Source organism: Dioscorea cayenensis, chromosome 4 (assembly GCF_009730915.1).
Source record: "Dioscorea cayenensis subsp. rotundata cultivar TDr96_F1 chromosome 4, TDr96_F1_v2_PseudoChromosome.rev07_lg8_w22 25.fasta, whole genome shotgun sequence".
In the NCBI taxonomy this organism is placed as follows: Eukaryota; Viridiplantae; Streptophyta; class Magnoliopsida; order Dioscoreales; family Dioscoreaceae; genus Dioscorea; species Dioscorea cayenensis.
The window spans coordinates 1,727,824-1,798,059 of NC_052474.1; the positions used below are offsets into that span (position 1 = coordinate 1,727,824).

General features: G+C 36.1%; 9 protein-coding genes and 1 pseudogene across 14 annotated transcripts; 3 read left to right on the plus strand and 7 right to left on the minus strand.

The window, feature by feature from the left end:
- Positions 1-12,749: 12,749 nt before the first annotated feature.
- Positions 12,750-15,916, minus strand: LOC120258177 (pentatricopeptide repeat-containing protein At4g21190). Its single transcript, XM_039265530.1, has 8 exons — positions 15,902-15,916; positions 15,658-15,773; positions 15,473-15,543; positions 15,344-15,414; positions 14,953-15,051; positions 14,309-14,452; positions 13,974-14,186; positions 12,750-13,410 (listed from the first exon to the last, which is right to left on the minus strand). Exons 1-8 carry the CDS (start codon positions 15,914-15,916, stop codon positions 12,985-12,987), a joined length of 1,155 nt encoding a protein of 384 aa, XP_039121464.1. The 3' UTR covers positions 12,750-12,984.
- On the plus strand, positions 15,659-18,062 carry LOC120258377 (pentatricopeptide repeat-containing protein At5g46580, chloroplastic). The gene is given in 2 exon segments (XM_039265749.1): positions 15,659-16,306; positions 16,308-18,062. Coding segments are annotated over 2 exon segments (2,064 nt in total). The 5' UTR covers positions 15,659-15,914; the 3' UTR covers positions 17,980-18,062.
- Positions 18,063-18,222: 160 nt separating this feature from the next.
- LOC120258379 lies at positions 18,223-19,871 on the minus strand. 2 transcript variants are annotated; one of them, XM_039265751.1, is made up of 2 exons: positions 19,786-19,871; positions 18,223-18,625 (listed from the first exon to the last, which is right to left on the minus strand). In XM_039265751.1, exon 2 carries the CDS (start codon positions 18,615-18,617, stop codon positions 18,333-18,335), a length of 285 nt encoding a protein of 94 aa, XP_039121685.1. In that variant the 5' UTR covers positions 18,618-18,625; positions 19,786-19,871; the 3' UTR covers positions 18,223-18,332. The 2 variants fall into 2 exon arrangements, with proteins under 2 accessions (XP_039121685.1, XP_039121684.1); XM_039265750.1 differs by lacking the exon at positions 19,786-19,871 and adding an exon at positions 19,681-19,714.
- A 930-nt stretch (positions 19,872-20,801) lies between these two features.
- Positions 20,802-29,673, minus strand: LOC120259040 (annotated as a pseudogene).
- Positions 29,674-34,241: 4,568 nt separating this feature from the next.
- LOC120259236 (protoheme IX farnesyltransferase, mitochondrial) lies at positions 34,242-38,069 on the plus strand. Its single transcript, XM_039266810.1, has 7 exons — positions 34,242-34,665; positions 34,976-35,105; positions 35,551-35,688; positions 35,797-35,930; positions 36,172-36,297; positions 36,390-36,493; positions 37,479-38,069. The coding sequence occupies exons 1-7, from the start codon at positions 34,289-34,291 to the stop codon at positions 37,856-37,858; spliced, it is 1,389 nt and encodes a 462-aa protein (XP_039122744.1). The 5' UTR covers positions 34,242-34,288; the 3' UTR covers positions 37,859-38,069.
- A 219-nt stretch (positions 38,070-38,288) lies between these two features.
- On the plus strand, positions 38,289-39,233 carry LOC120258178. Its single transcript, XM_039265531.1, has one exon. The coding sequence runs from the start codon at positions 38,289-38,291 to the stop codon at positions 39,231-39,233; it is 945 nt and encodes a 314-aa protein (XP_039121465.1).
- Positions 39,234-40,486: 1,253 nt separating this feature from the next.
- LOC120259483 (tobamovirus multiplication protein 2A-like) lies at positions 40,487-43,480 on the minus strand. The gene is made up of 7 exons (XM_039267094.1): positions 43,377-43,480; positions 42,940-43,263; positions 41,933-42,032; positions 41,501-41,581; positions 41,323-41,427; positions 41,018-41,227; positions 40,487-40,922 (listed from the first exon to the last, which is right to left on the minus strand). Exons 2-7 carry the CDS (start codon positions 43,182-43,184, stop codon positions 40,818-40,820), a joined length of 846 nt encoding a protein of 281 aa, XP_039123028.1. The 5' UTR covers positions 43,185-43,263; positions 43,377-43,480; the 3' UTR covers positions 40,487-40,817.
- Positions 43,481-43,906: 426 nt separating this feature from the next.
- LOC120257963 (putative ABC transporter C family member 15) lies at positions 43,907-49,559 on the minus strand. The gene is made up of 9 exons (XM_039265272.1): positions 49,430-49,559; positions 46,711-49,133; positions 46,007-46,627; positions 45,767-45,931; positions 45,387-45,681; positions 44,788-45,308; positions 44,654-44,717; positions 44,322-44,561; positions 43,907-44,242 (listed from the first exon to the last, which is right to left on the minus strand). Exons 1-9 carry the CDS (start codon positions 49,539-49,541, stop codon positions 44,160-44,162), a joined length of 4,524 nt encoding a protein of 1,507 aa, XP_039121206.1. The 5' UTR covers positions 49,542-49,559; the 3' UTR covers positions 43,907-44,159.
- Positions 49,560-50,015: 456 nt separating this feature from the next.
- On the minus strand, positions 50,016-55,821 carry LOC120258370 (putative ABC transporter C family member 15). The gene is given in 12 exon segments (XM_039265741.1): positions 50,016-50,354; positions 50,438-50,677; positions 50,746-50,809; positions 50,890-51,195; positions 51,275-51,301; positions 51,303-51,490; positions 51,570-51,864; positions 51,962-52,126; positions 52,213-52,866; positions 52,964-53,050; positions 53,141-55,536; positions 55,625-55,821. Coding segments are annotated over 12 exon segments (4,596 nt in total). The 5' UTR covers positions 55,674-55,821; the 3' UTR covers positions 50,016-50,229.
- Positions 55,822-66,101: 10,280 nt separating this feature from the next.
- LOC120258969 (two-component response regulator-like APRR2) lies at positions 66,102-70,224 on the minus strand. Of its 5 annotated transcripts, none has more exons than XM_039266467.1 (12): positions 70,002-70,219; positions 69,404-69,603; positions 69,201-69,280; positions 69,033-69,102; positions 68,792-68,838; positions 68,618-68,695; positions 67,932-68,522; positions 67,711-67,851; positions 67,354-67,623; positions 67,127-67,192; positions 66,933-67,010; positions 66,102-66,606 (listed from the first exon to the last, which is right to left on the minus strand). In XM_039266467.1, exons 2-12 carry the CDS (start codon positions 69,531-69,533, stop codon positions 66,457-66,459), a joined length of 1,701 nt encoding a protein of 566 aa, XP_039122401.1. In that variant the 5' UTR covers positions 69,534-69,603; positions 70,002-70,219; the 3' UTR covers positions 66,102-66,456. The 5 variants fall into 5 exon arrangements, with proteins under 5 accessions (XP_039122401.1, XP_039122400.1, XP_039122399.1 ...); XM_039266466.1 differs by having other exon boundaries at positions 69,404-69,600; positions 70,034-70,218; XM_039266465.1 differs by having other exon boundaries at positions 69,404-69,600; positions 70,002-70,218.
- Positions 70,225-70,236: the final 12 nt, after the last annotated feature.

Below are 70,236 nucleotides of genomic sequence, written 5' to 3' on the forward strand. Positions count from 1 at the left end.
TTAGGAACCCTAAACACAAGTAACAACAATAATAAAGACAAACCGGGGGTTTTAAGATACAACCCGAAATATAAATACAAGAACCACATATAAGGTCAAGTCTAGTGGATCCATAAAGGGTCATGCATACTATAACAAACCTAAACAAGAAGTGCAGATAGACCACTCTATCGTCGCGACAAAGACAACTCGCTCCAACGTCAGCAAATCGAAAAAGATAAAAAGGGGAGTGGTGAGTAACTGAGGTTACCCAGTGAGTGGTGTCGAGATAGATGTAACAGAGTGATAAAATATTTCAAATGGTAATTCAAGAAAAAAATAATAGCATATAAAAAATCGGCCCAAGTACTCAACATATTAACAAATAACGCAGGATTCATCAATAGGAAAAGCAAATAACATTTTTAAAAACATAATGAACATAGCTCCAAAAAATACAGTCGGCCTAAAAACAATTCCCACACTAATCGTGGCGTCAGACTAGCATGGAACCACCAAGGAGTTTTTTTAAAACTTTTTAAAAATTTAAAAGAGTTGCCTTTCCTTGGTGTTGGCATCGAGATCCCCGCGTGGTGACCCCGGGTTTCTCACATAACGTAACCCCTCGCCAATGGCTCCGCAGCCTCTCGACTGTGGTAAACCCGTGGGTTAACCACGCCCGCCTCCCATCAGGCCGGACCGTGGAACCCCACACTGCAGTGTCGGACTAAAGTCCGCCGTCACCATTAAAACTGAATGCCACATATAATTCTTTCCAATTTCCAATTCAAAGAATCCATCGCACAATGTTTAAACCAAAAAATATACATTAAACCATGTTCCATTTGCATACAAATGCGAAATATACATCAAGCCATATCTCATTTGCATATAAATACAGAAATGTACTTTAAACCATATCTCATTTGCATATAAATACAGAAATGTACTTTAAACCATATCTCATTTGCATATAAACACGGAAATGCAAGTAAACATGTTTCTTTCAAAAATAAATAGGTATAAGCATTCTAGGTTTAACCATTTCAAGTAAATTAGTACTCAAAAATATATATCGTGGAAACCAATTTATCATCCAATTTATGTGATAAAAACACATGAACAAATACTTTAGTACTCTTATTAAATCTATGCAATTAGAAATTTAACCACTCATTAACCCGCTGCGTCTAGTCCCCGAGACGCCCTACTCGATTAGCGAGCTCCTTCCCTTAGAGGATGCTTCGCCACCCTAGATACAAGCGGAGAATTCAAATTCTAACGAACATAAGAATGATGACCAAAGAAAAATGCATGAAAATACAATTTTACACGCCTAATCACGGAACCTTAGGGTTTTATGGCAAAACATCGTCATTTTGGATCCAAACGACATCATAATGGAGTAAAAACTAGTTCTAATGAGTTCGGGGTAAGAAGAGCTTCAATGTGGACCAAAAGAAATACCATAAAAGGCTCAAAAATTTTCGAGTGCTACAGTAATTTCGAAATTGCTACGAACTCGAACCTTATACTATGGTTTTCTCCCAATTTACAACTCTAAATCGAAAAATTTTCTTCTACAACATCCTCATACATGCATTATAAATCATTGGCTTCAATTTAAGCCTCATGGATCATCATATTCATGGAGAAATCGAAATTTTTATATATTTCTAAAAACAAGGAAATACGGGTGAAATACAAAAACAAAAAAACATTGGATATAAGGCTTACCGGATTCGGGAGTGAGAGAGGAATAAATTTGGTATTGAAGGTCGCGGAAATTCTCACCGGAAAGATTTTTTTGTTTCTAAATTTATGCTCGGCCGAACAAGAAGAACAAGAAGCAAGGAAGCAAGGAAGCAAGAAGGAAAGGCTTAGAAGAAAGAAAGAAAAGAATGGGCTAGAAGCAAGTTTGCCACGTGCTTCAGCCTCTCTAAATTTCTCAGATTTTATTTTTATTTTTATTTATTTATTTATGAAGACTGAAATTACCAAAATACTCTCTAATACAAAAATAAAAGAGGAATGAGTCCAAAAGACTGCTTTTCGCTTTCTGGGCTTTTGGTTTTATCACACAACCATCATGGGTACCATGCAAATATGCCACTAATGCAAAATGACCATTTTATCCCTAATGCAAGCATAAAAAAATTTAAATAGGCCCGAGGTCTAAATCAGGACAGGGTACAACAAACAGAATCTCTAGAAATGAGGTTTTTCATTCCCTAAGGGTCTTGAGGACATTGAATAATGCAGAGTAATAAAACCAAGATATAGTAAAACAAGTAGGGGAAAAAACAAATAATAATAATAATAATAATAATAATAATAATAATAATAATAATAATAAACAGCCCTGATTATAAGCATCACTCATGAGGAAGGCAATATTTATTTAACTAAACTATATGAAACTATTTAAATTAATATCACTATTTTGGAAAATCTTGGGACCATATTTTTCCTAATGATAGAAAAAATAGTTTTTTTTTTAAAAAAAAGAAAAAGAAAAGAAAAAGCAAGTTAATGACTTACGTGGATAAGAGTCATATAAGCATAACTGTTTATTTAAATATATTAGTAATCATGGCCCTGTGGTTAAGTTTGACGATGAAGAGTAGACCAACCGCAGTGCTTATGCATGATAAATTTATTATTATGCTGATTAATTGGACGAATTGATCCATATTAGCACTAATTCACTTTATTAAATTCTTTATAAAAAAGTAGTAAAATGGAGGTATTAGAATTCTAAGCTTTGAACAAGTTTGCCACATGATTAGAAATTTGGTCCTTTGATAATAACATCACTATGTGACATCTTATTTTGATTCATTCCCCTTAATAAAAAAAAGCGATAAAAATATCGGTAAGTATGAAATCAATGGTTGATTTTTTGACTCCTATCGAACCTAATTTATTACATGATTCAATATGAATAAAGCTCACTTAGACCATTACAATAAACTCATACCTTTTAAACTATCATAGTCTTCAATATAGTTTATTAGTCTCCATTAGTTATATATATATATAGTTTTATTTCTAAATTAATATTTCTATCTATGTAACTGCTTTAAAGATTGTTATCTTATATTTAATATTTTTGTATGGTATAACTTTGTATTTAGTTCAGTTCACAATCATGTTGTTAATACTTAATATCAAACTAATAATTTGTTTAAACATTATATTATTAATTTAGATAATTATAATCTAAGTTGGCATCAACTCCAATATATTACCGTACAAATAAACAAGCATATTTCCGTATATGTTAGAGTCAATATCGTCTTTATTTTTAATTAAAAGAAAAATTATCACAGTCAGTGTGAATGGTGACATGGATGTTTGAATAGATCTTAAATAAGAGCATTTTTTTAAAGTATAAATAAATACAGAGTAAGCATTTATCACTTTGCTTTATCATGAGGAGATGATGTTAATTTCATAGAATGAATAAAGGAAAAAAAAGTGCATTATATCATCATTATGTATATGATTAATAATAGACAAGAAGGGGCTTTCAAGCCATGTCATAAAGAATTCCATTTGTTCTTTCATTACTGTCTTTTTGTTGACTTTAAACATCATATTTGAATTATGGCATAGCCTTAACTAGTACCAACTCACATAAAATAATAATAATAATAAATTAAAATTTCACATTGATTTACGTTGCATCATTTATTATTCAATGTTGTATAGATTTTATATATTGATAATTAATCACTTTTTTTATTTATCATTTGTTCTCGCTGATAACATTCCTAACAACTATATATATATATATATATATATAGTTGATTAGTCCCACTTGAACAAAATAGACATTAAGCTGAAAAGAAAAAGTTAACAATAATTATACAAACAAAGACGAAAGACCATCAACATCAAAAGGCATTAAGTAATGGTCTGTCAAGAACTTAAAACAAAAATAATAAATAAATAGAAAATGAAATGAGAGAATTAGGCTTTTTTGGAAGGATTGAAAAACCCTTATCTAATCCTAGCTGTCTTAAACTTTCGGTGAGCTTTTTTTGTGTAGGGTTTGATGGATGGATTCACCAACGATGCCAATTGGTCTTCCAATGGACCATGGAATTCATGAAATTAGTACTCACATGATAAAAATAATACACATCTTTCCTTTGCTTTGGCTTTTCATTTGTTCTATGAGTTTATTTTATTTAATTCCTTTATTTTAAATATTAGAAAAGAACAAAAAAATAACTCCAAAACTATGGGGCCACATTGAATAAAATAGTGGCACTTTTTCTTGTGGCCAAGTTCTTATGCTAAAATTGATGGTTTGAAAAGACCCACAAATTATGCACTTACACACTACTCCATAGTTTTTTTAATTATTTTTTCCTTATAAAATGAGTTAATTGCACAGTACTATGTTTTGATAAAGAGAGCGTGAGTGTGAGGAAGTGTAACACTTTATTATTAAAGAGCTACTATGGATTTATTTTAAAACTCTTCTATCTTAATGTGATCCGGAGGCTTTTTTTTTAAAAAAAAAATTATATATTTTTAAAATAATTACGTAAATAAGTGTTTTTAAAATAATTACTGATTTAGGCAAAACAGTGATCAAACGAAAACGGTAAAGGATTTAACGTTTACATGTTTTGCACGGAAAACAGAAAACGGTAAATTCTTTACCGTTTTTCATTGGGTTTTTTAATTTTTTTTATAAATTTTTTTTTATTTAAACCCTTTAAATGTTTTGAATTACAATTTTGTTTTTTTTTATAGGTTTTTAATATTTTAACCCCTAAATAAAAAGTCACAACAATCAATGCACTATTCAAAAATACACTGTACATTTGGGTTTAATACTGTTGTTCTTATACTATTCTCGAGGCCTGAGTGTTGATCATCTGTGGGAGACAGTGATTTCACCCTTCCAGGGTTGCAGAGTAAAGGAATTTTTCTAAGAGCTCTATAATTCATTGTAACTGATGCATCTCCCTACTAATAGACAACAAATACAGAAAGAGTATTAGACCCATAGTAACTTACATTGTACACTTGGGTCTAATACTCTTCTTATATTGTTCTCAAGACTTGGGTGTGGGTCACCTGTTGGAGACAGCTGATTTCACCATTCTAGAGTTATAAGGTAGAGAAATTTTTCTTGGAGGTCTATAAATCATTGTAACTAGTGCACCCTCTACCTATCTGTCTTTTTGACCATCCTTTAATGGGGTACTTGTCGTTTATTAGTATGGAGATGCATCAGTTACGGTGACTTATAGACCTCCTAAAAAAATTCCTCTACCTTGTAACCCTAGAAGAGTGAAATCACTGTCTCCCACAAATGACCAACACCTAGACCCCCTGAGAATAGTATAAAAACAGTATTAAACTCAAATGTACAATGCATTTCTAAATAGTGCATTGATTGTTGTTCCTTTTTATTCAAAAGGTTAAAAATATAAAAAAATGTTATATTAAAAAACTATAAAAAAAAAAAAATGTGATTCAAAACATTTAAAAGGTTCAAATAAAAATTGTATAAAAAATTTTAAAAAAATAAAAAAATAAAAACCAATGGAAACAGTAAAGGATTTACCGTTTTCCTTTGATTAAGGGAAAAACGGTGATTTAATGACTATTTTGTCTAAATCGGCAATTATTTTAAAAAGTATTCATTTACGTAATTATTTTAAAAATATATAATATTTCAAAAAAAAAACCTGATCTGGATATCACAATGCTTTTAATAAATAAATAAATAAATCACTGAAAATTAAATTTTTTTTTAAAGAAAAGCGATTATAAGTATAAACATGTAGGGTCAGGAAATACATAAAAAGTTTGAGAGTAATGCATTAAAAAAAATTAAAATCACAGGGAACTGCCAGTAATAGTTAAGTGATCCTACAATAATAAAAGAAGAGCTAATAATAGTTAGGGAACTCCAATTTCTAATCGATTTTTTTTGGATTGGCAAAATCTTTTTCGTTATAAAGAAAGAGTTGACCTCTCTTTTCTTGAACCACCACTTTCGTTTAGAAAAAATAAAACATGTAGTATTTAGCCTAAACGCAAATAAAGCTCCAGAACCGGATGGATTCCCAATTTTCTTTTATCAGAAACACTGGAGCATAATTCTGGATACAATAGTAAAACTATGTGAAGATTTCTATAAGGAAACTATTAATTTTGAACGCTTGAATTGGGTTCACATTGCACTTATAGCTAAAAAAGGCGCTCAAATAGAAATATTTGACTTCCGCCCATTGTTTTTAATAGTGGAGAGGACCGCCGGTCGGACCGGAAAAACCGGGAATCGACCCCATAGCCCGGTCCGGTTTTAGTATAATTGTTGACCAATATGTGAACCGGTCAAACCTGGCCAAACTATTATTATTATTATTATTATTATTATTATTATTATTATTATTTTAAGAATGGACTTAGGGAATTGGCTCCTTTTGTCTTGGTTTCATAATGTTCTTTGAGTTTTGATTTGTTAAAATTGTTGTTTGGATTCTTGGAAACTTTGGGGTTTGGAGAGAATAAGAAGGAAGAAGAAACTTGTAGATTGTTTAAGAGGTATAGATCATTTAGGAATTATTTTATTATATATTTTTATTTTAATTGATGGCTTTAACTTATGTGGTTATCATCATCTATTTATGATTAATAGATTAAAAAACAAAAAAAATTAGGGGTTGTATTTGTTGCTTCTCCTAGATTAATTATTTGAATCTTCAATGATTTTGATAAAATCGTAATGATACTAAAATAAATATTTAAGATAATTATGATTAAAAATATGATAAAGTTCGTTATTATATATATATATATATATTTATTTATTTATTTATTTATGATGTCATCAGGTCTGACCAGGATGGGTCATCCGGTTGGACCGACTGACCCGTGACCCAATATGAGACCGGTTCGCTATCTGGTCTGGTTTTAAAAACATTTCTTCCGCCCTATTAGCCTCTTAAACTCCACCTGCAAAATCATCTCTAAGATTCTTGCTTCCAAATTAAGCACAGTGAACGGGGACCTTGTGGATGAATCCCAATCAGGCTTCATCAAGGGAAGATGTATTTCTGATAACATCATTGATGCTCAAGAAATGATTTTCAACCTTCAGAAAAGGAAACTTCCTGGGTATGCTTTCAAAGTGGACTTTGCAAAAGCATTTAACTCGTTCGACTGGAACTTCTTACTGGAAATCCTTGCTGCAAGGGGATTCGGACCCAAATGGTTGTCTTGGATTCACACCATTCTTAATTTTACAAAGATAGATTATCATCAATAAAACAATTCAGGGTTACATACATTGCAAAAGAGAATTAAGACAAGGCGACCCACTTTTCCCTCTTCCATTTTTGCTCTGGCCACAGATGTTTTAAGTACAATGTTTACCCACACTCTTCGCTCCAAAGTTCTAGTGGGAGTCCCACTGGACCAAAATGTAAACATCTATCACCTTTAATATGCGGATGATCTGATCATTTTTTTTCAGGAGGACAAGAAGATCTTCAAATAATCAAATTAATCCTTTATCTCTTTGAAGGATCCTCTGGCCTCTCCATCAATTATTCCAAAAGCTGTTTATTCTCTACAAATTATGGTTTCCAACCACTCAGCTCATTTGCCATGATCCTCAATTGCTCTAGGAACTGCCTCCCGCTTACATACCTGGGAGTTCCCCTTTCTGGAAGGCGGCCAAGGCGGTTAGATTAGAAAAATCTCATTGGAATAGTTCGTTCAAGACTAACACCTTGGAAGGCAATTTACATATCTCTTGGAGGTCGATTGACTCTTCTCAACTCAGTTCTCTCAACTGTACCAGTTTATTGGATGTCAGTATTCAAACTTCCAGTTTGGATAATTAGAGAAATCGATCAGGTTCGAAGGGATTTCCTATGGAAAGGACCAAATTTGGGTTCTTAAGGAATCAGACTGATCACCTGGAAATGAATTTGCAGACCTTGAATTATGGGTGGTTAGGGAATTCTCAATCTCCAGGCATTTCAACATGCCCTTCTCCGAAAATGGTGGTGGAAACTCTCTTCTAACCCAAATAGTTGTTGGGCAAAAAAATCATTAAATTCAATTACTTGACTAGAAGCTCAACTGGAATTTTATTCCAAATGCCACCAAGAAATAAATCTTTCTTTTCGGACAGGGCTACACTCTGCATTGCTTCCTTTTCGCACTTATGTCTCTAAAGATGTTAAAAATGGATCAAATACTTCTCTATGGTTTGATAGATGGCACTCTGGGCGAATCCTAAAAGATCTCTGGCCATCCTTGTTCAACGATTGCATCTCACCATGGATAACTATCCAACGGTTCTACCAGCAACTTAACTCATTAGAGACGCTTTTTCACACATCTACCCTTGTTGACTTAGCCCCTATTTTATGAGCAATTCCTGACTGCTCTAGTGACGAGGAAGATTTCCACACTTGGACATTTGAAAAATAAATGGATCCTTCTCTGTCAATTCTTTGTACAAGTTTCTAATTGATGGTGGAGCCCGTAGTCCACTCTATCCCCAATTCTGGAAAATTAAATGCCCAAGTAAAATTTCTCTATTTTGCTGGCTAGCTTGGGAGGATAAGCTTCTCACCCTTACAAATCTCTTCAAAAAAGGGTGTAACACTCAAAATGCCACAAATACATGTGTCCTCTGCCACAAGGCTTCTAAGACTGTGGAACATCTATTCCTTGACTGTGAATTCTCGAAAAGAGTTTGGTCCTTTTTCACCCAAATTCTCAAACTATATAGATTTCCTACCTCCATTTCTAATATATGGACCACATGGCTTCCATCTCTTCACTCTCAAATTCGTACTCTTTTGGACCTTAGTTCAAGAGCCATAATGTGGAAATATGGTTGGAAAGAAATAATCGAATATTTCAATTTAATGCGTTACCATCTTATTTTATCATAGTTAAATCTGCTAATTTGCTTCTTTCTTGGTTTTCAACAGTTGCAGATAGTCACCAACACTCATTAGACGAGGCATCCCAGAGGATAAAGTGCTCTCTTAACTTCATAAGCACAAGGGTTTCACTTCAAAGTGGCGACGCAGAACAAAATCAAGCCTTGGAGTAGGTCACTCCTCTTGTCACCCTCAATGGGCCTACACCTCAAGACGGTGGCTTCACCAACTAGGTTGTTTTCCTCTTTTTTCTTTTCTTATTTCTGTTGTCTTATTTCTCTTTATTACCTATGTGCCTCACCTCTGGTGAGAGACCTCTAGTTTTTTGCTTTTCTTATTTGCTTTGTGTTTGGTCTGTTTTTATTTTAATAAAACCGTGATTTATCCACTTTTATCAATATATATATATATATATAATGTTTTTAGAAAATACCTGCGCATAGGAATTATTTGTCAGTAAAAGCTCAATTAAATTGGAGTGCCATAGAATATAATAGTACTTTTCAGTTGAGAGAGTGCCCCCACTAGTACTAGGAAAAGTGTACCAAAATCCAAAAGTCGCTTTTGATAATCATAGTATTGAATCATGGGTTGCAGAAAACTAAAAAAAAAACAATGCACGTTTAATTTTAATTGGAATCAAAATAAATGGGAAAAGACATAGTTTGAAATGAAGTTACTCCTTTACAATCAGATATATATTCTAAAAAACAGTTTGAATGAAAAACTTCTAAAATGTCCTATGTTTTGGGGTCACCCAGGTTGCGCACAGCTATTGAGTGAAATCATGTTCTCCTAATGTTAATTTTGGAATCGAATATAATCCACTAGAAATATATTTCTCATAGTTTTTTTTAATCCGCAAACTAAATAGTTTTTAAAAATATAATATGAGAGTGAAATTATGTCTTTCTTTCCTTTTTACTGGGCTAGATAGCCTAATCAGTTTTGTCACAAACTTATAAAATTAACCATAATACTTATTTTTAATGTTAATTCTCAAATCTAATATATAATCCACTAGAAATATATTTTCATAATTTTTTTAATCTACAAACCAAATAGTTCTTAAAAATATAAAATGCAAGTTAAATTATGTCATTTTTTCTTTTCTAAGGGACTAAATAGTCTAAGCAGTTTTCTTACAAACTTATAAATTTAACCATATTACTTATTTATATTTATACTATTTAATTTATTTAAAAGATTAATTTATTAAAAATCATGTTATTGTGAAACACATTTCAATTTCAATTGAATTTCAGTTGCTTTCCACAGTCAACATCAATCAATGTTTCACGTAGTATTATTATTTATGTACATCTAACATTAGTTCTAATTATTTATCAAAAAATAGAAAAATTCTCACATATTCAACATATGACCCAATTTTTTTAAAAAAATTATAAAATATTTATGAAAATTAGAAAAAGCAAGAAATCCTGTCTATTTTTTAATAATTAAAACAATTAAATATTTTTTTAAGAAAATTGAAATGACAGATATGCACTGAAAACAAGGTGGTGGATAGCGAACACGTGTACCAACCCCACCACAAAATCTTCAAATAGGTCTTCCGTTTTCAAGGTCAAAACAGTAATCTCACAACCAATAGATGCCTTCATCCAGACCATCCCCGCAGTTAATGCATTCCCACTCACACAAGAAGTTCATTTCAAAAAGTCAAGCGTGGTAATATCAACACGTGTCAATGTGTCAAAAAACCTACGACCGAACTCAAATCCAACGGCAGAGATCCACACATATCTATAGATATCCGTGCTTATTCATGATAAACTCACCCCAAAGATTCCATCACTACTCCCATTACCACCTCTTAATTATTAATTATTATTATTATTATTATTATTATTATTATTATAAAATAAGGGTCAGAGAAGAAAAAAGGGAAAGAGATAGAGACAGAAAGAAAGAGAGGAAATGGAGTCTGATGCCTCTGGGAGCTGTTAGTGAGATCACGACCGTCCAGAGCTTGATGAGCGGTGAGGATGGAAAGCAGGTGGGTGAGGTTGCACAGCCGCCCAAATTGAGGGTTGGGCCCAAGAGGCCACAGGTAGCAAGCATATGCGCAATTTCATGCATCACTGAACACTTCTGTTACTTGAAGTACTAGTACTATTTTCTATTATTTCTATTATTTATTTATTGATTGATTTGATTGATTGAAGGTTTAATGATGGTACAAGAATCTTAAAAAAACCTTTAAATGGTTGAACCAAATTTGGAAAAAAAATGGGAGGGTCTTGTTCTTGTCAAGGATTTATTTTTTTGGGGGGGGTTTTATTTTTTTTTTTTTCTGTAAAAATAGATTGATCATTTAAATATATCAAGAAAAAAGAGGAAAGGAAGTGGAGATCTATGGGGGATTGATCAGATCTTGGTTCTTTTATGGTTTTTATTATGGATCAATGGTTTTATGGTTGTACAAAAATTTTAATTAAAAGAACTAGGGAAAGATTTTTTTGATTTTTTGTATTTATGATTGTTTTTGTGTTTATTTATGTTTGATATGTTTGTCATTATTAATAATAATTTTATGCTAATTTTTGTCGTTATCAACAGTAATTTTTTTTAATTTTGAGTTTATTTTGTCATTATCGATAGGATCATTAATAAGATTATTTTGTAACCATATGAGTATCAGGTTAGTATGCCACATTTTAGTTTTATTTATAATGAGAAGTCAAGGTATCAATTATTAAAGTTAGTAAATAATTTGCATAAAAGAATTAGTTAAAAATTCACATGAATTCTTTTAGCACTTTAGATTACAAATAATGCATCAAGAATAATTTTAGTAATAATTTTTTTATTACGGATGTATAGCTTTATACTTGAAGAAGGATTTTGACTGAATAAATCGGAGAAATGTTTGAAGGATCAACTCCCTCTCGTAACATTGGTTGCGGTGAAGGGGCACACATGGGCCAGAGTTAATACCTCAATCTAGTTATGACTCTTACTTTATGTAAGCTGAGATTTGAATATGTCTCGTGAGTAAAGACATGAGTCATTAGCTTGTTCACATGATTAAATAAATAAATAAATAGATGCTTTGATGGATTGCTTATCTTTATTAGTGTATTTCGTGTCTGTTTATATTTGGTTAGTTTGTCGCTACCAACGGTATTTTTTGTACTGGGTTTATTTTGTAGTTAGTAACGATATTCCTTATTTTGAATTGATTTTGTCGTTATCAATGGAATTATTTTGCATATTTGTATTTCTATTTTGAACTTGTTTTGTCGTTATCGATGGAAATTATTTTGTAGATAGATAAGTACTACACATGTAATATAATTTACCAAAATATGTTAGAAATAAGTAAGAACCAAATCAAACTTTGGCTATTGATATCATAAATAATGTACTATTATAAATTAGAGCAACAATTTTATGTTAATATTATTAGTTAAACACTAATAGCAACATTGTATATGATTGTGACAAGGCTCCATATGGTTGTGGGCCTCGTCATGCCAAGAAGAAGAAGGGGCGAGGCCCAAGTTCAAGTGAGCGGAAGCCCGTTAAGAGCAATGCGCGCGCCAATGCTGCAATTGAGGCCCAGCCCAATGCTGACAATGCTGACAGTGGTGATGATGCTGACGTGGAGTCCGGTGGCAGTGAGAGAAGAGGACGCAGACGTTTGCCCCCACCTCCCAAGTCTCTCAGGATCAGGGCCATCAATCATCAGGACTTTCGCTAGATCTCATGGCAGAGCTTGCTGCTGCTGTGTATCAAATGTGCCTGAAGTCATGAAAACTCTGTTTCTCAGACAAACAATATCAGTGAAATAAAGCACATTTGAATATCTGACCATATTTAGCTTTTTCTGCTTTATGCTTCACGCAGATCTATGATTTTTAACCAAAAACATTGGAATGTGATCAGAGTACAATTAGATATCAGATAAAATACAGGTTTTCCATGAAACAGTCAGAGAGATGCACAATGATGTTAATCTCTTAAGGATTTGCAATGTTAGGTTGTTTGTGGTTGGCTTCAAGTTGTACTTGGTGTTCATCTTGCTGCTTCTCATCGGAGTCCGTTAGATGTTTTCCGTTTCATCTTGGTCAGAGAATGATTCTGCATCGTGATCGAGAGGATTATGCTCAGGCTCCTCACCGGAACGGATTTGAAGATCTTGCTCCCCTTCAGAGTCAGTCAGATGTTCCACTTTGATCCCTACACCTTGATGTCGTGTCTTTTGTAGATCATCTGGGTCGGAGGATGATTCTGCATCCTGGTTGAGAAGATTATACTCAGGCTCCTCACCATAACTGTCGATTAGATTTTTCATTTTGATCCTCACACGCTTGCCTTTGATGTACCGGTATTCCCATTTGGGTGGTGGATACTTCTCATGTAACTTCTCGTATTTGTCCAGCATGCCCAGTTTTTGGAAGGTATTACCCATCAAATCTACAATCCTTTTATCAGGACTGACACCTAGTTCTTCCATATCAGCAAATACCTGCAAAAAGAAATTAAATTTAACCAGTATTATCACCTGAAATGGAAGACGGATTTTAACTAAGAATGTCAATCAATCCAACAAAGTTATAAGCATATTAAGCAATACAATAAAACTAAAATCATAGCAATTCTAGCAGAGTATTGGTCCAAGCCTGGTGTGAAATGAACTTCGAGTGAATGGATCTGAAATTAAAGAGAAAGCTGAAAAACATTGAACTGTTGTGTTTGTGAAAAACTACGATGTAATTGACTATTCCTTCATTCTTTTCACCATCAAGTATCCGGTCAAAATTTTAACATAGTGCCCTATCAGGAGAGTTCCTTCCAATTTTTTAGAGTGGCTGAAGGTTCAGATTAAGAGGTCCATGTCAAATACAACATGTACATCACCGCAGCAGTTATTTATCATATTGGTGTGCAAACCATGGTGCTTATGGAGACATATTCAAAGATATTGTATCATAAGATTTAATTGCACCAGTTAGACATTTCAAGCAATTGCTAGGAACGAACTTAAACTTGTGATTAGGAAAACAAAAATGGTGATTGTAGGAAAAATACCTCAAATATCTTCTCATACATCTGATGCTTGTAGTATATTGATATCATCTTGCCAAAGAAAACACGAGGCAGACATTCCAAATTTCTTGAAAAAATCTTAGTCCACAATTCTTCAGCTTCATCAAGCCTTCCATCCTCGGCTAGAGCATTTAATAATGTATAATAACTCCCCATCGTCTTCCCTTGCCCTTTGCTCAACATCCACTTTATCACCTGCAAGTCCCAAAGAGAATCTCATATATAAGGACAATAACCAAGAAGGTGGAAGGAAAAAATGAACTGAAGCAGCATCTAATATCATAATTTCCAATCAGAAAGAATATGAAGGTTGGTACTTGAATTATCCTCTTCCACTCTTTTTCATCCTCAAGCGTTTTCAATGCCTTCTTCACTACGATCAAAGGGAATTCCAAGTCCCATGCAACAAAAGAATCAAGGGCACCATAGACCTCCTCCTTGACATTTGAAAGTCCTTTTATCTGCAACATTATAAGCAACATAAAGTTTTACATGGGGAACAATGCTCTGTAATATCCTTCTTTGTGTTTAGTAGGGATACAAATGAAGAAAGTAGAAGTATGAATAGCAGAACCAGAACCTCATAGCGTCCTGCATCAGGAACAAACACAGATATATAGAGGCTATCAACCGTTTCTTTACCAGTTTCTAAACTATTATGTTTTTGATAAGCATCATGAACTTTTGTTTTGAGCGCCACAAAAACAATCACTAACGAGTCTTGAATGCTTACAATTATTTTTCATAATTTTTTTGAAAAATGTGGAACAAGTCTTAAGTATAGAAACTCATGCAGCTGATAGCATATGTTCTTCCCATTAATTTTACTTTACAATGGAAGGGTGTTCAAAAGCAGTCTTCTGAGTATTTGAAAACATATGCAGAAATCAAACATGAACTCAAAAGCAGTCTTAAGAAAACTAAAGCTTGGGAATCTCATGAATATGGAAAAGTATCTTACACAAGTAACAAGCTTTTGTGACTTTGAAATGGTGCCAATTCTTTTCCGGGATTTCCATACACGAGGATATCTCGGTCGAGGACCTCTTGCATCACATACCTGACATAAGCAAACAAAATGCATAAACTAAAAGAGTTACATCTATGAAGCCACTTTGCAGTTCAGGTCAAACAAGCCAGAAATGCAATTAGTTCAAAAACCAACTGCATTGAGATAGTGCATGCATTGTTGTTCTATCCCCTCAACCAACAGAATTTATTTTTGACTATGAAGATATAAAGTACAGAAACTAGCACACTCACAATTGGCTATTGCTTTCAATAGAGCTTCATACACACATCATCATTGCTTTGAAACAAAATCCACAAAAACACCGGCAAAAAAATCTCACCACTAAAGAGTTCAATTTTCCGGAGTCATTGCACAAAATTAATAGTTCTGGCGGGACACAAATGCGGAAACCTCAAACCAAGCATCCTGAAAATATAGACAAACAGATCATCAAATGCAATGCATATACAAACAGTGGCACCTTCCATTAATCTCATCACCATTTCAAAACAAAAGTTCAAACTTTGTTCCCAATTCATACTAAAACAAAACTCAGAACCCACTCATCAATCCATAAACCCTAACAAGGTTTCTAAGGACCAATCAACAGAAGATACATCACTGAAGTCAGAACCAATACAAGTAACTTCATACCTGTTTCTCCGAACGAAAACAACGCCCAAAGATCTCTTCTTCTTCGTCTCCGGCGAAGAGAGACCAACGAAGCGGCGGGGAGGAACTCCAGCGCCCGCGTTCGCGAATAGAGAGACCTTGGATAAAAATATCGGGAGTTATCGGATTCAGGTTGAGGCTTCTCTCAGACCCGAATCCGCTAAGCAACAAGATAAGATATTTTTATAGCTATATCTTCTCGAAAAGAGGTCTCACTCTCGAGCACCTCCATCACCGCCATGGCGATGGCGTCCTCGACCTCGCCGAAGCTCCTCCTCGATCTCCAGTTCCCCTCCAAACCCTCCCCCAGAGCCACCATCGTCTGCAATTCTTCTAGAGCACCGCCGCCTCAACCGTTACCGCCGACTCCCTCCCTCTCCGACCAGCTGAAGCCACTCGCCGTCACTCTCCTCAAGGACTCCCCCAAACCCTCCGCCATTGACGAGCTTCACCCTCCCAAGCCCATCTGGATCAATCCCTCCCGTCCCAAACCCTCCGTCCTCTCCCTCCGCCGCCACGAACGCCGCCCCTACTCCCACAACCCCAACCTACCCTCCATTGCTCGCCTCTCCCGCTCCCTATCCTCCCTCCCGGACTCCGACCTCCCCGCTGCTCTCGCCGCCTCTCCTACTTCCCTCCCGTGATGACGCCCTCGTCCTGCTCAACTCCCTCAGACCATGGTCCAAAGCTCACCTCTTCTTCCTCTATCTCAAGGCCAACTCCTCCTCCCCCCTCGAAACCCTCTTCTACAACGTTGCCATGAAAGCCCTTCGCGCTGGCCGCCAGTTCTCTCTCGTCGAGCAACTCGCCCATGAGATGCTCGACCTCGGCATCGAACTGGACAACGTCACCTACTCCACGATCATTACCACCGCCAAGCGTTGCCACGAGTTCGACAAGGCCATCCTCTGGTTTGAACGGATGTACGAGACCAGCGTCATGCCGGACGAGGTCACCTACTCAGCCGTGCTCGATGTCTATGCCAAGCTCGGCAAGAAGGAGGAGGTTATCGGCTTGTACGAGAGAGCCCGCGCCGCTGGCTGGATTCCCGACCAGGTCGCCTTCTCAGTGCTCGCCAAAATGTTCGGCCATGCCGGTGACTACGACGGCATTCGCTACGTCCTGCAAGAGATGGACAACCTCGGCGTCAAGCCAAACCTCATTGTCTACAACACGCTACTGGAAGCGTTGGGAAACGCCGGGAAGCCGGGGTTGGCGAGGAGCTTGTTCGAAGATATGGTGTCCGCCGGCGTGTCGCCGGATGAGAAGACGCTGACGGCACTGATCAAGATCTACGGGAAGGCGCGGTGGAGCCGCGACGCGCTGCAGCTGTGGGAGAGAATGAGGTCGAACAAGTGGCCGATGGATTTCATTCTATACAACACGTTGTTGAGTATGTGCGCGGATGTTGGGTTGGTGGATGAGGCCGAGAGGTTGTTCGGCGAGATGAAGAGGCCGGATAGATGGAGCTACACGGCCATGATCAAAATATATGGGAGTGTGGGCAAGGTAGAGAGAGCACTCCAACTGTTTGATGAAATGCTGCACAGAGGAGTGGAACCTAATGTCATGGGTGTTACTTGTTTGATACAATGCTTAGGTAAGGGGAAGAGGATTGGAGATGCAGTGAAGGTGTTTGACATTGCGTTGCAGAGAGGGATCAAGCCCGATGAACGGTTGTGCTGCTGCTTGCTCTCTCTAGTTTCGCTGTGCGAGGACGGGGAGGTGGATGCCGTGCTTAGTTGCTTGGAGAAAAGCAATGCTCGGCTTGTCGAGTTTGTCAAGATGCTTGGCAGTGAAGAAGTTGGTTTTGCTATTGTGAAAGAGGAGTTTCAGGGGTTGCTCAATGAAGCTAGTGTTGATGTTCGAAGACCTTTCTGCAACTGTTTGATTGACGTGTGCCGGAATAGGAGCTATCCTTCGAAGAGAGCTCGTGAGCTCTTGTATCTAGGGACTGTTTATGGATTGTATGCTGGTTTGCATGAGAAGGGATCTGATGAATGGTCGTTGAACCTCCGGTCGTTGTCTGTTGGTGCAGCAAAGACTGCATTTGAAGAGTGGATGAAAGCTCTGTCCAGTTCTTCGGAGAATGAGAAGGTGTTCCCACAGGTCTTTGCAGTGCATACTGGTTCTGGAATTCATAAGTTCTCTCAAGGATTGACCAGTGCTTTCGCCGAACATTTGAAGGATCTGGCTGCACCTTTCCAGCAGGATGAAGGCCGGACCGGGTGGTTCGTTGCATCAAAAGATGACTTGTTTTCATGGCTTGAGTCTAGAACTGCATCCACAGCTGTTGCTGCATAAACTGGGCAGTAACTAGCACCACTTGTATTATTTTTCACAATTTATAAAATTTTCCTTGAATTACATCAAAATTTCTTCGTCCATATATCTTCCCATTTTCCATCAAATGAAAACAGAGTTGTGTATATATAAACTACAGCATCATCATTACCTGTCAATCTGTAAATCACTGATATAGATTTACAATGATCATGATCACATTTATGTGTATATACAGGAATAAGTATGAAGTCCAGTGCTAAGTTCATCAAATTAAACAAAGGGCTATTGCAAATCAATTATTTCATACAAAGCAAATACAAGCATGCATCCTTGATAATAGTACAGAGGTCCACACAAGCAGAAATAGTTAACTAGGTGGCAGGGTTTTCCAGAGTAGGCGGCAACGGTTGAGCTTCTGGTAGTGGTTGAGCCTCCGGAGATGGTGGAGCATATGATATGGAGATTAGCATTGATCGGAAGTCATCCGAGCCACTTCCAATGTGTTCCTTTAAGCCAGAGCCATTGGCGTCAGCTGATTTCACAGGTGTAGAATCTTCGGTGGCGAAGGTATTCTCTGGAATAGACTGAGAGATTGCTATAAGTGACTCCCTAGCAGATTCTTGAGAAACCTCTGGCCTCGGTGTTGCGGAATCCATATAACAACCTGCAGAATTTAGGCTAAATTCTTCAATACTATGTCGCCTTCAGCAATATAATGGTGCAAACAAACAAGTTCAACAAATGAAGGTATATAAGGCGATGCAAGCATACATGAGGTAAACAAACATATGAGAACAAATACGAACCATATTGGATGTTAATTAGGTCAATTAGCTTGAAGCTATTTAGTTTAAAAATGAGCTAATCAACATCAGATGTATAATAAAATCTAAGGAGTATAAAACATTGAAAAGTATAAGATAACAATTCATTATCAAATCTTATTCTTTTCTTCAAATTCTGCATTAATGCACTACTAACTTATTTCTTTAAGTTACTGTGATAGGGCATGAGACCAAACCTTAATTACAAGTTTACAAATTAGCATTCTATGATTGGGACCTTGTTGAAGTCCCAAGTTCCTAACTTTTTCCGTGAACAAGTACAAAACCCTAAAATGGACATGAATTTATTTATAAAAAGAAAAAAGATATGAAATTTAACTTTGATTGTGAGGAATTACACTAGCTTGAAACCTTGCACAAGAATTGTTTTAAGTCCCAACTCTTTGCCCCAATGTGATAAACTGATTTCAATGTGATCACTCCAACTCCTGTAAACTCAATTTATTAATTTCCTCCAATTCAAACACTTCTTTTCCGTTTTCTATTGCTCCATAAACAAGAGCAAACCTACTCAATTAAGGCTAGATTTTTCAATACTGATTAACAAAAAAAAAACATCTTTTTCAATCATAAACAATTTAAACAACATCTTAATCTCCACGCTACGTGCCGTACATATACACACAAAATGATTTCTCATAAAACCTTCAGATTTGTAATAGAACAAGACCAAATCCAAAATCTTCAAAATAACCAGCAAACAATCGATTATTCTCTTTCACATAGATCTAGCATAGATTACTGCATAACAATATAATCACATCAAAATTTCAAAACAATTACAAATCAAAGAATCGCTTTCCTGTCTCCAAATCATTCAATAATAATAATTTAAAAAAAAAACAGAAAAACAAAAGCACAAAAGCCTCCTCACCGATCAATAGATTGATCATTCACAAACGCGATGATCGGAATAGAAAAGGATAAAAAGGAGAGAAGAAAAAAGTCAAAAACAAGAGAGAGAAAGAGAAAGACGAACCTTTTTTTTTCCGACGGAAATCTCTGAGCGTCGTCCTTGTTCGCCGGCCCTTAAATCTCGATCCCAATCTCTCTTCTGCTTCGCCTATTAATAGATATTTTTTACCTTTAAATATATAGATATAGATTTATCTGTGGGGCCCATAAAGCACTATGCCAGCGTGTATCCACGTCACGCTGTGTTAGATCAATCACAAATTGCCACGTAGTGCTTAGAGTGGTCAACTGCTATGTACCTCGTGTTTCTAGTGTGGGGTTTATTAAAAATAAAATAAGAATAAGAATAAAAATTTGATTTAATTTAGATTCATAGAAGTATCTGGACTGTTTATGTGTGGTTTGTCCGGATTATCTTGATGGTTTAGTAATAAGGAACTATTTTTCTGTTGGTTTGGCAGTGCTTAACTGTTTATGTGATTATCTTCTTTTAGTTGGAGTTAATACTTAATAGAGTTTAATTTCAAATATAGGACATTTTGAACGGTGTTGAAAAATGAATTACCCACGAGGCCACAACCACGGACAATTTAATATTTCAATTGTCAGACATTTGAAATTTGGTCTTTGTTTTGGGTCTAGGGAGAATACTTTGACTTTGATTTCATTAGGATGTTAGAAATATAATATTTATAACCAATTTATTTTATGTTAAATGTAAATATGGAGGTTTATGCCATACATAACAATTTGACACTCCGTACTGCGTTCGTAGTGATTATACACCAAAAAAAAAATCACTTCATTTGGTGTAGAGTAATTTCCCATAATATTGTCCGGGTGTTTAAAAATAACTATGTAATCCACGAGGTAAGGTAATAACTACACAACCATACTAATAATTCTTCATATTTTAAAACGTAATTATATTTGAAATTCATAATAACTTGTTTGATAATCATAATAATTCCATAATATCTTTTAATGAAAAATTTTTCAAATTCTTAAAATAAAATTTAAATATCAGCATATTCTAAATTTAAATTTATTTTATGGAACAAGAAAAAAAACATCAACCACTATCTTAAATTCAAAATTACAATTAAATTGTTTACACAGATGTTCTCATAAAAAAAATAACAAAAAATAATAATAATTCTACTGCAAGAATGGGAAAAATTATAAAAAATATATATAAAGATATGAATAGGATTGTGTGCATTCATTCATCGGGGCAAGCACACAGCACAATGTAACTACTCCAATTCGTGTAAAAATCAGCGACAACAAAAAAAAAAAAAAATGAAATGGAGGGCAAAACTTTCTTTCTAAACAAAATGGCAGGTAAAGCGTTAAGAGTCAGTTGTCCACATTAACCTTGAACCTTACGAACTTGAATATGATGAGTAGATTCTTGTCTCCAGATCGAATGAGTTCCACTCTGGACAAGGGTCACGAAATCCCCCTGCTTTAGAAACTTCCCATCCTGCCTCATTCAATCACTTGTTAATAAATAATAGATTGCAAGTAAAAGAATTATGGAGAGAGCAATCGAAAAACTTTTTTATTACCAGCAAACGCTTTATGGCGCGAGCAAAGGTCTCTTCAACATCTCCGGAGAACTGCATATATATAGGCAGCACTCCGTGATATAGTGCCAGTCTCTGCTTTATTCGTTCTCTGCAATGATTTGGAGATCATAAATGCGCAAGTAGCAAATTACATTGGACTTACCACTCAGAAAATGAAAAACAAAGGAACCAATTTCGAGCAAGCAGCTAATTTTGAGGAAGTAATGAATTAGTGGCTGTGCATACCCTCCTTAAATTTTCATGATATGAGTGTTTGTGTGTGAGCACACACAAGTGTGCAGTGTATTCACCTTGCTATAGTGGAAGAACTTACTGATCTGTAAAGGCGAAGATGGCAGAAAATGGGCGATTGTGACTTAAAAGTATAGCCATTGAACCAGTTCTTGTAAAGACAATTATAGGCGTCCCAAGGGTATTTGCCATTGTGGTAGTATGTGCCGCAAACATTGCACTCATGTGTCTTTGTCCAAATTCTCCATCATAAATGGCCTAAAGGAAACATACAGAATCAGGTTGAAAAACATGAGCAAGGAAAATGATAAAACTTCCTGGACTCTTATTGCTAGTGGGATTTTTTTTCCTTTCTTTTTTTCCCCCAAACCCAACAAAACAGAGAAAGAGATAGGAAACTGCAATAACAAGGTCTGCTTTTTTAAACAAAAAAAAAAATTACTCTTGTTAAGATGATGCAAGCACTTAGCTCAGGTTTTCTATGACACCAATCAAAACTAAAGGGGAAGGATAGTGAACCTGATTAAAAAAAGATTGCAGTGCCTGGACATCAGTTGTTGGAATCAGAGGTGTCACACCGCTTGACAGAGTTGACTCAGTCCTCAATGCAACAGTGTGCATAACTTTAACTGCTTTTAGAGGGAACCTAAACAAAAAATCAAGAAAAATATTATTAGCAATACAGTTGCATGACATGTGTCTAGTCCCTTATATGCATTAGTAATTCAATGCCTACAGAGGCTAAAACTGATAGTTTTACACTTCCAATAAGTATTTAGGTTTTTAGAAGAATGACATTTGATGAATATTTATCAAACTGCAATTTAAGATCATTCCATGCTAATTCTTTAAAATTTCTCATACTTGGTTGTCAATCAGGAATTTCAGATAATATCTGATCCTTTCACCTTGTCATACTCTCTTTCAGTAGTCAAAGACAGATATCTATAAGCTTCAAGACAAACAAAGTAACTCACTTTCCATGTGCAGTTTCACCAGAAAGCATGATAGCATCTGCACCTTCTCGAACTGCAATAGCTATATCAGAAACTTCAGCCCTTGTTGGAGTTGGATGATCTATCATGCTTTCCAACATATTTGTTGCCACAATCACTGGTTTTTCCATACTACGGCATCTTCTAATAATATCCTCCTGTTAAATAAATTCAGTACGTTAAGTTATCTATATGTCATTATAATTCTGAAACCACACCTGGAATAAGTCACATATTAGTATATCACTATGCATGCTCACCAAAATTCATGGATGCAAAAACTGATCAGAGAATGCCATATGAATTAGAAGCTAAAAACAAGATGAAATTGATGAATGTTAGCAGTATATGGAAGTAATTCAGACATGAAAAACATACTAGCAGGATCTTATTGATGGAATAAAATTAGCAAGTTTTGCCAAATGTTTTCTGGTCATAGTTATGAAAAAAATTGAGGTTACAAGGGTGTCTAATTGGCATAGGTAAAAAAATAAATAAACAAAAGAATTTCTGACTCTATTACTGAAAGAGAGATGTAAAGAGAGATCACATCAGATTCACTCGACACAAGAAAAGAAAACCAACTGAAATACTTCAACTCAAGGTGGCCAAAAAAATACAGCTTCTCACTTGCCTGCAATAAAGGAACTTCCTCAATTGCTAGCTCTGCTCCAAGATCCCCACGAGCCACCATTGCCTACAATTTATATCAAGAAAAATTAACAAGTATGAGAATAACTATTCCAAGCAATTGTAAATGCTGGACAGTAATAATATATGCATCATCAGTTAAGCTTTGGCATGATGAAAGAAGAGGCGAATTTAAAAAAAGAAGGGGAAAATAGGAAATTATGGTCCTCAGTTCATTCACCAAGCATTAGTTTTTATGTGCTAAAACAATGTTTATTGATGAAGAATGACAATAAAATACTGGCAACAAGAAACTAGGTCAAAAAAAACAGTTGGCTGACTAGGATGCAAAAGAAGAATGCAGGTGTATTATATAGTTGACTGATAAGTGATAACAGATTAAATAAATGGTGGTATTTTTGTCATGTTCTGCACTACAGCCACAACTTTTAGGCATCTTTGATATGCTCGTCCTATTAGGGCCACCTTGCAATAATTGGGCATGCATCTCCCAAGAACAGACCATCTAATGGCGAGCCAGTCTGGAGAGAGACTCGAAAGGGAAAAGGGGGAGGATCACAAAGGCCAGTTAAATCACTTGGAAGTAGAATAAAGGCCAGTTCAGAAGAATCCCATTTGTTTGTTAAATAAGCCAAGCTCAAGCTAAACACTATACTTTTCGAATTTTGCTAGAATAGCTTTCCCAATAATATTTTTTACATGCATATGCACAAGGATATGTGCACATGAAAGATGGTATAATAGTCTAGTCAAATGGACAAAAAGGAAAAATATAAGAGTCCAAGATACCCTTATTCTTATTCCAAAATGCACAGAAATTGTCTATTGATTCAAATTGAATCTTCATTCTGGAAAACCCTACACTAAACAGAAAAATCAGCACAAAGGCCCTCGATGAGAATAAAGTTGAAATATATGATGCACAGCCAAGGTGACAGATACAAGGAATCATGAGTAGGGGTGGCAAAAATTCGGGTCCGGACAAAACCGGGTCCGGACAACTACTAATATAAATAGAAAAACTTGTGTCCGGACCCGGCCCGGTTTTAAATCCGGACAAACTTAGTATGTCCAAACCCGGTTTATTTTAAAACCGGGTTGTCCGGATGTCCAAATTTGTCCGAATTCTATAAGTTATTTTAAGTTCGCTCAAATATTAAATTATACAAAAATAATTTAACTCACATTAAATGCAAAAAAAAAAACATTAATAATCCAAAACTGAACTCAAATTATAGAAAAATCTAAGTCTTAATAGAAAAAACAATATATGTTTAAAGTTTTTAGAAGAATGGGCTTAAAACAAATGGGCTAAGGTTGTGGGATTTTAAAGTTTTAGGGGTTAAAAAGAGCCCGGTTGTCCGAATTTCTATGTCCGGACCCGGCCCGAGTTCAAACTCGGACAACGAAAGCCATGTCCGGACCCGGCCCGCATTTGCAAACCTTATGTCCAAACCCTTTTTATTCCGGGCCGGACAAAACCGGGCCAGTGAGTCCGGACAGATTATTGCCACCCCTAATCATGAGACATGTATTCCTGTTGGAGGAATAGAGTATCAAATTTACTTTGCTCAATATGATCACAGTACTTTGGCATTTGAGATGCATGACATCAATTCTGCTCAAAGCCCAAAGCATAAGGCACTAAAAACAATCAGAATCATCACCTTTCATAGAAAATATGCACCATAAGTCAAAGACCTAGTCCAGAAAAGCATCCAATGCCTACACTAACAAACAGGAAAAAAAAGAACCTACCCCATCAGATGCAGAAATGATGGCATGAAGATTTGGTATTGCATCAGCGCTCTCAATTTTGACAATAACATGTATATCTGCATTACAATCTTCAATACATGGAAACAAAGATTATTTTGAATGACTTCCAAAAGGTGACATAAAATTCTGCAATTAAAAATGGAGCAATAGGGCTAGAGTTACTTTTGAGATAAGCTTTCAACTCATGAACAACTTTAGCATCTTTCACAAAAGAAACTGCATAGAAATCCACTTTGTTTTCTACTCCAAATTTAATGTCTTCCCAGTCTTTTTCTGAGGAAATATAAGGTGTTAATATAAAGAAATGAAAATTGAGAATCCATATTTCCACAAGCACAACTAATGATAAGGCAATAGAAGAAAGTAAGAAACAACCTGTTATAGATGGCAGGGTAGCACTTTTGCCACGAACATTCAAGTGTCGTCTAGATTTAAGCTCACCACCATCAATTACCTCACATTTTACTGTGTCACTTGTTTTAGACCTTACAACAAGTGACATCATTCCTCCTGAAACAAAATTAATCAGGAATCCATGAAACTTCTTCTAGAATAGGAAAACAATGTGGTTTTACAAGATAACATAATTAGAAACAAATAACAACAGGAAGTAAATGGTGTATGATGTATTTTCCTATACAACTGTACCACCATCAACGACGGTTAACACAAAACCTATCTACGGTTTGCTATAAAAAAAAAAATACAGCCAAAATCAGCATGGAATGGGTCTAGGTGGCTAAGTGTTTGCAGCATTTCCATTGCAATCTGAGTGACGGTTTCCTAACTCTAACCTGTCATGCCCAGGTCACCAACAAGAATAATTCATGGCATGACACAGCCCAACATATAAATTTGGTATTATCTCCTCTCAAAGATGACAGAATTAATCCTCAAAGAACTGATATACACGGCTAACTTAGGAAAAAAAGTTGGAGAGCTTCTCACTGCCCATGCATTTGTTCATAAATTATTTTACAGCTATTCTAGGCTGCTTTTTAATTAATGAAGGCTATAAATAGGAGGAAGGGCAGTTTCTCATCTTCTATTTCAGCAAACAATCTTTAAAACACCCAATGTGTATGGAGACAGTGAGGACTGCATTAAAGCATGCCATAGGTGGGGAAAAAATATGAGGTTAACACTTTCACGTTTGTATGGAACTAATTACAAATCAGTGTAAAAGTTAGCCTGAATTTATAATGCAAAAAAATTTTAGATCAGTTTATTGATTCCTTTATGTCATAATGCAGATCTTGGGGACACTTTTTATTAGAATGATCATGACCGCTTTTAAAAATGCATTACAATGGCACTAAACAGTCAAAACCAAGTGTAGGTTGAATCAGGCCTTCTCAAAAAGGCCATTCAACAAACAAGAATTAATAATTAACACTCACCGTCAACCAAGAGAATGTCATTAACTTCCACATCATTCACAAAGTCATCATAATTAACACCAACAGTATTTTCGGAGCAGAAATCCTCTTCTGATCGTGAAATTGAACTCCTGGCCCTCCTTGAGCAAAATAGGCTGTGGTACATCTCCACTTCTTACCTCAGGGCCCTACTTAAACATAATTTTCGGTCAGCAAACTACTAATTTATTCCTTTACTTGAGAAATAAACCTAAGAAATTGATTTTTTTATAAGAAAAAAAAGATATTTCTTACAAAAGAAATTCATGGACACCTAAAGGGAAAAAAAGAAACCAGAAAATAAATAAGCATAACAAAGATATTCACTTTATTGAAAGCCATTGAACATGACAGAACATTATACTGCCGTGCTAGGTGGTTCACATGAGTCCATGACAGGAAAACATGATTCACATTTCATATGATTTTAAGGCCAACTGTACCATGACAACAAGAAAGTTTGCTCGTGCTCAAATTGATAAGTTAGTTCATAACTTACATGAATTATGTGGTTTTACTTGTTATTGATGAAGATAGCATTGTTCTGACCTACTCATTAAAGAAAAATTAGTGAGCCAAAGTTTGAGTTCATATGCAATTCAACCAGACTCCAACTGGCTAATTCATGATGTCAACACTCGAACACATTTCAACATGTTCAACATATAAGCAGTAGAGATGTAATTGTACAGTCAAACATTGATATCAATGTATGTTAATTGAGCTATATGTGAAGTGCATTGAATGACCTAAACAATATGATACTACTGCAAATCCTAAATATGAAGCTATTAACCAAAATAACCCATAAGCATACTACAAGATGCATGTAGTCACAACCAACAACTTAAAGACAAGCGAGTAGAACTCAAGTTTATCCTAACTAAAATTTTGATTTTGGGTTTCTTTATATTTGTTTTATTTTACTTTACTTTACATTATTTATTTATTTATTTATTTATTTATTATACATATCTTTTGCAATGACCTTGCTCAATCCATGCGAGGAATTATCTGCTTTAGCCCATCCCATATCAGGCCTCACTGGTTTGCCCTATAAAATCATATATATATATATATATATATATAGGCTCAGGATCTAACTCTCCCTTATTTGATATAGGATTATTTAGTTCATCTCCCTATACACAATACTAAACCCAATCAAAATCGGGGCTGGGGTATCATATCTTTGTCATTTTTTCGATCATGTATTGCCTAGATCATGGTGGGCAGATATAAGTGCCTCTCTTTGCTTGATGCCTTTTGGCCAAAAAGTCAAAATCCCATCCCATGGTTGGTAAGAGGGGGAAGCCAAGTCCATGATACAAAATATATGAAATGAGAAAACAACAATAAATGGCAAGGATTCGGTTATTTATCAACAGAACAATTAGGAGATCAAGTATTTCATCATTGCAGATGACCACAAACATGATTGACAAATAGACTTCACAATGTACTCAAAAACAAACATGGAAGGTAAATTCAAGTGTAAAGCAACACATGTGCATGCTCTACTTTTGGCAATTAATATGATTGTCGGCAAGCAAATAGATGATGTCATAGCATAGAATAGGATGCAATCTACTAAATGTGAACCACTGGATGTAAATGCATAAGGGCATAATAAACAAAAGAAGAAATGCTCTGAAGAGGTTATTTACCTTGGTGTCTAGCATTATTGCAATGACATTATCCTTAGTTTGTGCATTATAATCCTTGACCAAGTCAATTACTTTCCGGTGTGATTCATGGTCCCCATGGGACATATTTAGCCGAGCCACATTCATTCCAGCTTCTGCTAATTTCCATATCATTTCACGTGTGTTCGTGGAAGGACCAATCGTGCATACTATTTTTGTTTTCCTCAAAACACCTGAAGTTGTTGCTACCTCATCACCACTTAACTGAAGCTCAAGAGAGGAATCCAACTTTTCCTGATTAGACTGAAAACCTTTTGCTTTAGAAGAAGAGAGCACTATTTCTAATAATGTTAAGGAAAACAGAGCAAGTTTCATGTCAATATAAAATAACATGAAAAAAATGATATGATTGACAGATGTACCTGTCAGATATCCATGTTTGCTTGAATGTTATATTATCTCTTCATATATTGCAGAGCCATTCAGTTGTAACTGAAGTAAATTACACTCATTGACTCATATTTTATCAAATGCAAAATATAAGATTGAGGTTAGTTGACATGCAATCCATCCTAGACACTAACAGAGTAAGCTCGTTAGCTTCCCCCAGAACATTTCAATTTCCTGGAATCCAAGCAAGGTATTCTTGTTGTGGGACCCAATTCGATTAAACATCCTGAGATGTCTGTCTCACTTCAGAAAGCCTTGGCTTGTATGAGAAAAGCCTGATTAGCGTGCATGAAATGATTCAGCAGCCACGTTTCTACCTACAGCTAACACTAATCATGACTATTATCTACATAGTTGCCTCCAGGCAGGCTCTTGCATTTACATTTCTCAGTTAAATAAAAAGAAAAGAGTAAAGTGAACATAAAGAAACCCTCTCCCGATGCTTCAGTCCCATCACAGATCAATTCAAGATCATAGACATTCATATCAAGGCTAGTGCTGATCAATCCACATTCATGGATTCCAAAAAAGAAACCATACAAAGAGCATCAAAGAACTTCATCAAGAAAGCTAAAACCGCACTAATTACTTAAATATTGTAGCAAAAATCCATCAATAACTCGATCAAACATCCATCTAAACCTATTCTCCACTTCAAGGGAACCAATAAATGTCATAACAAGATCACGATCAAGAAAAACAAAAACTCCATTCTCAAACCCAAAAACAATCAATAACTCAAAGAAAAAACCACTCACCGAGGCCACAGTTTGCACGTCGGCACTCGCGTTTGTCCGGGTGAGCTTCACAGCTCGAATCTCAAACCCTCCAGCAAGACTCCTCATCGTCCAGCAACTCCTCCCAGCAGTGCTGATCAATCGGCTGGCATGGCGCAATGAGGCCATAGAATAACGATCAGAAAGCGGAGCAGGCCCCATAAACCGAGCCATCTCAGTGGAAATCGCCATTAACAATGGAGAAGGAGAAAGATCGAACACGATAAGAGCTTCACGGATCGAAGAAGAAGAAGGAGAGGGAAATCTATAGGGTTTCCGCGGCGGAGGCGGGCTTGGGAAAGCGTCAATGGATGCCGCGAAGAAGGAGAGAGATGAGGGTTTAATGGAGGGAGGGTTAGAAACGTCGGAGACTCTGCCACGGTTCGAGACGTTCCTCATTTGGCGCAAGGCTACTTGAAATGACGATGTTGCCCTTGGGGTCAAATGGAAGTTGGAATGTAGCTTTTGGACGAAATTGGCCTTTTGGAAAATATACTCGGTTTGGGACTAGTCTCGGCCTCGGCATTTGGACTTTGAGATGCGTGTCATGCATCTCTGTTGGTCTAACTGGTGGATGCCAAGTGGGTTTTTCCCTTTATTTTTAGACCGGTTTGAATATATGGACACCGGCCATTGCTTATTGGTATATGGTTTTTTTGCAATTTTTAAATTTTTACGTAAAGATTTTTTTATTTTAAAAGAGTCCTGAGATCGAAATCTACATAAAGATGAAGATAAGATATTATTGAGCTTATACACTTTATATTTGTACTGGTGCTTCATATCTGTATTGATCCTGATTTAAATTTTAAATGTGAATGCTTATCGTCTAGTATTAAAAAATATATATATAAGATGAATATTTTGATATTTAATAATGAGTTGATATGATTTATTTAACATTTATTTTATGTGAAAAAATTTGTTGATGTTTTGGAGAGTAATAAAAATTTAAAGTAATATTTACTTAAGGTTTGTTTTTATTATGGATTTTATATTTTATTTTTTTAAAATTTCTTCTCCAATTTAAAAGTCAAAGACAATATGTGTGATGAGAATTTCTCGAATAAATAGTTAACAAAAATTATTCTTGAAAATTTGACTACCTTGAAAAGTGAGTGCAATATTTTTAATTTATTATTATCTAGTTTCAAAGTTTTGAAGATTCCAATACCATGTGAATATTCGACAGTATTCCGACAGAGCCACACCATTTCCCACAGCTAGCCGCCATGTACTTTTATTTTTATTTTAATATTTTTTTAATGTTAAAACTAAAAAAATATACATGGGACCATACAAAAAAATTGATATTTTATGCTATTTCCAATCTCGAGTTTGAATTCATAATTTATTCATATTTAAAAAACAAACTATTTACTTATAATTTTATATTTATTTAAATAAAATGGATAAATTATTCAACAAATATATATTTAAAAAATTATTATACCTGGAAATATAAGGGAGCCAGGCACAGTGAAGAATGCAAGCTTTATTAAAAAAAAGTACATAAATCAATGAAAACATGAGACATGCTTAAGTGGTTCTAATGGGAAAGAGAAGGATGGATGGAAAGGGTTGGGACAAAGACTTGAGGAAATAATCATTCACAAAATCATCCGTCCATGGCTGAATTGTCTAGCTCAAAAATCAGATATTTTGGATATAATTCTTCAATTTTTAGAAGCTCCCCCCATCTTTCCGGAAAAATATATGGGATGCTTATACTTTTTTTTTAATGACTTTTGTGGAATCCCCTAACTTCAATACTTCCAAACCGTGAGTTGTAAATTAAGATTGTAATTAGGAGAGGAAATAAACCATTGTTTAAATATGTGTCAGAGTTACCAATATGAAGGTTGACCTGCCAAAAAACCAACATTCTATTATTGCAGTTAGAAATCTTGTGAGACCTTTATTTTTTTATTTTTTTATTTTTAATAAAGTGGATAAACCACCAATTTATTAAAAAAAAGAGAACAAAAGAGTACAACAGAGAGGAAACAATGAACAATAAAAGACTTGTGAGACCTTATATGTAGCCAAAACGAAATCAGATTTGAGTTGTTAAAGAGTATTACAAATGGTCAGTCATATCCATTACATGTAAAAACACTCTTTTTAAAAATTTAACCACGGAGCACAGATGGAAAAATTATAAATAAAATAAATAAGAGTAGAATGTAAATGTAAACATGTAGCTCAACACTATAAATCATTACTAATTGACATCAAACCATCAGTCATCTGGACTGACAGTCAACTATTCTCACATCTTGCACTGCATGGCATCTAGTTAGTGTTTCAATAGTCTCCAACATGGATTCATTGTCCAGTTAAAAGCAGAGTTGTTAATGACATCAGAGAACTTTTTCAGATGGGTAGCAGCTTCCAGGGAAATTTTACTCAATTCAATAATTCTTCCTGCTGCTTTACTGTTTATGGCAGATAGCTCATTTTATAGCCCTTGCATGCTTGTGTCGTAATGAGTATATAGCTAAAGGTTAAGTGTTCATGTCTTTTATAAATATTGAGAAATTATGATGTATCTTATTTATTATCACCGGCTTCTTGATTCAGTTTTTGGATCTTCTCTTTTGGCTATGATTCTAGCAAGAAAATTGGCTTGGTATCTCTCCTGAATTGCCTTTATACCGTTCCTCTGGGATTACTGGCTTATTTTTGTAAGTTTTTATACTCAGTTTCAAGAATACTGTTTTCTGAAAAATTAACATAGTACCATCCATGTGACCATTACTGACTTCATATATGTTTCAACATTGCTGCAGGAGGCTTGTCTTCAGAATGGTTCACTCTTGAATCCTCACTCCTTACACTCAGGCGTGAGCACCATCACCCTGTCCTTCGTCTAAGATCGAACAACAAAAAACACAAGAAGAATGTTCCATTCCATGCTCTTATATCTACCAGTTTTTATGTTTGGATTGCTTTCACATTGCCTATTGAACTATAAGAAGAAGGAGGATGATGAAAGCATAGAAATATCTGAAACTGAATCCCAGAGTTAAAGCTACAGTCCCAGGACAAGCAGGCCAGGGAGTCTTCTGTTCCCTAGTTGCATATGCTTCCATTGCCCCTTTCCCCTTCTTACCAGCTCCATCCTATGTCTCACGTCAATAATGTGTTAAATACTTCTTATGGTCTCTGTTTCATAACGCTGTGAAAACCAATGAGTACTTATATCGTTTAAACCTGGGGCCGCAATCCATGTGTTCGTTTTGTCACTTGTTACCTGAGACTGTGGAGCATTTATTTTTTACCTGCCATAAGTCTCATCAGATTTGGACTCTCATTTGCTCGGCTGCTCAGAAACCTATCAATTTGTCTGATGGTGTTTCCTCGGGTCTTTGGTTGGATCAAGAGATGTCTGGTAACAACCTCTATGCTCAGTCAGTGATTGCAGCAACCCTGTGGTTTATTTGGAAAGCTAGATGTAACACAGTTTTCAGACTGGAAGAATTGGATTGTCATCTAGTTTCCAACAGGGTTTTCGGACATGTTAGGGAGTATTTTCTCACTTCATCTCCTCTGCGGAGAAGTAATTTTATCATGCACAACTTTACAATTACTGAAAGCCCTATCCTATTTACCGCTTATGCTTATAATGCAGATATTTCTTTTGCGGGGATTGGGTTCATAGTTACAGACTTTCAATCTAAAGTTCTCTTTGCGGGGAGCTGTGGTAGCCCTGTGATCTCTGCTGAGGAAGCAGCCGCCAAAGCTCTCTGTTTTGCTTTGCAGGCATTGATCTATTGGGGACCAAACATTAACATGAGGTCTATTCTATCACCTTGTGCAGAGTTAGTGAAGACTATTCATCAAGGGTCTCCTATTGGACGCTTGGAGGCTGAACCTGCAGATTCAAGTTCTCAAAGAGTTCCTTGTTGAGATGGGTCTTCCCTCTTTGCATTTCATACCCAACAAATTGGAATTGGGCTCCTTCTTCTGTTGCTGCTCACGGCCTGAACCATCATGAGGTTTCCCTTTTCCACTTTGGCAGGGAAACTCCCCAGATGGTTGATGAAGTTGCTTATTTTGAATGGTTTTGTTTGTTAATTTGTACTTGCCTTTGTTTAGTGTCTGTGTTTAGGTTTTCTTTCTGTTATTGTTTTCTTTGGTTTGTAATGTTGACTCTTTGTACCCTGTTTTTTATATTAATAAAATAGCTCTAAGAGCTCTTTCCCTAAAAAAATAAAATAAAAAAATAATAATAATGTGTTCCACTTGTTAGTACAACCTTCAATCTCATACTCTCTTGTTTTTGTACATATTTTCATTGGGATTATTTTTATTTTTTATTTTTTATAAGTAGGTTACTTAATTATAGTCTTGTTTTATTTTCATAATTAAACTTTGGGAGTGTGCCCTTCGGAGTTTGGGATTCATGTGTTTGATCTTTGTGTGTCAATATTTTGATTTTTGTGTTATTAGACAATAGACAATGTTCTTCCCTGGCTTATTAGATTTTTTTAAACAATATTTTGATTTATAAAAATTATAGACTATTTGCCGTATCTTGAAGTTTATGAGATCACGTCTATAATTACAGTTATCGTTGATAAGTTTTCAGCTTAGTATAGAGGTTAGCGTTGGTTTTATTTTATTTTATTTTTTATTTTTGACTCCCTAGTCTTTTTAGAGATTTTGTTGTAGGTTGCTTCATTTTTAATGGACTTGTTTGTTTTCTTACTTGTTGTCTCTTTATTTTTTTAATTAAAAATTTTTTTTATTAAAAAAAAAAGCTATGTTAATGTAAGTGATTTATCCAATTTTTTTAGAGGGGAAAAAAAAAATAAAAACTCCCGTAAAATTTTGAAGTTCTTCACCATGTGATGTTTTGTTTGTGTAATATTAATTTTTACTGTTTTTTACTGTTTACAAATATATTTAAGTCACATGCATTGCACGTGAGAAAGCTGATTAAATAATAATAATAATAATATCAACCCTGTCTTCAGTTCAGCGTAGATTGGAAGCACGTTGGTCGGTGAGACGAGTCGCCGCCATGTGGAGAAGCGCCGCCGGGCGGAGGCTATCCGCCCAACTCCTCTTGCCTCGCGTCTCAAACCATAGCTTCATCAACTCCTCCACCTCTCACCCTCTTCCTTGCTTCCCTCCCTCCTATGTTGATGCCTCTGTTGGGAGATCCTATATCGGAGATCTCTTCTCCCTGCGCCTCTTATCCTCTTTGGATTCTTCGAATCCGAGTTCTGATCAGAAATTATTGGGATTTGTGGACGCTGGGCCTTGCGCAGCTTCTCCTGTGGAGGTTTCTGCGGCTATTGGATCTCTGGAGTCAATCTCTAGGAGGTATAGAGACGTCTCGGAGGCGCTCCGGCACTATGGGCGTTGTTATTGGGAGCTCTCAAAAGCTCGTCTCAGGTCCTCACTTGTTGATTTTTCTAGTTTCTGTTTTTTTTTTCCTGAAAAAAATTTTATTTTTTCAGTGATCCATTTCATCAGTCATTTGGTTCTATGCTCTGTTGTGCAAATTTTGATTTGAATTTATCTTTAATCCCATCAGTAAAGATTCAATGGATCGGTGAAGGATTTTCAAGCACTATATTCTTGCAAATTTGTGCATTCACTTAAGGATATCAAATTATGCCTTCAAGGGATTATTCGAGATGAAATGTTTTTTTTTTTCTTACAAAGATGCCAATTATCCACACTGATGATTTTTTCTCCTCAGCATGCTTGTAGTTGCAACTTCTGGATCAGGCTTTGTTCTTGGGAGTGGCAGTACTATAGATTTTGCTGGACTTTGTTGTACGTGTGCTGGCACAATGATGGTTGCAGCATCTGCAAACTCTTTAAATCAGGTGCACAATTAGAACTGCATTTTAATTTGGCAACTCTTTTGGTATGCCAATCCATTTAGTGATACTTGTAATTACCATTAATGGATTCTGGTGTTTTAATTCTATCAATCTGTATTTCCATTTCACATCTGAAGGTGCGGAATGGAGCAAAATGACCACATATTGTATATGTGATGTGCTTGAGAGCTGACCTATGTATCATGCATGTCAAGGAAATTTCTCTTTGCCTGAGGAAATTGTGTTTAATCTATGATGTCATTAGACTAGTTTGTGGGGTAGAATTATGCTGCTTTGTGATGTTACCCTCCTCACTTTTGTAGTTTATTTTAACTTTGCATGACAAAAATCACAACTTAATATCTCCGATGACAGAAAACTTTCACTAGATTGAAGAAGCAGATCCTTTCCTTGTTTGAATACTAATTTACTTTCTAAGCTATCCCAGGTGTTTGAGATTCAAAATGATGCTAAAATGAATCGGACAAAGCGGAGACCACTCCCCTCTGGTCGCATTTCTGTTCAGCATGCTGCCATCTGGGCGGCAAGTGTTGGAATTGCTGGCACAGCTTTGTTGGCTTTGAAGGTTTAGAATTTGTCTGCACTTTGTGTAACTTTTTTAAACTGGATTTAATGATCTTAGACTGAAGTTTATACTAATGTTCAGAAATCTTAATTGGCAAGGTTGGTGCAGACAAATTACTTGGCAGCTAGTCTTGCAGCTAGTAATCTGGTTTTGTATGCATTTGTATATACTCCCTTGAAGCAAATACATCCTATCAATACATGGGTTGGAGCAGTTGTCGGTGCAATACCTCCACTTCTTGGGTAACATTTTCTTCCATGTCCAATTTGCTTGCCTGGTTCCTAGGAATCTTGGGCCTACGTAACACGGCATTATCTGGTCAAATATTCTTCTTAACAATTTCATACTAGGTTGGTTAAGAAAATGCTTTTGAGTGTACATCTCGCAGTTCAATGGTATTTAGATATTGTTATAGCAGTTTCTGACAAGGGTTCAATTTTTGACATCAAGGCAGTTATTAATAGAATTGAGATACTTTTTCAGATGGGCAGCAGCTTCTGGGGAGGTTTCACTAAATTCAATGATTCTTCCTGCTGCTTTATATTTTTGGCAGATACCCCATTTCATGGCTCTTGCATACCTATGTCGCAATGATTATATAGCTGGAGGGTATGTGTTCATATCTTTTTTGTGGTTGTAGTCTTGTAGATAATGAGAGATTATGATCTTTCTTATTTATCATGACTGACGACTTGGTTCAGTTTTCGGATGTTCTCTTTTGGTGATCCTTCTGGCAAGAGAACTGCTTTGGCATCTTTCCGGAATTGCCTTTATCTTGTTCCTCTTGGATTCCTGGCTTATGATTGTAAGTTTTAATACTTGGTTTAAATAGTCCTCGTTGAATGTCATCATTTGTAGCTTAAAAAAATGTTGGTTTGTTTCTGGTTTGGTATTTCTTATTCAAACTTTGGCCATTTGCTCGTTAGTGTAAGACATAAGAAAGGCTCTTTTCAATCATCATTTTGAGATTGAGTGCTTTCTCCAAGTAGCTTTTTCTGGATTTCTCTCTTGAGGGATTAAAGTACTTACAATACAAGCTTATTTAGATAATAAATTTGATGCATATTATTTACTGTCATCACTAGTTAATAACTTTTATGCTAGCAACTTCTTTGTGCCTTCTACATGAAATCAATATAGCACTGGAGTTCACCATTAACTTCTACACCTTTGATCAGCACTTTTTTATTGCAGACGATTTTTTTTCTTTTTTGGCTGAATGAGTTCCCTGCATAAAAAGTCAACTGAATGCTGTTTTGGGCATACTAGCGCCTAATATGTACTTTAGTCTTTTGAGTGTTGAATTTTACCTTTACTGTAGTTATGCATCTCCCATGTGATTTGTGAACTAAAAGTTACCCTTTTTACCATTGGTTTATGATTTTATTTCTTTCTCCAACGTATTCAATCTGCCATATAGAATAAAGATCAGAATTTCTTTTATCCTTGTTCGCATCTTCGATATTCTGCAGATCCTATTTATTTTAAACTTTAGTTGAACATGATCAGTTATAATTGACTTAAAATTCTTTGTTATTTTGGTGTTTTATGATTGCAGATAGATTTTATCCTTCCTTATTCCTCATAAACATCCAAATAGCACTGTTATCGTGATGCACTCGAATGTTTTTTCACATCATGTAATTAATTTGTAGCCATAATTGAGTTCAAAACTTATTAGTTGATTGTTTTTTTCCGGCATTTGCAATAATCCAAGTCTTTTCTGAAAACATTATCAGATTCTGTTTATATAATCTTTCTTGACTGCCCATGTTTCAAAACTGCTGCAGGGGGCATGACTTCAGAATGGTTCACTCTTGAATCCTCACTCATCACACTGGCCATGAGCGTCGCCGCCCTGTTATTTGTCCGGGAACGAACAACAAAAAATGCAAGAAGAATGTTCCATTCGAGCCTCTTATATCTGCCCGTTTTCATGTCAGGCTTGATTTTGCATCGTCTACCGAATGACAACAAGCAAGATCTGTCTCTCCCCAACTCAAACATTATAGCCGAAGAAGACAGAGACATCTCTGAAACTGAATTCCAGAATAAAAGCTACAATCCCCAGGACAAGCAGGTCATGGAGTCCTCTCTTCCCCCAGTTGCCTATGCTTCCATTGCTCCTTTCCCCTTCTTACCAGCTCCACTCTATGCTTCAGATCAATAATAAGTTCCAATCATTAGTCTTTGTCAATCTCCCACTCTTTTGTTGCGCATGTATAACTTCAAATTTTCCTTAAAGTTTCTTCTGTAACATCAAATGTAATAAATTTTTGTAGACTTTCACCTTCCTTTCACGGCTTTCATGTCTGAGATTAGATGCAAAAGATAAACAAATGTTCGTTTTGGTCCGTGATTTATAAACAAGTATTTATTTACTTTTTTTTTTTTTAAATTAAAGACAATATTATTTTGGTATATATTTTAATCTTTCACTCCAATTTGTTCTTATTATTATACATAATAAATATAAAAATAAAAAGATAGAAAAACAGCAACCCTATCAATATATATATATATCTTCTCTACTGTGTGGAACACTAGTAAAAAAATTTTCAAGAAAGAAGAGAAATCAATCTCTGGTTCATTTGAGAGCGATGAAAGCTTCAGTGAAGCTTCGAGAGGAGCAGGGAAAGGCACCACTGCTGCGTTTCAAGCTTCCGATCAGGGTACTCAGCCTCCCCTTCAACACCGCCGTCTCCGTCTCCTCCTCTTCCGCTCCCTCTGATGTCTCCTTCGATCTTAAGTCCGCCCTCCCCTTCGGCCCTTCCCTCAAGCTCTCCTACTGCCCCTCTCCCTCCGATCCCTTTTCCCTCTCCCTATCCTCCGGCATCGGCGTTCTCGGTTCCCCTTTTGACTCCCCTCTTGTCCTCTCTGCCCGCTTCTCCCCCATCGCTCCCGTCTCCTTCTCCCTCACCCTCAAGCCACGCCTTGGTGACTTCTCTTTGAAAACCACCGCAATCTCTAACCCTAACGCTAGCCCTAACCCTAAGGAGAATGGCGGCGGGGTTTATCACCCGATCCCAGTTCCCCCGCGGGAGCGGACTGGATTGGAGGATTTGCTCGCCTCCGGTGTGGTCGCCGTGGCAAGGACCTCCATCCCATTCGGTCGTCGCGCGGCGGTGCGGCTACGGTGGGGGGTGAACATGCCGAAGCCGGAGGCGGTCGGGTGGGGGAGATTGCCATACTTGACCGTCGATAAGATCAGTATTGAAGCCGGTGAGAGAAATGAGAATGAAGAGGAGAAGAAGAAAATCAAGGAGAAGAATGATTTGGATGCAAATGCAACGAGTGGGATGGTGTATTGGATGGGGAGGGAAGTGGAGGAGTTGCAGAAGGAGAACAGAATGATCAAGGAGAACGTTGAAGAGCTTAAAAAAAAGGTTTTTGAGAGGAGAGTGGGAAAGGTGGAGCCTTTCCGGGGAGATTTTGATGTTAAAAGAAAGAATCCAAGTGCCGCCATTGCTAAGGAAATTGAGAAGGAGACAAAAGAAGAAGCCTTTTGTTGCCAGGTCCAACACTCCTCCATGATCCTGGTTTAGTATGTAATTCTTATTGTTTTTTTTCCCCTTTTGATGTCTATGTTTATCAATCTCTTTCGCTATTTTTACTGCTTTTGTGCATATGATGATGTGTGTTAACTTTGTTATTGCTATTGCACATCCTATAAAATTTTGGCTTTTGTTTTTTAGTTCTTTTTGCCTCCAATTCTCATATAGGCTTGTAGCTTTTCTCTTGATATTTGCTTTTGATGTCTCTATGTTAATCAATCTCTTGCCATTTGGTAATTTGTTCTTGCTATGCAACATCATATAGAGTCTTTTACTTTTTTTGTTCTTACTTTTATTTTCTTATATTTTGATGTTTGAATTTAAAGTTTTTTTTTCATAATGTTTGCATCAGTTACTATGATTAATTCATGGGGATAGTTATGTGTTCTTTGGAGGAACTTGTGTGCAATTAGTTTCACTGAAGGAAGGGTCTTCACTTGATTTCTAATGAAATCAGTTGTTTGGTAACTTTGTTATGGTTATCCCACACCTTAAACAATTGTTATGTTTTTGAGGTGTTATGGATGTTGGATCTCTGGTTTGATTTCTCTGTTTCACCTTAACTTTTGAGGTGATATTCTAATCTATGAAGAAAGATTTTATACAATGTTCTTATTTGAGGAGAATCTTAGGAATGAAACCATTGTTTGGCTACCATGTGTAATTGATGGAAAGGTTAATGCACTGTTTTCGGAGAAGATGCAAAGTAATAGTAATGTGGTTTATTGTCAACTTGAATGAAATTTTGGAGGTTCTTATGGCGGGTTGTTGATTCGAATGCTAATTTCTCTTCATATTTGTAATTTTGTATTGTCACCTTTAGCTTTTGATCTAAATTTAGGGCTTATGAATTGTGAAATAGCTCGTACAATAATTGTCCTAAGGGATCGAACTGATTCTTTTTCTTAAACATAAAAATCTTTGTTGATGGGCAATGAAATGGAGAAATCTTTTGAGAATTTTTAGTTGGTAAACTATTTTCAAAGTTGTGATTACCTACAGCCATGCCTATTTTCTTCATTGCCCTAACTAACTTAATGTGCAGTGTTCTAGGTCATAGTTTTACTTGGTTAACCTGGTTATTAAGGAGTGCCAGTTGATGGATGATCCTCAGCATCAGTATCCTAGTTGATAGTTGACAACTCATGCTTATACTATCTGGAAAACCACATCTATATGATGCAAATTATATTGCTATGGCTGGTGCAGATCAGTAATAACAAGTATCTTCCATCTGCTCGATATGGACCTAAACTGTTCATCGAGTAAAATACACTAATAACCATGTTTGAGTATCATGAAACAATAAAAAGAGCTGCTTCATCAAACATACATCATTAACATGTAATATGCAATTAGTCGAATGCTGATAAATTACAACAAATGGGCAACAATGTAAGAACTGGGCCTAATAGCTGAAAGATGAAGATAAAGCACAAGGCAAAACAAATTCTGGATTTGGGCGAGTAGGTGTCATGCATACACGACCAGATGATGACACCCCTCACAGGAAACTTGCACACTAGCACACAAACCAACTCCAGGCAAAATGTGATAGGCAAAATCAGGTAAGATTCAGAGTATGGTGCAACGGCCTCGTTCTTCTGCTGGAGCCGTTGTTTGTTGATATCGGTTGGGATCTGATGGATTGTAGGTGAATTCCGACGTCTCAAGACCATACTGTCATTAAGATATAGGCATATCATCCAAGTTAGGGCACATACAAACATCTGATATGGAGTACTTAGTATTTTAAACACATGTAACACAATCACCTTTTCCCTCATCCTCTGGCTCCAGGCATCATTCCTGCTGGGTCGCTGATCAAGGGTGGCAGTTACAGGAACCCCAGTTGCAGGAACACCAGATCTGTTGATTAATGGCTGACGAACAGTAGGTCTTGGTGCGATGTATTCTTCATCACTGTCATACTCTACTGGTTTATGTATCGCTCTTACTATGAGAGCCAGCAAGAATGCCAAGACCTGCAAGACATCAATCAGTTATATGAATTGTTCTTAACATCCCATATATGTATCTATTTGGAAGGTTATAATTTCACACAAGTGTTCACCATTACCTCCAAACCAACAGCCCCTAAAGCAACCCATCGAACAATCTTCCAGTGGCCTTCTAAAAAGCCATATATCATGTCAAAATCTCCAGTTTTGTCAGCTGGGATAGCCTGCATATAAGTTGATGTCAGTAACTAGACAGGAGAGGAGAACCAAATAAAATCTGGTGAAAAAGGAACTCACATCTTTCCAGCTATGGTCAAAGAATATGAAAGCTGCAGCTCCCAGCTCAACTAAGATTAGCAAGATTACCAACAAAGAGTACTGTTTGGATTAAGGATGCCAATAGAACTGTACATGAACTCTACTTGAGTATGCTTCTTATTCTTTGCTAAATGAAATTTGACTTGCAAAACTACAGGATTATAATATACATGACCAGTTTGGTTAAGCCAAGTTATAAAAGCTGGTACGCTTAACCACAATGATTTTAATATAGAAATGTAGTCATGTGTGATAAGTAGAAAGTTTGAAACAACTGCAGCTTTGAATGCAACTTCAATCTAACAACTAAAAGCACAACCTTAATTTTGTTTGAAGCCTGAAGTGTTATAGAATAGAGGAAACATCATGATATTAAAGTATCACATTGAAAATTAACTGAAATCAGGATACACATGATAGACAACATCCATTCCTTGTCGCTGCTCCTATGCAACCAAAACAAGATATAACGAATAGAACAACACCAACACCAATGAATAAGTAAATGAACCTGCAAAATATCATTCCACTGTCAAGATCACGGTCATCCTCCATTTACAAAAACAAGCTTAACCAATGACGCTACAAAAATCATCAATTTGTCTGCTGTCACAAGAAATTAAAAAGAAAAAGACAATCCTTGGAGGAAAATGGAGATAAAAAAAGGGTACTTCCAATATTTCACTACAGAAGCAGCTTTCTTCATTTGACATCACTTGTTTTTGATATGCATGAACTCATTTAACTTGTTCACCAACAATGAACCTATAGCCATACAATAACCCAATTCTACATAGACAACTAGTTATCTATACAAACAGTACACATAATTATCTTCCTTTTCTCACAATAATTTATCTCAAGAACATGTTTTCCATAGCTTTTCAACTCTCCCGGAAAAATCTTTACAATCGAACAAAATACTATTCCACTACACGTAATGACATGCTTGACAATTTTAAGAAGAAGATCTTAAAAACTAAAGCCCAAAATTAACTGCAATAGGCATTTCAGATAAAACCTCAGAAGTGCAGATTTTACTAGAAGTCTAGAAAGCTCATTTTAAAAGCTTTTGCTTGTAAGAAGATCTTTCCAAATAAAACCCTAGACATGTCCTTAAAGTCTCAAGGCATTTCTAATAAACCCAAACCACATGTAAATCTCCAGTTTTTGTACTCAATTTCCACGAAGAAAAATCCAAGATATTTCTTATAGTAAACAATAACAAAGCCCTCTGCTAAAAATCTAGACATGTTCCAGTGAGTACAAGTTTAGAGTACACATTGTCCATACCCAACAAAGCACGCCAAACCCTAAACCAAAACTTAACCTTCACTACATATGATATAATTACAAGAATCAAAATGCACTAAATTCATCAAACAAGAACAATTAGAAGAGAAACAAAAGAAACATACCAAGCTTTGGGTAGCTTATCAAGAATACTCTCGGACAATGAGACAACAAGAAGCATCGGCCGGCCAAGCTTCAAAATCTCAGAATCATAAGGCAAGGGAGGCGTAACTCCTCCATCATCACCACCGGAGAACCTGTTCCACTCTACCAAAAGATAGATACCATACCCCACCATCCCCAATCCCGTCACCGTCAGTACGAAGTTCAACAGCTTCAAAAAACACTCTAAAAACCCAACGCACGCCATGATCTCAACCCCTTCTCCAATCCAACAACTACTCCTTCACCCCAATCTCAAAAAAAAAACCTAAAAATCCACCAAAATCCTGAAATCCATTCCAGAATTTCAATCAAAAACCATAAAAACAACAGAAAAAAAAAGGAGAAAAACAAATAGAGGATTGAATTCACGAGGAATGAAGATGGATGAAGGGATTACCTTTCTTTGATTTCCCAATTTGGAGATCGGATTTAGGAACCCTCGCTCGCTGGCTCTCAGACCGCGAGAAGGATATCGTTCCGCTTTTCTCGAGGTTTCTTTTCTCTTTTAAAATTTCAATTTTATATTTATTTATTTATTATTTATTTATAATTTATTATTTTTTTCCTTTTTTTCAGTAATTAGGTGGTGTGATAATATATTGTCCACGTGGACGGCTGAGAATGATGGGCTCGTTTAGATGAACGGTAAAGACTAAGTGGAACACGACAAAGCGAAAGGTATGCCACGTCATCATATCCCAGCTGGTTTCTATCACTGTGGTCTCTAATCTACAAGAAGTTCCCCACTTGACTTTGAGTTTAATTACGATGATACCCTCATATGAATAATCAAGTCTCAATCAAACACCAAATTATTGTAATTTTATTGAAATTTTAGCATAATGTATCTAACTTTCAAATCAAATTATCAAAATGATATTATAAGAAAATAATTAGAAGTGGGTCCATTTGCACGAGATACACTAACTAAATAAAGTTTCATCATTTGCATTTATTTCATTGATATTTTAGAAGAAAATTTCATTTAAGATAATGTTAGTTCACGGGTCACATTATCATCATTCACACACTTTGGTTCCAATGACCCACATAATTAAAATTAAAATTAAAAAAAAAAAATCAGATGCTCTTTCCAACCTGCTCAATGCCAAGTACAAACAAACAATTATATATATATATATATATATTCATATTCAAGTTTACTGCAAAATTATAAAAATTAATACTCTTTCATCAACTTGGAGAAGCAAGAGTGTTTTCTTTGCAGTAAATTGAAGGGTGTGTCATAATCAACCATTTTCCCTGTTTAATAAAGTAACATAGAGTTAAATAGCAGTTAAAATATGGATATGAATATGTATATATAAGTTATAAAACTTACCATCATTCAAAATAAGAATGAAATCAGTGTCAATTGCTGTGTGGAGTCTGTGAGTTATAATGACAAGAGTGCAATGGTTGAAGTCCATAGTAATTCTCTTTTGAACCATGGCATCAGTAACAGAGTCCACTGAAGCTGTAGCTTCATCAATGATAAGAATGCTGCTCTTTTTCAGAAAAGCTCTTCCAAGACAAATCAATTGCCTTTGTCCCACACTCCAATTCTCTCCATTTTCAGAAACTAATAAAACAAACAAACAAAAAGAAAACTGCATTTTTAATCACAGTGTAACTGAATTTCAATCAATAAGTACAGTACTGAGTTTATGATACCTCTTGAATCAAGCTTCATTTTATGTCTGCGTATCAAGTCACCAACTTGGCATTTGTCTAACACCTGAAACATTATCAGAAATTTATTATCTTTTTTTTTTTTGGAGGATTTGACTATATATATATATACTGACCTCCCAAATCATTTGGTCAGTGTATTCTTCAAGGGGGTCAAGGTTCTTCCTCACTGTGCCTTCAAACATGGTTGGATCTTGAGGAATTATGCTGAGTTTTGATCTCAGATCATGAAGGCCTATCTTGCAGATATCTACATTATCAATCAGAATTTTTCCTGCTCGAGGTTCAACGATTCGGAAAAGAGATTGAATTAGAGTTGATTTCCCACTTCCTGTTTTCCCAACAATTCCTACTCTTTTCCTCCCTGGAAATGTGCAGGTAATGTCTTTCAAGACAGGTGGTGAGTTTTCTGCATATCCAACCTGCAAGTTTTTAATGCAAATTGTTCCTGTTTCCGGCCAGTTTTTCGGTGGCTGACACTTTTCAATCATTAATGGAGCTTCACTGTCTATCTTTGTGTATTGCAGTATTCTTTCAACTGAGATCATCTTAATTTCAGTGCTGCATAGGTTCCAGATTATCGTCGATATCTGCGCATTGAGATCGAATCCATATGTCACTGCCAATCCTGCAATGCCTGTAAACATGCATGCATGATTGTTTGAGTGCATATAAATCAGGTAGAATTTTCAGTATTTGAATTCTGGAAACTCACTTGGGTTGATGAATTCTCCGGGGAGGCTGACAAGCAAGACTAATGAAAAGGCAAATACAAAATTAGATAACAAGTTCAGTCTGAAATGAAGCCATTCCATTGCAGAAACATTATGGAAACATGGTCTTGAATGGTTGTCTATCAGACTGAGTGTTGTGCTGGTGAAATGGTCTTCTTTTCCGAGTGCTCTGATAATTACAGCTCCAGTAAGTGATTCTGCAAAATGATGCAAGATTGGAGCTCTTTGTATTTCTGAAATGCGAGCGAGTTCTCGGGCAGTCGGAATGCAGTATTGCTGCCGAAATTGAAGTTTAGTTTTTAAATTGAATAAAGATCATGCACAAGATAAACCTTTGATTTCATTCTGACAAGAACCTCACTTGGTACCAAATGCAGATAGCTGTGACAGGGATGAAAATTGCGAAGACCGGCCATGCTACCTGAGACATTACTGTAATAGTACCCAAAATCTGAATAACCGAGAAGGCGCACCAGCTCAATTTCTTCGCAATATCCAAATCTAGTACACTTTGATCTGATGAAACCTATACAGAAATTCAAGTTCAAATTATTTTTCAAGATAAAAAGAAAAGAACTACACAAATTCAGTAATCACTTACTCTGTCTAAAATTCTTTCAGTTGGCTTTGAATCAAAGAAAGACATAGGGGCATGGAAAATACTATTAAGCATGTCTTCAAAGTGCTTCTGTGATGTCAAAAGGCCGGTTATGGCGACGAGCATTGCTCGAAGAAGCACACATATTGAACCACCTAAACAGAGAAACATATAAACCAAGAAAAGGCAACTCATCTCCACTGTTGTATTGGTTGCTGTTGTTGAAGGAGAAGCCCAGGCCATCCAGTAATCACTCCCTACCTGCAAAACTTGAACAAGACACTCTGCTGTAACTATTATAACTACTAATCCACCTCCTCCCACTGCAGTCAAGTATGACCAGTAAACTTCTTTGCCAATGCTTCCTCTTTCTCTTTCCTCATCTTGAACATCTTGAGGAATATTTCTCTTCTTATCATCATGTTGTTCTTGAGTGATCATACTTAGTGCATCATCTTCATACTCACTTTCGGTTTGATTAGCAAACACTTTGTTCAAGTGTCTAGCTTCAATGACTGCTTGCAAAGCTTCCCTATGAGCTCCAACCAGTGACTGAAATCCTCTGTTTTGCTGCATTAGTTCTGGAAATCTCCCTGCCTGTTCAATCTTCCCATTCTTCATCACCTGCATAGTAATTTCATGCCTTTTTCTGAACTGTTTCATTTAATCAGAAGAAGAAGAAAAAGAAAAAGAAAAACTACAACTACCAGTATAAGGTCTGCAGATTGAAGAAACTCTGCTTGGTTTGTGACATATAGAATGGTCTTGTTCTTCAGCATTCCCATCAAACATTCCTTGAAAACTTTTCTCCTGGTCTGTGAATCGAAAGCGTTGAAAGGATCATCGAGAAGGTAAATGTCAGCATCCTGGTAGACTGCTCTAGCAATCTGAATCCTTTGTTTGAGACCTGCACTCATATTGATTCCTCTTTCACCAATCTCTGTTAGATCACCACTAGTCAGTGAATCAAGATCTTCCTTCAATGCACATACATGAATTGTTCTCTCAAACTTGTCATGGTTGTAAGTATTTCCAAGAAGAATGTTCTCTCTGATATTGCATGTCAGCATCCATGGAGACTGAGGAACATAAGCCATACTACCACTGATTGTCACACTCCCACCCACTCTCGGTACCTCTCCAAGCAAACATGAAAGCAGAGTAGACTTACCTGAGCCAACATTGCCACAAATAGCAACCTTCTCTCCCTTTTTCACCTTCAATTTTATCTCACCGAGTGTCGGAGAATCAGCGTCTGAATCCCAGCTGAACAATCCTTTCTCGATATTGATACTGAACTCAGTCTCATCTGCAGAGATTACCTCAACTGCATCAGTCTTCACTTCATCTTCCTGCAGGTATGATGCCACTCTATCAGCAGAAACTTTGGTTTCTGCAATCACTGTGAGCAAGTCTGGCAGATCAAAGATTGGGTCTTGCAGCATCCTGAATGTTGCCAAGGCAGACAGAATTCTCCCAGCAGTCAATGGGATTCCAAGCACTGTGCAAGCTCCAAATGTCACCACTGAAATCAGAGTGGGTGATTCCCATAAAATGAATGATAAAATAGCTTCCAATCTCAGGAATTTCCACAACCATTTGTACTCAATCTTCCTCAGTGAATCTAGTTTGTCCAGGTACTTTGTGTCCCATGCTTGCAGCTTCAAAATCTTCATGTTTCTGAGAACTTCTGATGTTGCTTTCATGCGCTCGTCTTTCGCCTCCATGATCTTGGATTGCAGTGTCTCTTGCATTCGAGTAATCGGTAAGTTGCACAACACTATAACTGCCGTAGCTGCTAATCCTGCTAAGGAACCAATGCCTAAATTCACATGAAGTATATAAATTGCCAGTGAAACCTGTATGGGAAGCATCACTATGATGTTTGAGTACCACATGAGGTCTGTTATTCTTTGTATGTCAACATTCATGTAGTTAATGATCTCTCCACTTGTATGGCTCTTGCGCGATTGGCTTGATAGCCGGAGTCCCTTCTTGTACACATGAGAAATCAGAGCTGATTCGAGGCGAAGACCGAGCTGCCGGGCACCAAATATCCATTGCCTCTCAGCCACAGTCTCTACAAGTTTAGCACTCAGAAATGCAAGTGCAAGAATGTACCCTCTTTTCATCTTGTGCTCCTGCTTCCCACTCAAAAACTTCACAAAATCATCAATCAGAAAAGGGCCTACATAAGATGCAGCTGCACTTACAACAGCAAAACACGCATTTATAGCAGCCTTTTTTCTGATAAACAAGAAGATTGCTCTATATATACATTGATTTCTTGACCTGTATCTTTTCTGAATATCATTCAGACAGCAATCGAAAGAATGTGAGAGATACTCAGCCGAGTCCTTCACATCGACATCAGGTACTTCATCCTCTCCTAGAGGCTTCTTTATCCCGATTGCAAAGAGAGGATTTAGCCAAGAGAAAGTCACTAGTTGTGGAAGAGTTGCTTTGCCATATGGAGAGTATCTCTTACTCTCCTTCGGCTCTTGTGTTGAGGAATTGTGGAGAAGTTGTTCCTTGATGCTGTTAGATGAGAAACAAATCCCTGTTGTTCCTCTGATTGAATTAGCAGATAAGTATGAGCAAGCAATGATGTCAATTATGTCTGTATATTCCACAATGCTCAGAAATGCATTGTGTAGAACATTAGAATGCATGTCCAGAGCTAAACAGATCACTGACTGGAGAAAAATACAAATCCACCATGCTCTGATGCTCCATGGAAGTTTTGCACATCTAGTTCTCCTGAAATTGGAAACTGAAATCAACACAATTGCCGATGATAACACCTGCGTCGTTCTCGCAATTATTGTAAATGTGTACTTGCAATTGGTTCCTTTTCCTTGCAGTAGAAATAAAAGTCTGAGAAGATTGCTTGCAAATATGAATGAGCAGCAGCACATACTGGCTTTGTATGAGATGCTTAATTTTATGGGATCATGTGAATCTTCTGCTGTGGGGTTCTGTTTAGTGCTTGACATGTTGTTTCTTTTTGAAAGTGATTGGATTAAAAATCTCAGGATGAGTAAGAACTGGAGAAACACAACCAGGGCTTCCCAGAAACAAGGTGAGATCATCTCTGACCATGCTTGCCAATGCTGTGATACCTGAGTCTCTGTAAACAGTTTTTTCACATAATTTTTTGTTACATTTTAATAACTTCACATGTTCAGAAATCATATAAATTATCAAAGAAGAATAATTATCTGCAGTCAGCTATGCACATGTTAAGTCATAGTCTCTTAAACTTAGAAAATATATGCAACATTGATGTCATTACAAACACTGAAAAAACTAAATTCTTCAGAAGAACTAACAAAAGCATCAGATAATGAAATATGAATTTCACACTCTAAAATGGAAATAGAAATCTCTACTAAAAATTTTTCTTTAAAAAAAAAAACGACTTACTCAATGCATTAAGCATGTCTCTGCTTTGAAGAGTTTTGGAGAACTTGAGCACTGAACTCTCTCTTTCTCTTCCAAAAGCTTTGATTGTTTTGAAAGTGTAGCTTTGGGACATCAAACTAAACGAATCTTAAACCACATTTGAACTGGCAATGGAGTTCTCATAATTCAGATGGAAGATGAGTAGCAATTCTCTGATCATATGCTGGGAAGCAGGGAGGTTCCTTGGTGGTGCTTTCTACGTACCACCAAGCATGCTTGCATGCGTTGCTTCATTGCATGAGCTTTTCTAGCTTGAGACAAGCTTCTATGAATCTAATAATAGAAACATGACATTTATATTAATAATTAATGGGAGAAAAGTAATAAAAGGTGACTCTTTAATTCATGTTTGATATACACATGTGAGCAGTGTCTCAAAAGTGCCTCCATGATTTAATGCTCATTAGAAGATTGGATCATTGGAGTGGATTCTAGGTACTTCATATGTCAATCTTCTTTCACATTCTTCTTCCTTTCTGTAGTTTCTGAGCATTTCACTTAGCAATCATGGTATTAATTATGTTCATCATAAAAGAGACAAAAAAAATTAAGTCAAATACCAAATTTTTATTAGCTTCCATAATTTGTCCTTGGTACATGAATTAGAGTCACATACACAGGCAGGAGAAGAAGTAGAAGAAGAAGCAGCAGCAGCAGTAATTTGAGGCAAATGGGTGATTTCTTCTGATATATCTGCAAAAGCTTTTTAAAGCTAAAATTTTTGGCTTTGTTTCTGAAACCAATTGTTTCAGTATTTGACATCAGACTCCATTTGTGAGGCAGCTAAAGCTCTGTGATCTTAAAGAGTACTCCTTTATAAGCTTTGAGAATGCTGAGTCTTCCCTTTCCAGTAATTTGGCTGGTGAATCATACTCAAGAACTTTCCCTGTTTCAAAAAATGGAACATCATCACCATATGATTTATTTCCAAACATCTTTGATTATCTTTTCAAATTCTATTTATCTCACCTTCACTTAGAACCAGAATTAGATCACTGTCTATAACAGTATGAATTCTGTGAGCAATGGTAACCACTGTACAACCTTCGAATTCCTCCCGGATGGTCTCTTGTATTATACCATCAGTAGCAGAATCAACAGAGGCTGTTGCTTCATCAAGAACAAGAACAGCACTTCTTTTTAGCAGTGCTCTTCCCAGACAAAATAGCTGTCTCTGACCCACACTCAAGTTATCACCATTTTCTACAACTGCAATAAGCCTCTTATTAGTATGAACATTCAATTCAAGCACTATGTTCTTGATTTGCATAACTTACTTTTCAGTTCCAGTTTCTTTTCATCTTGTCGAACCAATTCGCCAAGTTGACACTTGTTTAATACCTGAATTCACGACAAGTTATACAATGCATAAGAATTAGTCATATAATTTTTTCTTTAGTTAGTAAGAATATGAAACTTGCCTCCCATATTCTTTGATCAGGGTATTCATTCAGTGGATCAAGATTCCCTCTGGCTGTTCCTTCAAACATAGTTGGGTCTTGTGGGATGATACTGAGCCTGGCTCTCAGGTCATGCAGACCAATCTTGCAGATATCCACATTATCAATTACAATGCTTCCTTCTCGTGGTTCGACTATGCGGAAAAGAGCCTGTATCAAAGTTGATTTACCACTGCCAGTTCGCCCGACGACACCAACCTTCTTCCTTCCAGGAATTGTACATGTAATGTTTCTCAAAACTGACGGCAGATGTTCCGCATATCTAACCTGCAGGAACAAGGAATTCATATTAGTTAAAATACCATAAACATGAACTTTGAAGATGGATAAAGAGTTGGCTCTATACTTTCAAGTTTGTAAAGCAAATTGTTCCCTGTGTTTGGCCAGTTAGCTGGTGGTCGGCAGCTGTCGATCACCAAAGGAGCTTCGCTTTTGATTCGAGAGTATTGCAGTATTCTTTCCACTGAAATCATTTTATTTTCAGCATTGCATATATTCCAGATTATAGTAGCAAGTTGTGAATTGAGATTCAATCCATAAGTCACAGCCAACCCTGCAAGGCCTGTAAAGCAAGGAACAAATGTTAATCTGATTTGACGAGGATTGGTTTTAAAACAAAAACAGATAATAATCAGACTCACTTGGATTTATAAATCCTTCAGGGAGACTAACAAGCAAAATCAATGAGAATGCGAAGACAAAATTTGATAACAAGTTCAGTCTGAAGGAAAGCCATTCCATTGCAGAAATATTGTGGAACCATGGCCTTGAGTGCCTGTCAATGAAACCGAGGTTCGTGTGGATGAAACGCTCTTCCTGTCCAAATGCTCTTATTGTTGCTGCTCCAAGAAGTGATTCCGCAAAATGATGAAGGATTGGAGCTCTCTGAATTCCCGATAATCGAGCTAATTCTCTTGCTGTAGGTATATAATATTGCTGCAAAAACCATTATATGATAGTGTGTCATTCTGGATTTCAATAGAAAATAATTCTCTTAGCTCTATACATACACATATACATATATATTCAGTACCTGGCACCAAAAGCAGACTGCTGTCACAGGGATGAAAATTAAGAAAACTGGCCATGCAACTTGAGACATAACAGTTATAGTGCCGAGAATTTGTATCACAGAAAAAGCACACCATCCTAATTTTAGTGCAATTTCCAAGTCAACAACACTTTGATCAGTAGATACCTGTCAAGAAGTTAGCGCAAGTATATAATCAAATCCAAACTGACCAGAGAATGGAATGAAACAAAACAAATGATACAAGAACTAACCCTGTTTAAAATTCTTCCTGTTGGTGTTGAATCGAAGAAAGACATTGGAGCACGAAGAATACAATGAAGCATGTCTGTGAAGAGTTTTTGTGATGTTAGAAGCCCGGCAATTGTCACTAGCATTGCACGAACCAGTACACCCAGTGCACTTCCTATTGAAAGGAGTATGTAGACCATGAAAACAAATCCAATTCCTATGGTTTGCTCTGTTGTTGCTTCTGCTGGAGAAGCCCAGGCCATCCAGTAGTTACTTGCTACCTGTAAAATTTGGAAGAAGCATTGTGCTAAGACTATTACAGGTACGAGAGCACCACCGTATACCGCCTTTAAATATGTCCAGTAAACGGCTTTGCCGATGCTTCCCTTCTCTCTTTCTTCATCTTGAGTTAGCCTTCCTCTATCAGGAGCGTCTTCACAAAGGTTCTGTTCAGATTCCTGCTTCTCAACTCTTTGAACCTGAGTTGCTGTTGAGTCATCTCCTTCAAACTCATCAATATTTTTTTCATCTTCTTGAATGACTCTGCTTGAGTTTTCAGCACTGAGAATTGATTCAAGTGCTTGGTTATGAGCTCCAACCAGCACCTCAAATCCTATATTTTGCTGCAGAAGCTCATCAAACTTTCCAGCCTGTGCTATTCTTCCATTCTGCATCACCTGGTGAATCAATGACAAAATCTCAGTTAGTGTACACTATACAACATGAGGGGAAAAAAAATTATTCAATCATATAAATATATATATATTTCATTACCAGAATCAGGTCTGCTGCAGGGAGGAACTCAACTTGGTGTGTCACATAAAGTATGGTTTTATCCTTGAGAAGCCCCATCAGGCAATCCTGCATGAAATACAACAAAGATCATACATTTTATTTAATTTTGTTCTTGATGAATTAATTGTATGTGCTTCAAGGAGATAAATGATGAACCTTAAATAACTGAGTGCCAGTGTGAGCATCCACAGCACTGAAAGGATCATCAAGAAGATAAATATCGGCATCTTGATACACTGCTCTTGCTATCTGAATCCGTTGCTTCTGGCCTCCGCTCATATTGATCCCTCTTTCTCCAATCTCCGTCAGGTCACCGCTCGCGAAAAGCTCCAAATCTTTAGTCAATGCACATGCATGGATTGTTTGCTCATACTTATCGAACTCATAAGGATTTCCGAAGAGAATGTTGTCTCTTACATTGCCTGTGAGTATCCAGGGTGATTGTGGAACATAAGCCTTACTGCCACTGATCTTCACTGTTCCATTGAGTTTCGCAAGCTCCCCGAGTATGCTTGAAAGTAGGCTAGACTTCCCTGAACCAACAGTCCCACAAATGGCCACCTTCATTCCTCTTCTCACACTCAGCTGAATTCCATCAAGTGTTGGATGTCTGGATTCAGGATCCCAGCTGAATTTCCCATGATCAATCTCAACTGCAAACTCTGTTTCAGTCTTGGGAAAAACTTGAACAGCATCAAGCTTCATCTCATCTTCTTGGAAATAAGAAGCAATCCTGTCAGCTGAGACTTTACCCTGTGCCAGAGCTGAAAGCAAGTCTGGAAGGGAAAAGATTGGATCTTGCAGCATTCTGAATGTAGCCAATGCTGCCAAAACTCTCCCAGCAGTGAGAGGAATTCCTAGCAGAATGCACACTCCAAATGTCACCACTGATATGAATGCAGGTGCTCCCCAGAAGATGAAAGATGTGATGGCTTGCAACCTGAGTGAGCTCCATAACCACCCATACTCTGTTTTCCTTAAATCTTCCAGTTTATGAAGGTACTGAGTATCCCAAGCTTGAAGTTTCAGTATCTTCATGTTCCTCAGAACCTCAGATGTTGCTTTCATTCTTTCATCTTTGGCTTCCATGATCTTAGCTTGGTACCTCTTCTGTAACCTTGTGAGGGGGATGTTCAGAGTCATGATCAAGAATGTGATTGCTAAACCAGCAAATGCACCCATGCCCAAGTTCTTGTGAAGAACAATGATTGCTAAAGATATCTGAATGGGCAGCATCCAGACTACGTTTGAATACCAGATGAGATCAGTGATTCTTTGAATATCAACACTCATGTAGTTGATGATTTCTCCACTGGTATGATTCTGCCGTGATTGGCTCGATAGCCGGAGGCCTTTCTTGTAAATGTGTGATATGAGAGCTGCCCGGAGGCGAAGACCAAGCTGCCGAGCACCGAAAATCCACTGCCTCTGGCACACTGTTTCAACAACTTTGGCACTAAGGAATGCCAGTGCAAGGTAGTACCCTTGCCTCACCCCATGTTCTTCTTTTGCACCCAAGAACTTCACAAAATCATCAATCAGTGAAGGTCCTACATAAGAACAACATGCAGCAACAACTGCAAAACCTGCATTGATTGCTGCTTTCTTCCAGATATGCATAACCATTGCTCGGTAGATAGATAAACTCGTCGAACCATGCCGTTCTCTTGCAGCGTTCACGCATTCACCGAACGAATAAGAGAGTGGTTCAGCAGAGTCTTTAAAATCAACATCAGGTGCATCATCTTGTTCCAATGGTTTCTTGACTCCAATGGAGAAGAGTGGGTTCATCCAAGAGAAAGTAACAAGCTGTATGATGCTTGCTCTCCCATAAGGAGAGTTTCTCTTGCTTATCTCTGAATGTTTTTCTGTTGATTTCTGCAGTAATGGTTCTCTGATGCCGCTTGAAGATAACCTGATGATCCCTGTGGTTCCTCTGAGTGAAACAAACATCAGATATGTGCATGCAGTGAGACTTGATAAATCAGTATACTCTTTGATTCCTATCACTCCATCGTTAAATAGAAGAGAATGAATGTCAAAAGCTATGGATACTCCTGACTGGATGAAGCTACACACCCACCAGAGTCTAATAAGCCAAGGAAGCCTCACTGATTTTGTTTTCTGAAACTGAAAAACAGCAACAAGAGTTACTGTCCATGAAATCAACTGTGTGATCTCTGTCAGAAATGAGAGCATGGATTTGCAATGACCAAAGATGTTGTATCCTTTCAGCAGAAAAAGTAGGAGTCTCAATAACTGGATTGATGCTAACAGTGAGCAACAAACTCTGCTTGCATGATATGAGAAACCCAACTTCATGCAATTTGCCTGTTTCCTACTCACATCATCATCATCATCATCATGATTGAATTCTTGGCTTCTTTCTTCTTCTGAAGTCTTGAATTTATGGAAAAACTTTTTATGGAGAAACTGAATTGAAATGCTGATGATGAACAACACTTGGAGACAAATAATCACAGCATTGAACAAACAAGGTGAGTTGTTGTTTGTTTCTGACCATAATATCCAGTTTTGGAGTAGAACATGTTCTGCAAACCATGAATCATGATAAGCATACATTGTTTCTGTTACTGAATATCAGAAACAACTTTGAATTCAGAGTAAATTAGTACTTACTGAAAGCATGAGAGATTGCTGAAATGGATACACTCCAAGTTGGATTCATACTGATTCTGAATGATTGATGGAGAATTGTTACTCTAGTTTCTACTTGTTGTTGATCTTGTCACAGTAAACATGGAAGATCAAGTGCAGAATTAATGGATATGTTATGCTATCTAGTATTTAGTAGTAGTATCTATCTTTATTCAGAACACAGAACAGAGCTTTTCATATTTTATGGAGGGTTGTCATCACGTGGTGCTTGTTTCTGCTGACTCGCCCGCTTTTTTTAATTGCTTTTTTTTTCCTGTTTTTAATATTAAAAAAAAAATAATTAATAAAACAATTTTATTGAAGTTTTATTTATTTTTTTGCATCCACTAAGTTTGGAAATAAAACTTGTGCTGCATTACCTTTTATTGGATACCTTCATTACACTCAAACATTAGACTGCTGTGGGATTTACTTTCAGAAGTCGTTATCCGGAATATTTGGGCATTGAAAGAAATAAAGCGCGTTTTCCGATACGACTGCTTTTCACCTTTTTACTCATAATTTATTCAAAAAATTTCTAATATCTTTAGTTACTTGGATTTCTGACTCCTCTTCCGATCAAAGAAATCTCAGCGAAGCTTTCTACAAAGATTAAGCGCTCCCTCGACTTTCTCGAGCGCTCGGATGAAAGACTACATCGGCAACACCGGCCCTCAGTCGAATCGGGAGTAATCTACTCCACTCCATGACTTTCGGATTGTCCTGTGACTCCAGTCGGATTTCTTCGCTTTCCCAGCTGCCTTATCTTGTTTACTTTTTTCTTTCTTGTATTTACTTTTCCTGAGCTCTACACTTTGTGAGAACTCTTGGGCTACTGTTTGTTTTCCCTGGTGTGCTTCTTATTTTTCGATAAAGCATTGGTTTTATCCACTTTTTTTCAAAACTTGTGCTGCAAGTAAAGCTTCTGACCCTAGAAATGAAGAGACACAGATTTTTGACTCCATTTAACACCATCAAAAAAACAATTTTATTTATTTATCTGTTCATCTTAACTTCGTTTAGTTTTTTTTTTAATAGAGATATCACTCATTATTCGTGATTTATTTTTTATTAATTTTTTATTCTGTGACTTTATTAAATTTTTAATTATGTTTTTATAATACTTTTATTTATTAATAAATTTATTATTTATGTTATCTACTTTTTATTAAAAACAAATTATGAGCTTTGAACTAAGCATGCAGTAGATTCGCCGATATATTAAAGTAGAGTAGTTTATTATTAATTGACCTTAGAAAGGGATTCAAGGTTTTATCTTAAATTAAATATTCATTTTTATTTTATATGATTGAAATAAAAAAATTAAAAAAATGAAGAAAGCCGAAATCTTTGATGTCATTCATGATGTAATAGATGATTTGAGGAAAGACAAGAAAAGGCAATGGACAAAAAATGGTAGCATGGGGGAAGTCTCCAAAGTCCTACTCCTACCACATAGTGGTCACCTCCAAGTCATTTTTTAATGTTTTCTTATTATGTGTTTTATGTTTTCAAAAAAAAAACAGAAGGCATCAAACCCTTTGAAAATCTACACTTGAATTATTGAGTAGCATCTCTTATTATATAATGCAATTAAGTAATGTGCTTGACTTTTGTTGTGATTTCTAATCATGGTTTTGTTCCCAATGAAAAGGATTTGCTAATTAATTACTCTTTATGAAGAGAATGTAGACAAGCAAGCTAAACTCAAGTCTCAAGCTATATATAATGAAGACTATAATAATAATAATAATAATAATAATTGACTGATTGAAATCTCATATGAATGATTAAAATTTGAATTTATTTATCTCGATAAAAATATAAATATTATATACAGAAGATTTAATATTAATAGATTAATAAATCATTGATAAATGTACATGAATTATATAAATCACATCGAACAAATTTATATAATATAAAGGTCTAAATAAACATTTATTACTATATCAGTTGAGATTAATGGACAGGATCAGTCCACTTCAAGTCCACAGTGCCTTTAAACTTTAAGTACCAAAAGAATGATACTTTAGACATCACGTTGCTTGGTAAAGGAGAATAATATGGTTCCACATCCACTAGAGAGAAAGACAAACAACTTTGTAGGTCACGTCCAAAGCATGAGAAACAATTTTAGTTGGCCAAAAAAGGGGAAGGTGTCACTTCCAACTTCAAATGTGCAATTGTGAATGGAACTTAGTTTTTAAATGGATAAATCATATGATTATTATTTAGAAAGAAAAGTAAAAATAAAATAAAATAAAGAAAAGTATTAAAAAAATAATAGTGACAAGACACAAACAACTAAAATGCAAGTACAAATAAAAAAAAAATACTAAAATAAAACACATGATATTGAATGATCCGTCAGAGATGAACTTAGAGACAGACACTAAACAAAAACAAATTATAAAAATGACTGTAATTAATATTCAGTTTAACTCTCTCTTATAAATTAAAATATAATTCTTTAAAGATATTAAATTATAAAATTAGATAGTAATATAATCATAGAAAAAATAAATTACATATGGTGAAGACTTCACTTTGTAAAAAAATAATAATAATAATAATAATAATAATAATTGTGGAGAAAGAGAAAGGAAACTTAATTTTGTGCTTTTCATCCAATAATACTCTTTGAATAATTATCAAGATGGAGAAGTTCCCATTACATCAGAATAACAGACACAAAACCATGCCAAGGGATTGTAGAGCTTGCAATATAATTTTGGCATTTACGTGTAAAACAAAGTTTTTATTTTTATTTTTTATACAAAGGCAACAAGTGCTGATAAAATTTTTAGTTTTATATAATATAACTTTGAAACAAGACTATTTAATAATGGTTTTGTTAGGTTTTTGCCTTCTTGGACTCATGTGGTAGCTGATTTAATTTGTTAAAAAATTGGTACATGATGAGTGAGTCCATTGAAATTATTTTATCATACATAAACATCTTGATAGGATTACTCCCTCATCTCCTCCCACTGAGCATAACTTACCTCGGGATAGGATTACTCCCAACAGACATCATGATGCTTCAATTCCTTTGAAGACTTTGCCTCGGGATTTGAACTCCACTGAGATTATTTCTTCTTCTTCTAATGATTTGAACTTGCCTCGGGATAGGGAAAATACATTCATCTCATTAGATGAATCTTCCCAAACCATGTCTATTAAGTCCACTACCATTATGGCTAATAATTCTCCGATCATGGACATTTCACTAGAGATAATTCCTAATTCTCTAAATTCATATTCTAAAGGCAAGGAGATCATTACTCCTTTGGAATCTACTAAATCTAATATTGAGGAGTTACCTATTCACTTGAAGCCCCTACCGCCGTCGATTCATATTCCTGAGGGATACAAATGGATTTTCATCCATGGAGGTTGGTCCCTGGTACCTTGCATCAACTCTGATAAATTCTACTCTCAGGACCCATCCCTTCCTAATTCCCCCTTGATTATTCACTCGGATGAAGATTTGGTTGACTGGGGTGAAGATGATGATTTACCTATTGATGCTATAACTGATGATGATCATATTCTGAGTGAGGAGCACCTCTCACAGTTAGAAACTGAAATTCAAAGGGATGACCTTATCTCTGAAAAATTGTTTGCCCCAGGGAATTCACTCCTTATTGAAAATGACACTTCTGCTGGTATGTTGGTTGAGACGATCCCTGACACTTCACAATCTATTAAGCAACCCATCATCACTATCGCACAAAAATCGGGGTTCGGAAGCAAATCGGGAAGAAGTGATCGACCTAAGAAACCTTCCGGTCGATGGAATGAAGATCTCGGGTTTATTCCTCACCCACCAAGATCGTCCAAGAAAAAAAGCACTGTTGATCCTCGGGACGGTACGTCTAATTCCTTTAATTCAGATGTATTTTCTTCTTGGACTGATTCTCAATTCTTTAATTATAGCAATGCATGCGGTGTTAAATTCAAGGTTCCCCAATCATAAGTTCAAATGCTTAGAAAAAGTTCGTGAGACTTGAATGCGCTAGGGTGGAACTTCTTTTTTCCCGTCTGGATCTCATTCGAGATCTAACTCCTAGGCTCCTTCAGTTGTTTTATGATTGTTTTCTGTTGGAACGTTCGTGGTCTTGGCAGACCCTCTAAACGCCACTTAGTTAAAGATATTATTTCTTCTTCACGTCGTGATATTGTTTTGTTTACAAGAAACCAAACTTCATGATTGTCATTGTTCTATTTGGAGATCTATTGGTGGGTCGAGACCTGAACTCTTTTGAGTTTCTCCCTGCCATAGGTACTACTGGTGGTATCATTATTGCCTGGGATGGCTCCCAAGCAAATGGTACCCTTATATTCAAAGGACAATTCTCCATTACTTTGGAATTCACAAATCTCTTTAATAACATTAAATGGGTTTTGCACTAGTGTTTATGGACCTAATCGAGCTCCCATCGAGTTGAATTTCGGAATGAGATCCGCAGCGATTAAAAACTTACATGATTTACCCCAGTTAATCTCGTGGTGATTTCAATACTTTATTTACACTCGGATGATAAAAAAATAAAGGAGACTCTAACCTTAGGGATATTGCTAATTCACAAAAAGCACCCTAAGTGATCTCAATCTTATTGATCCTCCTTTATCCGGCCGTAAATTCACTTGGACTAATGGTCAATCGGGATCCAATTTGGGTCAGATTGGATAGATTCATTTATTCACACAACTGGCCACTGTTTTTTCCTAATTCCTACCAAAGTACTTTACCTAGATTTGGCTCTGATCATCCTATATACCTTGAATTTGGTAATCATTCACCCTAGAGCCGAATCTTCGAGTTAGAAAAAAATCTTGGTACACCAACGATCAATTAGAAAATTTAATTCATAATTGGTGGTCTGAACATAACTTTGAGGGTTGCGGAGCTTACATTATTTCTAAAAAACTTGCATTCCTGAAATTGAAGCTACGTCTGTGGGCCAAAGAAATCTTTGGAGCCTCCATTATTCACAAAAAATGTTTGCTCTCTGAACTTAATACACTTGATTCCTTACATGAAAGCGGACCTCTCTCTGAGGAAGATTCCAATCGTTTATCACTTATTCGTAATGATCTACACATCTTAATAAAACAAGAAGAGATTTATTGGAAACAACGTTCCCGTATTACTTGGCTCAAAGAAGGTGATGCAAACACAAAATTTTTTCACCTTCTGGCTAATGGAAGAAGGAATAGAAACTTTATTCCACGCATCAATAGTAATGGGAGTTGGATTGAAGGGAACCAAGAAATTGGGGAAGTTTTTACTGAACATTTTCAAACCCTACTTGGCACCCCAATGACTCATCGCTTCATGTTCGATTGGCATTATCTATTCGATTACAAAGATAGTGTTGACCTTTCTTCTCTTGAAATTCCGTTCTCCTCTGATGAGATTAAAAATGCCGTGTTTGAGTTAAATGCGGATAAGTCCCCAGGCCCAGATGGTTTCCCAATATTCTTTTTTCAAAAACACTGGAGCCTAATTCAGGAGGATCTCTTCAAATTTTGTAGTGATTTTTATATTGGTTCCATTAACTTTGAACGTATTAATTGGGTACACATAGCTCTCATTGCTAAAACAAATGCCCCTTCTGAGGTCACAGATTTTAGACCCATCAGTCTCATCAATTCCACTTGCAAAATCATTTCCAAAATTCTTGCTTCAAGATTGAGTCAGAAAATTGGGGAATTAGTTGATATTTCACAGTCCGGATTCATTAAGGGTAGATGCATTCTCGAGTAACATCATTGCTTTGCCCGAAGTGATCTTTTAATCTTCAAAAAAAGAAATTACTTGGCTTTGCTTTAAAGGTTGATTTTGCTAAAGCTTTTGATTCATTAGACTGGAATTTTCTTCTTGAAATTCTCAAAGCTAGAGGTTTTGGCAACCGTTGGATTTCTTGGATACACACCATCCTCAATACTGCCAAAACACAAATTCTCATTAATGGAACACCTCAGGGGTATATCCGATGCAAAAGAGGATTAAGACAAGGTGACCCTCTTTCTCCCTCCTATTCGCCTTAGCGGTACGATACCCTCGGTCTATGTTCTACCATGCTATTAATTCTAGAGTCTTGGTTGGAGTTCAGCTCGACCACTCTAACAACATCTGTCAATTACAATATGCAGATGATTTAATTGTTTTTTTCTATCTGGTGGACATGATGATCTCAAAAATCATTAAATTATTACTTTATCTCTTTGAAGGTTGTTCTGGTCTTTCAATTAATTTCTCAAAGAGCTGTCTTTACTCCACAAATTTTGGTTACCAACCTCACTCATCTTCGACTAGAATTCTCAATTGCAGATAGGGATTGTCTACCCATTACATACCTGGGTGTTCCCCTCTCTGGTAGACGTCCTAGGCGACAAGATTGGACAAGATTAATTGATACCGTCCGCGATAGACTTTCACTGCTGAAAGCAATTTACCTTTCCACGGGGGTCGACTTACTCTTATCAATTTCGCACTTTCATCACTCCCGTGTCATCGGATGTCGATGATTCAAACTTCCCGCTTGGGTTATTCATGAGATTGATAAAATCGGAAGAGACTTCCTTTGGAAGGGCCCCGGATCTTGGATCTAAGGGAATTAGATTAATTGCTTGGAAAAGAATCTGTATACCTCGTAACATGGGTGGTTGGGGTATTTTGGATTTACAGGTCTTTAACAACGCGTTGTTGGGTAAGTGGTGGTGGAAAATTACAACAAAGCCAGTTTCCTGTTGGACCAAGATAATCAATGCCAACTACGCGATTAGAGAAACGCTTGGCATTTTATACCATCAACCACCTAGAAATAAGTCTTTCTTCTGGTCGGGAATTAATGCCATTCTACCCTCATTTCGATCATGTATTATCAAATCAATTGGGAGTGGTAACGATACACTTTTCTGGTTTGATAGATGGTTAGAGGGTATATCTCCAAAAGATCGTTGGCCTTTACTCTTTTTGGAATGTTCTTTACCTTGGATTACAGTCAGACAATTTTTTCATATTCTTAATTCCCGTGGTAATACTTTCACAACAACCTCCACAGACGATTTTGACATAATTCAAAATTATATTCCAAATTGTTCTAATGATCAAGAGGATTCCTTTCTCTGGTCATTGAATAGTAATGGAGCCTTCTCTGTCAAATCATACTACAACTTTCTTATTGATGGAGGAATCCGCAGTCAACTTCACTCCAAATTCTGGAAGATAAAATCACCTAGTAAAATAACCCTTTTCTGTTGGCTTGCATGGGACAATAAAATTCTGACTCTTGAGAATCTTTTTAAAAAAGGTTGTAATCCAAATGCCACTGACACATGTATACTATATCATAGCAACTCAGAATCAGTGGACCACCTTTTCATAAATTGTATTTTCTCAGAAAGAATCTGGTCTTACTTTAAATGTTTATTAGATATTGATACTCTTCCTTCCTCGGTCACTACTATCTCGGACCACTGGATCCCTTCTTTGAATCCTACTTCCGGGGATTATCGGGATCTACGCTTTCTAGAGCCATCTTACGAATATCATTTGGAACGCAACAACCGCTTTTTAATCAAATTCGGTCTCCCACTTTTTCTACTCTTTACAAAACAGCTAATTTGCTTCTTTCTTGGATTTCTCGGACGCGAAGCCCATCGCTGAGGAACCCTCGGGATCGTTTGCTCGGAGGATTAAAAGATCCCTTAATTTCCTAAGCTCTAGATCAACCGATCCCGCTGGGGATTCCGTGCATACTTCTAGTCAGGAGTAATCCGCTCTCATTGTTCTTTGGGACAGCGCCATGTCTCTCGATGGTTGACTTCGCCGGCCCGGCTTGTTTTAGTTTCTCTCCTTGTCTTTTCTGTTTTTTCTTTTTCTTCAGTTCTGATTTGTTTTCCTCATTCCTGGTGAGGAAAACAGTCTTCTATTTTATCTTTTGTCTGGGACTTTAATTTTCTTTTGTACTTGTTGTTCACCGTTATCTTCTATCTTTTCTAATAAATATGTGGTTTTATCCACTTTTATTCAAAACATCTTGATGTATATATGACCAACATTTACTCTATTGGCATCGCTCATCATATAAACATATATTGAGATGAAATAAATAAATAACACAAATAGGCTTCTAAGCAAAGCAATTTTTCACAAATTCATAGTTCTCTTAAACTTTAGACCGGATATTACATGAATTTATCATATTTTATTATTATTTTCCATTAAATTTTCATTTAAACAAATCTTGTATATATATATATATTAAAATTTTAGGTCCTAATATCATGAAAGCCACACAGGGTATTAATCCAAAAATTAGAAATAAAAAAATCCAAAAATAATAATAATAATAATAATAATAATAATAATAATAAAGCAAGAGTCAAATTTAATGCTATCAAATACATCTTTTTGTCATTTTGTGATTTAAATGAACAAACAATTCACAAATTCTCAACCTTTTAAGTTGGAAGGAATTCAAACTCTAAATTTTTTTATTTACGCCAAATAACCAGCTCTCATATTATAACAGAAATGATGTCTAAATTTGTCTACCTCATCATCTAGATCATATTTTTCTTTTTTCTCAACGATGATTTTTGTCACTAGCTTCCAGCACCATCATTATTTCAAGTGCTTTGTCAGCAAAACTTACACGAAGCCATATAAAACATAATAATAATAATAATAATAATTAATTAATTAATTATTATTATTATTATTATTATTATTATTATTATTATTATTATTGGCCTTAGATGAGATGTGCTTCTTTCTTTAACAATAAATTTTTAATGGTTTGTCCACCGAGATAGATTGTGATGCCAAACTAAAGATTATCAAATAAAAAAGGATATATGAGAGCCCATTCAAATTAAATGCATCATCACCTAACTTTAATATATATATATATATATATATATATAAACGGTGAGAATTATTAGAAAATTAGAATACTACAACGTGGACACAATAGAAGAGTCAACCATGAAGTCTTGGGCTCCAAGCTTAATAAAGAAACAGTGAGGTAATGGCAGACATCAGTGAGGAAGAAGGTGGTGACCAGAAGGCAAAGGAACTTGGATTGATAGAGACCATTTCCATTTGAGAAAAAAGATATAATGCTTTATTGTTATCACTTTCCATCCATCCTTCATGGTCAAAATTAATTTACATGGTCCAGAGTCTTTATTTATTTATTTATTTAAAATATATATTTTTTATATATAAAAAAGACCATGCATGATATACTTGTAATATTAGTTGTCGCATCAGTGATGTTTCATCAAGGTCTTGTGTATTTGTCCACATATGATATTTTATTTATAAGAGCATTAATTAAGTTCATAAAACGTCTTTGAATTTGGTACTATTAATTTTAGTGTGATTACTGACTAGTTCTAGAGTTTCAATTTGAAGGCTGTATATTAATTACGTGAATGCAGACATGCAGTGTGATGATTGATGCTTAGTTAACACAAAGACTGGAATGTGGACTACTGTATATATATATATATATATATATATACTGGGCTAAGCCTAACATATATAGGCTCTTTTGGCCCAAGCTAACTAAACCAATTCAACCCCACAACAACAACAATAATAAATAATTAATAATAATATGGTAATAATAATTTTTTTTTAAAAAAATTATTTTTATCATTTATACCTGAAATTAGAGACCTCTCGTAATTTTATTTTAAAAAAAGAATAAACTACTGTTTTATTAATAATCAAAATGACAGTTATATGATAATCACATAAAAACTAAAGTAGAGTTTAAATAATAATAATAATAATAATAATAATAATAAGAAGATAAGAAAATAGGAGTATGCCTTTATTTCACCAAAGCTTAATTAAGACAAAACCGAAGAAATAATACAAACATGAGTATCTCCTTATTCTGCCAAAGCTTAAATAAAAGCCAAATTAAAAAAAAAATAATAACAATAGCAAACACATAAGAAATGTTGTTCTACGTATATTTTTATTTTCATTATTATTATTATCATCAATTCATATTCTACATGGTTCAATAGGACAAATGATCCGTTACCAAAAAAGCTCATAACCCAATGGTATTTATCTCATGTGAAAAATAAGTGTCAAACATTTAAAAAGATCCCGAGATTGAATCTAACTAGACACAATAGTAGTAATTGATCTTTGTTTGTCAATGTGAGCTTATTACAAAAACCCTGTATCATTAGACGAAAAGTATACATGCTAGATTATCAATTCCTAACTTGTGTGCATACCTGGTGTATATAACTCTTATCACTTTCAAATAATAATAATAATAAAAAAAAAAGACGATCCATCCTAGCCTCACCACCTCGTATAATATCAAGTGAGGTCTAACCTTGTTTATTTCTCCATAGATATACATACGAACATACATAATATTATATGCATATATATATATATATTGTGGAATAAGATAAGAATAAGAATAATAATATACACAAGAGAAGAGCAACAAGAAGTCAGACAGGATCAAAAGCAACCCCACAAGTTTGATCTGAAAAGGTATGGTGCGCCAGCATAGATCCAACAAATATAAAGTTCATCTGACAATGTTGAGAAAAAAAAAGACACAGCCCAAAATGTACAGCTCTGCTGCTGACTAGTGAGTAGTGAGTCTAGTGACTACCAAAGCATGCAAATGCAGCAATTTGGTGTTGGTCCTAATGCATGCATATGCTTTCAGGTCCCAGCAGTGCATGCATTGCCGCCCGTTTATTCACAGCCACAAAGCTCACCTGTGATCAACAATTAGACCACGTCATCATCACCTCCGCAAAGGCGGTATGCTCAGAATCCCCTGCCGGTGAAGCTCTGCCAACACGCTCTCCGTGCACGGCGCTTTTAGCCCCAGTGGCAACGGCAGCCACGGTTTGTTCATCGCCTCTTTCACCGCCCGGTCTATCACTTCCTCTGCCTGTTTCATTCATCATCTCACCCATATAAATTACATTCACTCTCATATGATATTAGTTACATTAAAATGTTATTATTTAGTTATTCTTGCTATTGTTTTCTCTGCATTTAATTCCATAGAAAACATTGAACACAGCTATGAATTTAGATGTCTAATTGTGACAACACAATGCTATCTATTCAATTCAGTTTCCAAATATCATGTTGTTTGGACCAGTGCTATGCCAAAAACTATGCAAGTTTATTAGGATCAGAAACTATTGTTTTCATGCTCCAAAAGCCCCACATAAAAATGTTTGGATGCACATTAATGCTAGTGAAAATTACCAGATTGAAACCGGCAAAAGCTCTCAGCTCTTTGTTCTGATCCCAAGTTAAATCCAAGCTTTTATTCAATGGAGTGTACTGTTTTTTACCAATCCAATCAGTAAATATACTAGTGTTTGCACATAAAACACTGAATATATAAATAAATGTGACCGACGGAATTCAAGTAAAGGATGGGGAACTACTATTATTACCTGTGACGGCAAAGAGTACTGGCCATAAGGAGGCACAACAGGACAACCCCATGCATCTGCATGAATCTGAAACATGGTAAAATTCAGCGATGTCAAACTGGTTGTCAATATAATATTTACCAGCCTCTCATCCACATGTTATCCTTGTTTCATATGAATCTGTATCAAGTTTCTTAACATGTTATATCATTGAAACTACCATGAGTTAGAGCACACATTAGTATTACCCCGGAGTAGTGCTTCCAAGTCCAGCTCTCTGGAGGCCGAGGCCATGGCTGGATAGCAGCGTGATTCCACATTTGAACACCAGAAGGGTGGTAACCCGGGTGACCCCAGGCAGGGTAGGCCTGCCCTGTTGGATATCCGTAATTGTAACGATACGGTGGAATGGGCACAAGTGATCTTGGCACATTACCCCTTCGCATAGGATCGGCATGGTGCTGCCATCTCCTATCATCATCCTTTGGCAAAATGTGCCTCTTATGCATCCGATATTTCTGTAGAGCAAACATTGATTTATTATCCATAATTCTCAGATGTCTCAATTCATTATGATCCATTGAGTTTCAAAGTACGACGCTAACCTGCAAGTGACTAGCCACATTATGCCTTGTTAGGCCATCTACTTTCATCAACTCTAATATCTTGGAAGGAATGGCTTGATCAATTCCCAGCTGCTCAACAGCCTGTACAAATTGTTTATGCAGTTCTGGCGTCCAATCGACCTGAATTTTGTCATCGATGAATTGTATCACTATAATACTGAATAGAAAAGAAATCATCATAACTGTTTGTAACTCCTCACCTTCATCTTTTTCTTGTTGCTCTTGTTTGAATGTGAATTAGGATTATTATAATCAAAAGACTTTCTTTTCTTTGAATCTTCACCACTTGAATTCGCCTTCTCTGCATTCTGAGACGGTAAGGAGTCTTCTTTTATTAAAGCACTAGATACATCACTTTTCGAATCAGGAGGTGAGTTCACCTCGTCTTCGGCTGCAGACACTGACGCTTCCTTAGTGCTAACGGCCCCATTTATATTATTGCTAGCAATGTCGACGGATTTTGACTCGGAACAAGTAGATTTTCCCAACAAGTTATTCATGTCATCTTTACTATGTTTCTCTGATAAGCAGTTGGGTTTGTCTTGGAAATCTCCATCATCGGTCAGTCTGGCTCCTTGCTCCAGCTGAGGAGTTGATGGGGCCGGAAATTTATCACTTGCCTCCATATCATCATGGTCACTTAATTGTTGTTCTTTCTCCGAGTTGTCCACTTCGGATGGAATTTCATTTTTCACATCAGTGGTTTCCGATTCAAGATGAAGCATCGAAACAACTGTCTCTTTAATGGGCTTGAGAGATTTCGATAGCACACCTCCCCATCCATTGAAGGCCTGTTCAGGGAAGGTGAGCTGAACTCAGAATCACCAAATTCCAGATTGATGATAACAATAAAAAATTAAAAATGCTAAAGTAAAACCAAGCAGACCTTATGAACCACATGCTGCCATAAGTTTCTGATCTTGTCATCAGAAAGAGGTTTCTCAAGAAACTCTGCTGCACCAAGCTGAAAGTCACACACAAAAACATTGACAAATGTAATTCTCTCCCATTGTTGTCTGTTTCTAAGATCTTAATCAGTTGTGAATTCAGAAAAACTTACAGCTATACACTTCATCATCGTGCTCAGGCACTGAACATTTGATACAACTGCAGCAAATAAATCATTTTTTTTTTTTTAATAAAAGTCTCCAAAGAAAAGAACAAAGAAACAATATAATCGGATTGTTTAAGGAACAAAAGGTTTCTTTATTATCAAAAGCAATAATCATATGCTAATATAAAAAAGTTACCTTTTTTTGCTGACAAAACAGTGAATCTAATATTAAATCAAAAGCACTCACCGATGGTGGGAAGATCTCTTGCCATTTCAAGGAATCTGAAGATACTATCATTGTTATTTTCACTAGTCACCTACAAAGTTTAATGCTATTTAAGTATAACATAAACGAAGAATTAGAAATCACCACAAAGATGTAGTTCTTGTTGTCAAAAGTTTTGTAAATATTTACCTCCACAATAGCAACATGAAAGCTCTCAACTTTCCTTGAAATTGCATCTAGTGCATCGTTCTCGTTAAAAAATAAAGATACTGAAAAGCATTTGAATATCAAAAAGGAGAAAGTGTGTATTATAAAACAAGAGAATCCAGAACATATGAAGAAAATAAAACAAAAAATCAGAGATCCTGAACAAATGAAGAAAGAGTACATACCAACATAATCCATTGCTTCAAGCTTCAACTTGGTTTGTTCAGCAGAGGGAGCATCTTTATCAAGAAGGAGAACCCTAAGACCTTTAGGGAAATCCTTCCACACAACAAAATCATCAGCCAAGCAAACCATTGATAGTGTTGCCTGTCATACCTCACAGCTCAAAGGACATGTCCAGGAGTCCAAGAAGCTTCCCATCCTGCTGATGCTCAAAGTCAAAACCTTTTTGTTAAATTACAATCTATAGTTCTGAAATCACATCAAAATCACACACAAGCTCAGTACATCAATGTGCATCATTCCAAATCTATAAAAATTAAATGAAAGAAAGAAAGAAAGAATTAGTGTACACTAGAGAGAGCCAAAGGCTGAACTGAATGATTAGTACAAAGCATGATAACATACAACACACAAAAAGGCATTAAAAAGACAACTGAAAAAAGACATTAAGAAAAGTAGAGATCCATTCATCATGGAGGGAAGGAAAGAAACATAGAGAATATATATATCAAAAGGTGGGAATATACACACACACACACAAAAAATAAAAAAATAAAAAATAATAATAAAAAAAAGAATGAACGAAGATAATAGACATACAGAGAGAGAGAAGGAAGTTGTAGGATTGGAACCTCTTCTCCATTAGAAAGTCGGAGAAGTGGCTGCTTGCAATCTCTGTCTCCCTGTCTTTACGGTGAGGGTAGTGGGGGGATGTCCCAGAAGAGAGAGAGAGAGAGAGAGTTTGCAAGTTTGCAAGTTTGCGAGGTGGTTGGTGTTGTAGTGCGGTTGATGAAATTTGTAATTTGTAAATTGAGTACGGACGCTGTCGGCTATT

Excerpts from the sequence above, each read along its gene's own strand:
- LOC120258177 (XM_039265530.1), bottom strand. Across the intron at positions 15,544-15,657 it reads GTTTTCGTTCGGAGAAACAG|TATGAATTGGGAACAAAGTT; the intron begins GTATGAAGTTAC and ends GTTTTGTTTTAG. Across the intron at positions 15,415-15,472 it reads AATGGAAGGTGCCACTGTTT|GTTTCCGCATTTGTGTCCCG; the intron begins GTATATGCATTG and ends GCTTGGTTTGAG.
- LOC120259236 (XM_039266810.1), top strand. The coding sequence starts at position 34,289 with ATGTGGAGAAGCGCCGCCGGGCGGAGGCTATCCGCCCAACTCCTCTTG. Across the intron at positions 35,106-35,550 it reads CTGCAAACTCTTTAAATCAG|GTGTTTGAGATTCAAAATGA; the intron begins GTGCACAATTAG and ends AAGCTATCCCAG. Across the intron at positions 35,931-36,171 it reads GCAATACCTCCACTTCTTGG|ATGGGCAGCAGCTTCTGGGG; the intron begins GTAACATTTTCT and ends ATACTTTTTCAG.
- LOC120258178 (XM_039265531.1), top strand. The coding sequence starts at position 38,289 with ATGAAAGCTTCAGTGAAGCTTCGAGAGGAGCAGGGAAAGGCACCACTG.
- LOC120259483 (XM_039267094.1), bottom strand. The coding sequence starts at position 43,184 with ATGGCGTGCGTTGGGTTTTTAGAGTGTTTTTTGAAGCTGTTGAACTTC. Across the intron at positions 41,582-41,932 it reads ATGGATGTTGTCTATCATGT|TACTCTTTGTTGGTAATCTT; the intron begins GTATCCTGATTT and ends TAATCCAAACAG. Across the intron at positions 41,428-41,500 it reads TTGACCATAGCTGGAAAGAT|GCTATCCCAGCTGACAAAAC; the intron begins GTGAGTTCCTTT and ends ACTTATATGCAG.
- LOC120257963 (XM_039265272.1), bottom strand. The coding sequence starts at position 49,541 with ATGTCCCAAAGCTACACTTTCAAAACAATCAAAGCTTTTGGAAGAGAA. Across the intron at positions 49,134-49,429 it reads AGACATGCTTAATGCATTGA|AGACTCAGGTATCACAGCAT; the intron begins GTAAGTCGTTTT and ends AACTGTTTACAG. Across the intron at positions 45,932-46,006 it reads CTGAAAGAATTTTAGACAGA|GTTTCATCAGATCAAAGTGT; the intron begins GTAAGTGATTAC and ends ATTTCTGTATAG.
- LOC120258969 (XM_039266467.1), bottom strand. The coding sequence starts at position 69,533 with ATGGTTTGCTTGGCTGATGATTTTGTTGTGTGGAAGGATTTCCCTAAA. Across the intron at positions 68,839-69,032 it reads AAGAGATCTTCCCACCATCG|TTGTATCAAATGTTCAGTGC; the intron begins GTGAGTGCTTTT and ends TATTTGCTGCAG. Across the intron at positions 67,011-67,126 it reads AGTACTCTTTGCCGTCACAG|TACACTCCATTGAATAAAAG; the intron begins GTAATAATAGTA and ends GGTAAAAAACAG.